Consider the following 71,391-nt stretch of genomic DNA (forward strand, 5'->3'; position numbering starts at 1 on the left):
GTTGCGTGACTTGGCCCGAAAATGTAAATTTCATGCCGATTGCTGCACCAAATGCAAGCAAACGCGCATTTTAGGCCAGATTGTCTTTGGAGTATACGATGATTTATTTTATTTTATTTTATTCAATTTCTATAGCGCACTTTACAACTACATGATCAAATGACGCTTTAGGTAGAGTCACTCAAGAAAAGATGTACAATTTATAACATTTACTGAACAAATAGGATTTCAACAGAGTTCTTCAGCTCCGTCATTTTCTTGATGTTATCCAGCAGGTCATTCCACAGCCTCGGACCCATTCTTGAGAATGTGTGCGAGCCATAGAGCCCAGGTTTTCCTGGTGGGACAGCTAGATCACTAGAAAACGACGATCTGAGGGTTCGTGGTGGGTTGTAACGCTTAATCAGGGATGAGAAATATGGAGGGGCATATCCATGCAGACACTTAAAGGCCAATACCAGACTCTTAAAGCTGATGCGCTCGTTGACTGGCAGCCAACGCAGGGTTTTGAGATGGTTGGAAACAGGATCAAACCTCCTCGCTCCGACAATCAATCTGGCAGCAGCGTTTTGGACTCTCTGCAGTCTCAGGATCTGTTCCTTTGGAAGACCAGCGAACAGCGAGTTGGCGTAGTACAGTCGGGATAGAACAATGGCTTGAACCAAGGTTTTCGCCGCATGTGGTGACAGGTATTTCCTGATTTTTCCCAGTGTGCGAATGTGAAAAAATGCTGACTTGCACACGCTGTTGATATGCGCGATCATGGTCAAATTGCTGTCGAAGATCACTCCAAGATTTTCACCACTAGAGAAGGTTGAAACAAGTCATCTCCAACCTGAAGAGGTAGTTTTTCAATCAGCTTGGATCGGTTCGGAGTCGATGTGTAGAGAAGTTCGCTCTTACTCACGTTAAGCTTCACCTGATTTGCAGTAAACCAAGTTTCCGAGCGCGCTGCACAACTTGCCATCATGCTTAGGGCCGATAGCTGTTGGGATGGAGCGGGAAGGAGTCGAAAGCCAATCCGGAGCTGAGTGTCATCAGAGAACTGACCCATCTTCAGAACATTTAGGCCACCGTTGTTAAGATTGGTACCTTCTAGCACCGTTGAAAGTGGATTCGCGTAAGCGAGGTAAAGAAGCGGGCCAAGTACAGAGCCCTGTGGGACCCCCGAAGTTAGAGTGACGCTATCAGATGGCAGATTATTCACAACAACAGACTGAGAACGGCCGTCAAGATAGGAGGAAAACTAATCCAGGGCAACTCCCGATACGCCACAGTGAGATGAAAGTCTCTGCATCAAGATCGTATGATCGATGGTGTCGAACGCAGCGCTTAGATCCAAAAGAAGAAGTGCAGCACCATCGATGATGAAGTACGCCGGAAACTACTCGAGCTAGGTGAGAAACTGGAGCTGGACCAAGCCATCTCAATTATCCACACTGCCGAGGCCGCTTCGAAGCAAGTAAGTAATTTAAAGCAAGGTGACGCCACAGCCATTCAAGCGCTGTCCAAATAATCTTACAAGAAAGACAAGCAGAATCCAGCCAAACAAAATATGTCAAGAAATCGAGACCCCAGCAACACACAAGCAAGCCATCACAAGACACAGGCTCGAACAAGACCAACAAGTCGGTCAAATTCGACACTTCCGCCCAAGGTTGTTGGTTCTGCGGCAGTGCCCGCCACGTGCGATCCGAATGCACGGAAAACGGCAAGGATTGTTGGAAATGTGTAAAGACTGGACATTTCGCCAAAACATGCAGAGGTGATAAAAAATACAAATCATCCGTTCAAGCATGATGCGTAAACCTAGACACCGACGCATGGGTGGCTGGAATCAATGCAATGGAGCCCCATATTTCCGGCCGAGATTCGACACAAACTCATAGCCGGAGCATGGATATCAGGAACGTTTGACGCTAACAAATTTGCCAAGTCTTTATTATTATTCGGGAATACACCTTGTTAGCATATCATATTCCAGTCAGTCACTCAATCAATCACTTGGTTCAACAACTTATCAATAGAATACTTAATCTTATTAATACTTAAAAACCAAGTAGAATAAATGATATAACGCACACAATTGGTAATTAGGATCTGGACCTTTAAATCTTGTATTGTTACTTGTTAGAACAATAGGACAAGAAGAAGGCAGATAGACTTCAGTCGCACTAGGTTAGAATACAGCAGAACTTATTACGTCGGTGACGTTCTTCATTCGTCTTGCTGCGTCACACACAGTTGGTTCTGCAACCCCCTTGGTTTCTGTAACCAATCGGTTGTGTGTATCTGATTTGTATTTATAATGAATCACAACACTCATTAATTTAATTTAATCTCATTAAAAACCAACATAAGAGATACAACACGTGGGGACAGAAAAACAACAACATATTTTAAAATGAAAAATGGAAATTAATAGTGTTTCTGAATGAAATTGTAGTCAGTACTATCCCAAAAGAGTAAAGGGATAAATTATAGTGCAAAAAACAATATAGTGATTATCCAAACAAATAAGAAGACTACCCAATAGTATCTGGAACCTTTCCAAGACCAAAACCATTCAGACAAGAAGAGAAATTTTCTCCATCAACAGCTTTAGTCAGGATATCAGCGGTTTGTTTGAATGTGTTAACATAGCCAAGTTCAATAGTTTTATTGATTACTTGCTCACGGATGTAAAGGTAACTTACATCGATATGTTTCGATCCTTTATTATGTGCCAGTGGGTTGTAGGCTAACCCAATGGCACTTTCGTTGTCACAACGTAAAGAGGTGGGGCTCATCTGAGTTGATCCAAGATTGTAGACGACGTATTCATACTGTTTCACGGGTTGAGTCGCTAGCTGCAATATATTCAGATTGCATGGTTGATAATGCAACAATAGGCTGTCTACGGCTTGACCAAGTGACCGCGCCTCCGTTGAGGATGAACACGTATCCGGAAGTGGAACGGCGATTATCCGGATCACCAGCGTACTCGGCATCCGATTAGGATGTTGTCGTTGATATCATTTTCGCCGAAGCACAGACCATGATTGCGCGTTGAAGCTAGGCACTTCAGAACACGTTAGGCGGATTTCCAACGATCCATACTAGGGTTCTGGCAATGTTGAGCTAGCTGGCCAGCTAAGAAAGCAATGTCAATCCGTACAGTGAGAGCAGCATACATGATAAACCCCACGACTTCGCGGAAAGGGATGGTAGCCATGGTTGTCAGTTTAGTTGGAATAGAAGGGGCAGAGTATGATGATAGACGAGGTGACCCTTTCAGAACCGGTAGGGACAGCGAGTGTGCATCATAAAGTCGAAATTCTACCAAAGTTTTCTCGATGAACTGTGGAATAGACAAATAGATCCGTTGGTTGGGACGATCCCGAGTTATAACGATCCCGAAGAAAAGGTCTGCAGGGACGGCTGTAATCTCAAATTTCCGGTTGAGATAACTGATGATTCCCATTACGTCACCCGGTGGCGCCACTTCTGGCTGCACCTCTTCACAGTCTCTGCTTTTTGTCACAGTTTTTAAAGTTTTTCGTCATCTTTCGTTTTTGTGTTTGTGTGGACTTGACTAAACTTGTTGTCGTGCATTCGCTGAACCAAGTTTTAATTTTTTGTGTGCTGTGTGAGTTGTTCTATGAGTGAAAGTCTTTCTCTCTGTAGCTGCCATGTCCATTGTTTACAGTCGGTCTGAGATACTTGCTTGTCGCCCGCGGCAATGCCCTAAGTTATCTCTATCTCTTCACAGCTATCGACTTCCTCGGCTTCGTTGTCTCCTGACTCGACTTCGTACATCTCGTTCAAGGAAACGTAAGCGTTGAGTTGGCACTCGGCTCTGTCTGATCAATGCTGGCTCTGTAGTCAACAAACTCGAGTCGTTCACCACCGTTTTCAGTGATCATTCTCCCGATGTCGTTGCACTTACGGAAACCTGGCTCACTCATGTCAATGGGGACCAGATTCTTTCATCGATGGTTCCTGGTGGATTTTCATTCATCCAGGTACCTCGACCTAGCTCCCGGCGCGGTGGTGGCGTCGCTGTCGTCTTCAAGTCAACTATTGCTGCCACTCTTGTTACCGACTCGCAAGCTTATGATTCGTTTGAGTACATAGACGTTCGTCTCAAGTTTGGTACTCGGACCCTACGCCTGTTAGTTGTCTACCGTCCACCGAGGTGCTCAGAAAGTGATTTCCTCCGTGATTTCTCCTGTGTTCTAGAGATACTCTTAGTTACCCGCGATGACGTGCTGATTGTTGGCGATTTCAATCTTCACGTTGATGATGAACACGACCAGTATGGTCGTTCCTTCATGTCTCTCATTGACTCATGTGGTCTGCAACAGCACGTTGTTGGCCCCACCCATGAGCGCAGTGCCACGCACAAGCGCCACACTCTTGATCTCGTCCTGTCTCGTCAGCGCAATCATCTCGTCTCCAAAGTGTGTGTCGGTCCCCGCGTTATCAGCGATCACCATCCAGTGTTGTGTGTCCTCGACCTTCATCCTCCTCGGTGGCTCACCAAGAAGCTCCTGACTCGCTCGCTGAAATCTATCGATTGGGATAAATTTGCTACTGCGATCGCCAACCTGCCTCTTCTCTCTGCGCCTTCTGACAACCTCGACGGACTTGTTGAGCAATACAATAATGGTTTACGTGCAGTGCTTGATCTTCATGCTCCTGTCCGGACCCGAACTGTAACTCTTCGGCCCGTCAACCGCTGGATGACGACAGAGATTCTCGACACTAAGACGAGGCTTCGTCATTTCGAGCGCTGTTGGCGTTCTCGGCAACTAGCGATTGATTTTGAAATTTTTCAGACTCATCTTCTCGCCTACTCGGAGATGCTCAAGGCTGCTCGAACTCTTTTTTTCTCCACCGAAGTCCGTCAGTGTCGAGGTGACATGCGCGCATTATATCGTCTCGTCGGCGACCTCATGGGTTCAACGACCAAGCCATCACTTCCCACTCGCTCGAGTGATCAAGAAGTTGCAGACGACCTGAACCAATTTTTCTGCTCCAAGGTCTCTGCTCTCACATCGCGCTTTCACTCCGACACTGATTCTCCTCGCTGCTCACCGCGACCAGCTACCAGCTCCTTCGTCTCCACTCATGGATACGACATGCAGCTGCTCCGCTTTGTCCCGGTTTCGAGCGACGATGTTACTAAACTCATCAACTCTTCCAAAACGACGTCCTGCAGCCTTGATCCTCTTCCCACACAACTGGTGAAAAAATTTGTCCACCTTCTCGCCGGTCCGATTTCTCTCATCATCAACTTATCCATCACTACTGGCTGTTTTCCTTCCACCTTAAAGCATGCTGTCATCACACCCCTCATCAAGAAGCCTGGACTCGACCCTGAGGATCTCGCCAACCATCGACCGATTGCTGGACTCTCCTTTCTTTCGAAGTTGATTGAACGTGTAGTCCACCGCCAACTCTCTACTCATCTCGGGGCTTTCAACCTTCTTCCTGATCGTCAGTCTGCCTATCGCACAAATTACTCCACTGAGACTGCGCTTCTTGGACTCTACAACGACCTTCTCTGCACTGTCGATGCTGATCAGGCCACTGCCGTTTGCTTCCTTGATCTGACAGCTGCCTTTGATACCATCGATCACACCATTCTTCTCGACTCTCTTTCAACTCATTGTGGCGTTGCTGCTGATGCCCTACTCTGGTTTGCATCTTACCTTTCTGGTCGCACCCAGTGTGTTCGTGTTGGTGACTGCTTCTCCTCGAGTGTTCCAGTTCCTTATGGTGTTCCTCAAGGCTCCGTCAATGGTGCAATCCTTTTTATTCTTCTGGTCTCTGCTCTTCCTGACCAAACCGAAACCGATGGTGTCATCATTGATCAGTATTCTGATGACACAAACGGCCGAATCACTTTCCAACTACACTCTAAAACCAACCACTCTGACCAACGGGCTGCTATTGCAAACCTTAGTCACTGGACTTGTCGCACTGATCGATGGCTTTTTGATCAACACGTCATCCTCAACCTTTCTAAGTGTCTCTTCTTCTACGCCGTCTCCCCTCATCAAGACCACAAACTTGCCCCTCTACCGTTGGAAATGGGCTCCAGCATTCTTCAACCGTCCGCTGAAGTCAAACACCTTGGCGTCACTTTTGATTCTCATCTTTCGATGTCCTCCCACATTCGCAATGTTTGTCGGTCCTCCTTCTTTCACTTGTGGCGTATTGGCAAAGTTCGGCGCTTTCTTGATCCTCTTACTACCAAGTGCCTTGTTCAGTCTCTCGTCCTCTCTCGCGTTGACTATGCCTGTTCTCTCTTCGTTGGTCTTCCTAACACTTTGCTCTCTAAGCTGCAGCGCGTGATAAACGCTTCCGCTCGTCTCATTCTTCGTGTGAGGAAGAGAGACAGCATTCGTTCCCATCTGCGCTCCCTTAATTGGCTCTGTGTTAACGACAGAATCACTTTTCGTATTGCCACCCTGACCTATCGCTGTTTAAATGGCTCCGCACCTTCGTACCTTTCTCGTCTAATCATTCCTCTAGAAAACTCACGCAGCCTACGCTCATCTTCATCTGCTCTACTTCGCGTTCCTCGCACTCGCCATGTTAATCTTGGTGATCGATCTTTTGCAAAGGTCGCTCCATCCATCTGGAACCGACTCCCTCTTTCTGTTCGTAATGCCACCACACTCCCCAAGTTTCGTTCTCTTTTATTCAAACACCTCTTCGATTGATGTGTTTTAAATTTTTTCTGTGACTTTTACCCTGACTGTACTTTCCGCGTCATTAGAACTTAATTTGGATAATGCGCGTTATAAATAAATCAAAATCAATCAAAATCAATCATGATGTCATCGATGATATCCATTGAATTTCTGGCGACAAGCCCGTCATCTACCCATACTGCAATGATGAGAAAATACGTGCGGGTAATACGGTAGTATACACAAGGGTCCGCAGTCCTTTGAACACATTGAATTAGTGCATCGTGTAGGGTTTGGTTCCATATGCGAGATGCTTGGCAGATACCGTAGATCCCTTTGTTAAGGCGGCACACTTCATGATCTCGGCCAGGAATGACATATCCTTCCGGTTGTGCAATATAAACAAGCTCGTCAATCACTCCGTTGAGAAAAGTGGTAGTGACATCCAGCTGGATGAGTTCAAGATTCCGCGTGGCCGTAATAGCAATGATGATTCGTAGAGAGTCGTAGCGGACTACGGGAGCAAAAGACTCTTAATAGTTGATACCTTGTACTTGGCGGTACCCTTACGCGGCAAAGAAACCTGCCTTTCGTCGACATGGTAGCCCAAGTTTGTCTGTTTTGAACTTGAAGTTCCACCCACTGGCAATACAAGTCCGTCCGTTTGGAAGAGTTGTTAAAGTCCAAGTTTGATTCTTGAGATGGGCTGCTATTTCACGATCAGAAGCAAGTTTCCATAAAGCACTTTCAGCCCCATTCATGGCTTCTTTGTAAGTCTGTGGCTCGTAGTATTAAGAGGATCCCTTTAGTGCGTGAGATGCAACATGACATGGGCATGGTTGACGGTTCAGCAGCAGCGCATGACCCAAACGTATCCATGGGAAATAATTTCTTGGGTACGAGTCCACGAAGAGACTTGCGAAGTTTGACTGACACCTGGAGTTCTTGTAGTGGGTCTTCGATACGTGTCGGTACTGTTAAAGGAAGCACCCCATTCTCTAGAGAATCCAGGTTGATCAAAGGTTTAAATGTCGATTCAAACGGAGACGTAGATGGAGATTGTTCCGGAATCACAGGCCCGTAAGGGAGACTTTCGTATACTTTGACATGTCTCGTGATGTGGGTGCGTCCGGTTGCAACAACAAATATGCTACTCCCCTTTGACTCCTCACTCTCTCCAACGTAGACTCCTTTCTTGGCTTTCGGGTCGAGTTTTTGACGAAGTGCATCAGGTATGAACATATAGGCTACTGATCCAAACATCCAAAGATTTGACATATCCGGGATCACACGGTGCCAAAGTTCAAAAGGGGTTTTGTTCTGTGACTTTGAAAGAGTTCTGTTCAAAACGTATACAGAATAATTTACTGCTTCCGCCCACAAATTCAACGGAACACCTCTATCATGAATTTGACTGCGTGCTGATTCGACAGTGAAGCGATGATCTCTCTCAGCTATTCCATTTTTCCCCGGAGTGTAAGGAGCACTGGTCTGTAGTTTAATCCGAAGCGATGTCAGAATTGTATTCATTTTGTAGGATTTGATGATAATTGTAAGTGAGGGTGCACCACATCATTCTAATAGGCACACTCATCTTAGCTAATAGTTACCTTATTCACGCAATTAATAATTATGTACTTGTGGTAAGTGGTGATGATTGAATTATTGCTTAACGAAGTGCAAAGAAAAGAACGAGTGTATATTGCTGATAGCTAGTCCACCGAAAAACTGACAAGAAGCGTGGTTTTAAGATAGCAGACGACAGAACATACAGTGGTGCCACATCATGTCTAGATGGTGCGCATGGGATAAATCCAACACTCCTCTTCAGGTGGACATGATGAATCCCTTTTGTGGTCCTAGGTGAATCCCGATACGACGCTTAGTTCTTCACGGATAGAATGAAAACGGGGGCTTGGTAACGCCTTTGTCATAATGTCAGCAAGTTGATTCACCGATTTGGTGAACTTCAGTTTGATCTCTCCATTTTCCTGTTGTAGGTGAATGACGTTATAGTGGATAGCAATGTGCTTCGTGTTATGGCGCTGGTCAGGATGGTATACAAGTTGAATTGCACTTTTATTGTCGCACTTGATGACAATTGCCATTTCTGGCCTCTGTTGGAAAATTGGTAAAATGCGGCAAATCCAGATCGCTTTTTTCGCTGTCTCACTAGCGGCCACGTACTCTGCTTCAGTGGTGGACAGGGCCACCCAGGTTTGACGGCGGCTGCACCATGCAATTATTCCTCAGTTGTACATGAAAACGCTTCCAGTTGTTGAGCGTCGAGTTGTTTGACAGCCCGCATAGTCAGCATCTGAAAACCCAACCAGAGAGTTTCTGTTTGATCCAGCGATGCATATTCCATGGTTAGGGGTTCCGTGAATGTAAGAGATGATTTGGCGAACAGCTTTGACATGGGAGAGGTTTTAACTTTCAACAAAACGAGCCACCTGACCCACCACGAAGGATATATAAGGTCGCGATACTAGCGCTAGATAAAGTAGAGCTCCAAAAGCTTCTCGGTATGGGAAAGCATTTTCTTCTTCCTTTTTCTCAGTTGGTTTGACTAGCTGGACATTTGGGTCTGCCGGGATTGACTTGGGAGATATATTCTGGTTGGGAGATATGTAGTTTTCTCTGTTTTCGATCGCGAGCTATTGCGATGCCCACATATCGTTGAAGGGGGTGGGATCAAAACTGGAATTTCTCACCAAGAACGATCAAGAATCCGTCAATGGCCTGCTGCTGATTACTGGCAACAATGACGTCATCTACCCAGGTGGTTAGAAAAGTTCTTGCTGTTTCGCGTACTTGGGAGAAGAGGCATGGGTCCGCTTCGCTCCTTTGAAAGCCATGATGCTCAATAATATCGGTAAAGAATCTTCCCAGACACGGGATGCTTGTTTGAGTCCGTATATGGAGGCGGCACACCTTTTGCTTTCTTGGCCTGGGATGATAAATCCTTCAGATTGGTTCATGAAAATCTCCTCCTCAAGGGGGCCGCAGAGAAAAGTAGTCTTAACATCGATCTGGAGTTCTTCAAGGTCATCAGCGGCAATCACTGACAAGAGGATCCTTAAGGTGTCATGGGAGACGACAGAGTCACATGTCTTATTGAAGTCAATCCCGAGGCGTTGGCTGTAGCCTTTAGCTACGAATCGGGCTTTGAACCGTTGTGGTTCACCATTCAATCCAGGCTTGATGTCAAACGTCCAGCGCGATTTGATAGGCGTTCGGTCTTTCGGACAGGAGACAATGGACCAGGTTCCATTTTCGATCAACGACTGATATTCCTCCTGAGCCGCTGCCTTCCAGTTCTCGGCAGCCGGACAGCTCATTGCATCTCGGTAGTTGAGTGGAATATAAGAGTTGTCGGTTTCGGGTCGGTCCATAACCAGGCATGCCTTCCACTCTCGGATGGGGACTCGACCTCTGAGGGAGCGACGTGGCTGAAGGTGCTGTTCTACGTCAATTTCATCATGAGTATTGGGCTCGGTGTACTGGTTGGGCTTCAACTCTTCATTCAGATGAGCCTGAGGGTCAATATCTAGGTGGCTGATAGATCGTTCTTGACCAGTGGTGGTGGTGTCCTTGTTGGTGACCACCAATGGCTCCTCCTGGACGTGGACGAGGTTCGGTGAGTGAGCTCTCTGGTTGTTGCAGGCGGGGGGTTCCCCTGGTACAAGACGATTATGTTCGTCAAACGTGACGTCCCGGCTGATCTTAATTGTTCTATTTGTCGGGTTCCAAAATATTTAGGCCTTTTGTGTGTGACTGTAACCAACGAAAATGCAAAGAACGCTGTTTGGGTCCAGCTTTCGTCTTTCAGATTTTGGAATATGGATGAAAGCGATTGAACCAGAAACACACAAGAGCGATAAGTTGGGCTTCTTTTTATGCCAGGCTTCGAAAGGGGTTACGGACGAGACTTTGCTTAAAACGCGGTTGAGTGTATAGAGAGTGAAGGACGCTGCCTCAGCCCAGAGATACTTCGGAAGTCCACTCTCTTTTAATAGATTTACCACTCCATTAACCACTTCGGTGTTCATGGTTCCGATGAGGTAAGAGTGTCGTAAAGACAACTTCGCAGGCCTTCAGTCACTGTTCTGATGATGCCTCTTTCAGACACACCATCTCGTTCTGGTGTATGTGGGACACTCTTCCCATAGCGGATGCCTTTGTGGGTCAGCCAGGTGACGAACTCGTGGCTGGACCATTCTTCACCGTTGTCCGTCCGGAGGATGCGTACCAGGTTGCCTGTTTCTCCACGGATGACATGGATAAGTTCCTTGAAACAATCCGCTGCTTCAGATTTGGTCTTGAGAAATGAGATGAATCGCCATCCTGAGTAGTCATCGATGAATAGGGCAAAGTAGAGGGACCCATTTGTTGTTGCCACTTCCATTGAGCCGCAGAGGTCGGAGTGAATCATTTCTCAGGTACGTATCAGGTACGTAGAGAACTTTCTTCAATTCTCCGTCTATGGAGGTTTCATTAACAAATGAGGTCATCTTGATAGTTCCGACTCCGATAGCGCGTAGTATTTTTCCAACAATTCCGTTGATAGGCCAGCTGTTCGGCGGAATATCACATAGATTGGAGAAATACGAAAGTTCTCCACACATGTGGCGAGTCGCTCCAGAGTCTAGTACAATTCCATTCAGATCTCCATCAGGAAGGCAGCATACAGAAAAGAGAGAAAAGTTGGGTTTCGAACCTCCATTGTCGTCGTTGTTAGGACGTATGGGTGGTGTCGGTTAATTCTCTCCTTGTTGCGCAATCCTATGTCTACATTCAAATTCGTAGTGGCGCGATTTGCCACAGTAGGTACACTTAGCTGTGTCTCGATTTACTACTTCGCGTGGTCCACTTGAACGTCCACGTCCCCCACGTATATTACGCATGAATGATGTTCTTTGGATCCCAGTGGCCTGAAGCGCACTATTGTCTCGTTCCGTTGTTGAAGGTAAGGAGGCTTGTTCTTCAATACGACGTAGTTCAATCCGTCTTTGTTCAGAGACAATTCTAGCTATGTTATCCCACGAAGATGCAAGAAACCCGAATCATGCAGGAAGGTGTTGAATGTAATTAGCAAAGTAAAAATACAACATGAAATGGAGCATTGCTTAACCAGAACAACTGTATTACCTTTAGATGAAATCTCAAGTAATAGAACGAGTAACAGAGTTAATACCTTACAAAATTGAGAAGAAGATATTCAGAACCACACTTGTCAGTTACACAGAATCAAGTCCTAGCAGACAACGTTTCTGTCTGAAAAGAAGACAGGGGTAGGGTTGGTCTGGGTTTCGGCAACCACATGGGGTTCAACAACAAGGAATATAATGTTTGGAACAACTACGAACAACACTTTCCCTCAAACATTAATTTCTAACCAAAATTACTCCCAAAGCATCGCGAAGCTTTTCGAATCTTGGAGCTGCAAGAGGCTTAGTCAGAATATCTGCGATCTGTTGTTCCGTGTTTAGGTAGACTATGTTGACCTTTTTACTCTCTTGCAACTCTCTGATATAGAAAAGACGAACATCGATATGCTGGGTTCTCTGGTGAAAAGTAGGGTTATTTACAAGGGCAATTGCGCTTTGGTTATCACAATATATGTTAGTCGAACGCGCATCAATTCCGAGCTCTGCTGACAGTAGTTGTTGAAACCAAACGGCTTCTTTGGTCGCATCAGCAGCAGCAACGAATTCGGCTTCAGTAGTCGAGAGTGCCACACATGGTTGGCGCCGGCTGGCCCAAGAGACAGGACCTCCAAGATGAAGGAACACAAATCCGGAAGTGGAGCGACGTGTCTGCAAGTCGCCGGCATAGTCTGCGTCACAAAAACCAATAAGTGAAGTACTAGTGTTTCTAAAATGTAACCCGAAGTTTTTTGTTTTGATGAGATACGCCAGAATTGTTTGCCTGCTCGCCAATGCTGTTTTTCTGGTTTCTGAGCGTATTGGGCTACTTGTCCTATGGCATATGCAATATCTGGTCTAGTTATAACTATGATATGCATAAGCGATCTGACCGCTTCTCGATAGGGCACAGCTTTCATTTCATCTTCTTCTTCCTTATTTTGGGGTGACATCTCAGAAGAGAGCCTACAGCATGGATCAGCAGGGATGGTGAGTTGTGTACAGGTAGACATGTTGAATTTATCAGCTATCTTGACGACGTATTCTGGTTGAGAAATGTATACCATTCGCTTGGGACGATCTCGAATGATGTCAATGCCAATGAATCGGTGGGCAGGTAGAGAGCGAATTTCAAATGCCATTTTTAGATGATCCAGAATGTGTGTAAGAGTTTGTTTGCGGTTGCTCAGGATGATTCCATCATCAACGTAAATAATGAGTATAATCAGCACCTCATCTATCTCCCCTTCGCGTTGATGTTGGAAATATACACACGGGTCAGCTTTGCTTTGGGTTAATCCAAATTTCATAATAAATGCATGAAATTTTTGATTCCAGGCTCGAGACGCCTGCTTCAATCCATACAAGCTTTTTAATAATCTGCACATCTGGTTCTCCTTCCCGGGGATGACAAACCCTTCTGGCTGTTTCATATCAATTTCTTCCTGAAGGTCGCCGTTGAGGAATGCCGTCTTGATGTCTAGCTGAATCATCTCCAGGTCTTTGGCTGCAGCAATAGCAAGTATTGTTCGAAGTGAATAGGGTTTTACTACTGGCGAAAAAGTATCAACATAGTCAAGACCGTAAATTTGGGAGTAACCTTTAGCCACAAATCGGGCTTTGAACCTTGGCGCAACTTCTTTGTAGCCAGGTTTGAACGTGAAGATCCATTTTTCCTTCTATCGGCTTTCTGTCAGGTGGAAGTTCGCACACGGTCCATGTGGAATTTTTGAAGAGGGATTCATGTTCATCGAATATCGCCGGAATCCAATGGTCCAGGACATATCTTAGATTCTTCAGATTTTTCAAAAGATACAGCTTGAAGTACTAGTGATTGTCTATACGCTAGGTATTTCTCGGAGTAGCAGAGTAGACGTGATGGTCTGCGGATGCCAATTGTTGATTCAGCTGGATCGTCTACTTCGATAGGGACGTCAGAATTATTTTCGTTGTCTTCCATTACAATGACTTCCTGTTCCTTTTAATGGTCCGGGACTTATGTGGTAAGACTTGATGCTGGGGCCAGGTCGAAGGTAGAAATGGGAAGGTCAACAGCATCATTAATGAATGGATCGGCTTCTGGAGTGAGATTAGTCGTAGTGTCATCCATGGAATCAGCAATCGGTGTTGGTGTCTCTTTGGTAGTTTCTTTTCACTTAAGTGCAGTATTGTCCTTCTGCATCTTGTACATGACGGTCTCATCAATTTTTACATCATGGCTGACGATGATTTTTGGTGGGGAAGATATGTAGATCCTGAAGGCCTTTTGTGTGTTGCTTATCCCGACGAGTGCCCCTTCTAGACATCTTGCATCCAACTTCTTGACTTTTGGGCATCGTACAAACGCTCTTGATCCAAATGTTCGGATGTTGGACACATCCGACTTTCTTCCATTCCAAGCTTCGGACGAGGTCATCTTTATGGTGCTGGATAATACACGGTTCCGGGTGTAAACCACATAACCGACAGCTTCGGCCCAGAGTGTAGAAAGGTAGATTGCTTGCAAGAAATATGCTGCGGGCTGCGTCCATTGTCAGAGCGTAGCGTGCGGACGGTTTTTCCTTTTTCACTTAGAAGCGAGGCTATGAAGAGACGAAAACATGCAGGTACCTCAGATTTGCACTTCATGAAGTAGATAACTCTCCAACCAGAGAAAAAATCTGTGAACAGGACATAGTAGCGCGCTTGGCCAATACTTGGAGATGGCATCGGGCCTTCAACATCTGAATGGACTAATTCACCAATGCGAGTGGCTCTGGTTCTTCCGATCTTCAAAGGTTGTCGATGGAACTTCCCAAGTTCACATGCAGTACAAAGCGTTTTCAGAATTTTTTCATTTGTCAGATGTAGACCAGATACGAGCTCTTCGGAGAACATCTTTAAAATGGTTTGATGATTCATGTGTCCTAATCGTTGGTGCCAGACTAGTAGTGAAGCTCGTAGACCGGCTCTGTATGCCGAGTCAATACGCCATGTTGAGGTGATTGAAGCTGTGTGAGGTTTGAGATCTAATAGATAGAGAGTGTTGCCGGAACGTTTTCCTGTCAGTACGAGTTCATCACCAAGATGAAAGGAGACCATATCTTTGGAGAAGCGAGCTTCCAATCCAGAGTGGGTAGCAGTAGCAATCGAAAAGAGGTTGGTACCAAGGCCAGGCACATCTTTGATGACTCTGATGGATGATTGGTTGTTCACTTGGACAGTGACTGTGATGTGGCCTTTTCCCAGTACTTGAAGGTGCGTGTCTCCAATGCCAGCGATTGACCAGGTTCCAGTTTGAATTTGCGTGAAGTCTTCGAATAAGATTTTCTGGTCCGACATTTGCTGGGTGGCCCCTGAGTCGGCGAAGAAAGCAAATGCACTGTTTGGGTTGGAAGATGAAGATGATAGTAGTGCTTGGTCTTCGTTTTCTTTCTCTTCTGCCTCATCTCTTTTTTTCTTTCGGCAGTCTTGAGTTTTGTGGCCATAGTGTGGGCAGTAACCGCAGCGAACGTCGTCACGTGATGAATGTTGGTTTACAAAACCGTTGCTGACTCCATGGTAAATTCTGCTACCTCGTCTGTTTCCACCACCTCTTCCTCGTGTATGACCTCGTGCTGCAAAGGCTTGGCTGGAGTCATCCGGTCTTTCATAGGACTTGAGTACATTCTCTTCTGACCGAAGACGTTGCAAGAGATTGTCCATAGTTCGTTCATCAAGTGGAACGTTGGCCCATACAGATCTAACGATTCTGAATTTCTCAGGAAGAGTGGCCAGGGCTTTAGTCACGAGCTGCATCTCTTGGAGAGGTTGTCCAAGCTCTCTCAGTTTGTCGGCAATGCATGAAAGTTTTCGAATGTGAGTTGTCATGTCATCCTCTATAGGTGGGTGAATGAGAATAAGTTCTATGTTCTTTAGTGATACATTATGAATTTGAGCATACCAGGTTGATGACTGAAGCCATAAAATTCTTGCCATAGGAGATGTAAGTTCTCTGCGGCTCTAAGTCGATACTGTGAATCCAATTTCGTCCACATGGCTGCTGCTGTATCACAGGAATAGAGACCTTCCTTCATTGGTTTCGTGAGAGTGGCAAAAATATAATTTCTGCATGTGACATCTCTCAGAATCCATGCATCAATTCGAGCAGCATTCGTGATAAGTTCTGGATTATTTGAATCGTCTCTTACCTGTAAGAGAGATAGATCTTTAGGCATGTGTGTATAAATGACATGCGAGAAATGATATTTCATTCATGTGGGCATGTGTATGAGGACATGCGTTAGATTCATACATGTTAGTATGTGTGTGAATCGTACATGAGTTAGATTCATACATGTGGGCATGTTTGTGAATCTTACATGAAAGATTGTACATGTGTGTCACAAGTCATAACGGAATACATATGAATGTGATTTAAACATGTAGTGATATGAGAATTATGTTACCTCATCGGGTACGAGTGTGTCCAACTCTTGCTTCAACGAGTCCAAGTAGACCCAACTGTTGAAGTATAAGTCTCAGTTCATAACTCCATTCACGAAAGTTTGTGCCGTCAAACTTGGGCACATGATTAACATCTTTCAGGTGATTTTCAATCATTTGGTTTCCCATTTCGCGTCGTTACAGAACACGTGAACCTGGGCCCATAACCTGTTGAATGTAATTAGCAAAGTAAATACAATATGAAATGGAGTATTGCTTAACCAGAACAACTGTATTACCTTTAGATGAAATCTCAAGTAATAGAACGAGTAACAGAGTTAATACTTTACAAAATTGAGAAGAAGATATTCAGAACCACACTTGTCAGTTTAACAGAATCAAGTCCTAGCAGACAACGTTTATGTCTGACAAGAAGACAGGGGCAGGGTTGGTCTGGGTTTCGGCAACCACATGAGGTTCAGCAACAAGTAATATAATGTTTGGAACAAATACAAACAACAGAAGGCTACACATGATGGTTGTGATCAAATCGTACTCAGTAATGTTGCTAGGTCATTAAGTTCTGTTGCCATTGACTCCAGAGCAGTAATGTGAACCATGATATCTTCACCAGCAGTGGGTCGTAAGTTTAGAAAATCTCTGCGGAGGAGGCGCTTGTTATCGGCAGCACGTTGAATATATTGCTTCTCGAGTCTTGTCCTCATCTCACGACTGTTTCTGCTGTTGAGAAGAGCCAACTTTCTTGTTTCATCACAGCTGTTGAAGATTAGGAATCTCTCATAGCAGTCTCTCATTCTCCACTCTTCGATTTCTTCAGCATTGATTACCAGCTGGTTATTGTCTACCTCCTCGAACTGTTGAACAGGTTCAATGATTAAGCCCTGAAAGTTTCCAACAGTGAGTAGCGGTTTAGAATTTAGAATATTCTCTTCTAATGTGTTGAATTAGGTTACATACCTCAACGATGGGTCTGAGATTCTTTAGTGTGAACACCATTTCCATATTGTGTCTCCACGTAGTGAAATTTTTCCCATCAAATCTTCTGACGTGTTTAATCACATCAGGGGAATAGTTTTGTGCAACTGAAATCAATCATTCTTAACTTCAGTGGTAATGTACCTGTACTTTACAGTCCCCTCCATAAGTATGGGATCACCCCGCGCCGTTCCATAAGGCGGCGTGTATTTTCTAGTTGGTTTTTCGGGTGGTAAAAAGTGAAAAAATGACATAAATTCACAAAACTTGGAATTTATGTCATTTTACCTCTTTTGTTTTGTCTGAATTTTTTTCAGATTTTTTCGTTCATGGGATAGGCCTCTAAAAGTGGCTCCAAAAGTATCGGATCACTCCGACGCCAACCATGTTATCTTATGACTCAAACCTTTATTTCACATAGCTTTTTATATATTTAATTTTTAAGAAGGAATTTTTATTTTAAAACCATGTATGCACTACCCTTTCATAAACTAACTGTGATTTTTGCATGATGATCCGAATTATTTTCGAATTTTCCCAGATTTATTCGTTTCCCGAGTTTCTGAAATCAGAGACTGCAGAAAACTTCATTTACGGCTTACAACCTCTATCAGCTGGCGTAGGCAGGAAAATTAGTGTCATTTCTATACACCACTGGCGCTCTGCTACCTTTTTTACTTAAGGGGCGTATAAAAACGACACTAATTTTCCTGCCTACGCCAGCTGATAGAGGTTGTAAACCGTAAATGAAGTCTTCTGCAGTCTCTGATTTCAGAAACTCGGGAAACGAATAAATCTGGGAAAATTCGAAAATAATTCGGATCATCATGCAAAACTCACAGTTAGTTTATGAAAGGGTAGTGTATACACGGTTTTAAAATAAAAATTCTTTCTTAAAAATTAAATATATAAAAAGCTATGTGAAAAAAAGGTTTGGGCCATAAGATAACATGGTTGGCGTCGGAGTGATCCGATACTTTTGGAGCCACTTTTAGAGGCCTACTCCATGAACGAAAAAATCTGAAAAAAATTCAGACAAAACAAAAGAGGTAAAATGACATAAATTCCAAGTTTTGTGAATTAATGTCATTTTTTCACTTTTTGCCACCCGAAAAACCAACTAGAAAAATACACGCCGCCTTACGGAACGGCGCGGGGTGATCCCATACTTATGGAGGGGACTGTATATAACATTAATGTAAAGGTTTTACTCAATTTGACTTGTTGCAGATGATAAGTAAGTCATTGAGAATATACAAACTCAATCAACAAGAAAAAGCCACGAGCTAAGCCAGCTGTGACAAATAAGGCAAGCCAAGGCTGAGGCAAATCCCAATCTGAGGCTCCAAAAGTTTTATCGAGCAAAGATATTAATGTTGCCTCAAAAACCAGTGTCCAAGAACATTTGCCTTACAACAACAAATCATAGTTACAATTTTTTAGTTGATAAAGAAGTTTTTTTTATGTTTTATTGTTTTTATTGTTTTTTTATCCTCTCACTTGTGTACAAGTCATCTTGTTTAAAATAAGACAGATCGAGTAACAGAATTAGCTAAGTTATAGTAGTTACTGGTAGTACCTAAGAATATAGCTAGGAAATTGCAATTCTATGGATGCTCATAAATAGGTTTATAAATAATAGCTAGTAGAAGCCAATCCCCTACAGTAGCTGTGTTTAGCTTCTTTTTCTTAGCTACAGCTAGATCATAAAAACGGAGCTCCGTATTTTAAGTTTCTAGGCTAGATTTTAAACAGCTACAGCATCCTAAAGGGGTAGCAAAAGTTTTTTAGCTGGACTTTTCGTACGGGAGGAAGTAGTAGGGGAGACCGGGGCTATGTGGGACAACTTTTTTTCTTTACGCTGCTAATTTTTTTAAATAGAAGAATTAAGTTAAAATAAAAGTATAGGAGTGATTCCCATGCATTTCTCTACATTAGGTTATTTTTCATATTTTTTCGTCAAACTATGTAATAGTTATTTAATTAAATGTAAAAAGGAAAAAATGAAGGAAAAAAAGTTTAGGGTTAAACGGAACAGAGCCAGGGGCAAAACGAAAAACCATTTTAACGAAACACCATCTTAAACTAGAAAGAAAACCCTATCAAATAGCTATTTGGGTTTTATGAAAATATTTATAGAAGTATAAAAAATTGAAAACTAAACGTAAAATTTTTTTTTCCGATTCCCATTTTTTTGTTTTTCCCAAAAAACTCGCAAAATGAATCAGAAATTCAGGAAAAAAAGTTTAGAGGATAAAAAAAAACATCATTTACAATACGCTGCATTTATTTCAGAATTTCAAAATGTTGAAACTAGGCAACCCAATGGAAATCTGCTGTTGCTGAAACCCAGGAAAACGGAAGATGCTGTTTAGTATCATCCTCCTCTTGTCTTCTTGTTCACATGTCTTCTGACATTTTTCTTCTTCTCTTTCCCAGCTCTCACAAGAGCTGTTATCATGTTCTATTCCAGTATTCTATCCTTACTCTAATTTCTAATTTCTAATTCACATTGCTGATATTGAAGAGTACCTGAATCCCCTCTGTTTGCACTGCTAAGTGCCTGTTTCCCCTCACACTGTTTAGTCTCATGGTAAAGCCTATGCAAATGAAAGTTGTGCCATTGTGTGTTAAATAAAGTAACACACCTGCACCATATTGTTTCTAATTATTTATTCTCAACAGGTTATGGGCCCAGTTGACGTTCATATTAGTGAAATACAATATGGCTACAAGTCCTCTCAAAGATGTGGGACACCTCACCAAGTTTGATGGCACAAACTTTACTCGTTGGCAACAAGGATTGATGCTCATTCTGGAACAACATGAGCTGCTGCCAATAATTAACGGCACAGAAGTCAAACCAAGTGAGGTAAACATTATCATAATAAGTAAAGATGGTTTTACTCGTAAAAGCTTTCTTTCAGTTTCCAAACGTTAAAACATTAAGTGCAATCACATCCCATATCCTCTATCAGAAAATAGTTTTATTGCTTTCAGCCCCATAACAAGACTCAAGTCTATTAAATTTCTAAATCTTTTTTTCGTTTATTGAGTTGGGGCCCTATTAGAATTCACTTTTTGTTCCAAACCAAGCCCACCTTGTGGCCCAATCAAGACCAAGTTTTTTTTGCCGATCTTGAGGCCCAATTGCTTAAAATAGAGCCCACTTGTACTCACAATTAAAAGCACACATCTACTGAGAATAACCACCGTGTGGTTTTTCTCTCCCACTCTAGATAATCACAGACTACACTGTCAAAAACGCCAAAGCCATATCTAATTGGTGCCGTAAGGCCTGTACTGTTCGCAATTACATCTATGCGACCATCACTGATGAATTACGTGACACGCTGTGCACATCCACCACTGCAGCAGACATGTACCAGCGTGTGAGAAACCAACACGCCCGCTCAGCCTCAGATAACAAGCTCATATTGCTACGACAATTCACTGAGTATCGCTTTAAAACTGGTAACATAACTTAATAACTATTATCCTGTGGTATATACTACAACAACATATCTCTCTTAGGGCACAATGTCACTATGCATGTGACTGTATTAGAGTTTTTATGGCTTCGACTTCTTGACATAGGCGAACAGATCCCTGAGAGTCAAGTCATATCTAAAATACTTTCCACTCTGCCCTCGAGCTTTCGTCCCTTCTATACAACGTGGAACAACTCTCCTGACACAGGAAAGACCGTTAAACTACTGCTCTCTAAACTTTAGGAGGAAGAAGCCATTGCAGAACTCGATCAAAATGCAAACAATGTCGCAACGCGTGATGGGGCTTTTGCCAGCAGTAACTCTGGCGCACATCAAAACTCCGAACGGGCCTTCAATTCTAATCGCTACAATAGACCAGCACCCTACCATGTACCACGTGGAACTCAACAAGGTAGAAGAGGTGGCTACCAAGGTGGCAGAGGAAACGCACGTGGATTTCGAGGACATTTTCGTGGCTCAAGAGGAGGAGGTCACCAGAACAATAATCTCTGTAGCTACTGTGGACTCGGTCCCCACAAAGTTGAAAATTGTAGAAACAGAATCAATGATGGAGCTACCATACCAACAAATGGAAGCGCTAATCTGTCACAGGTACTACACTTAAGCTCATAATACTCTGAACAAACTATAACTAACTCAACCATAGGTACAGCAAAACCTCAACCAAGAACAAAGAGACGATCACACCGATTACACGTATGCGTCATCCACCTACGGAGTAGATTTTGAAACCTATGGCTTCGTAGCCGACTCTGGAGCATCACAGCACATGACGGATAAGCGGTCCATCCTAATCAACTTCAAACCGTATGAAGAAGGTGCCCACACCGTCGTCGGGATTGGAAACACTCGACTCGCAGTTAAAGGAAAAGGAGACGTTGAAGTCGTCAATACTGCAGGTGTCTCCCTTCTTCTTACGGACTGCCTCCTGGTCCCCGGCCTGGGAATGAACCTATTCTCAATCAGTACAGCCACAACCAAAGGTATTGAAGCCGTCTTTATCCACGACACCGTACACTTCTACCGAAACGGCAATCTGGAAATGGAAGGACAACGTGCGAGTGAGAAATTGTACTATCTCAACGTTGTAGTGAAAATCAACAGGAGACTTCACACGCTGCTGTCAGTCGCTCTCATCCCATCTCAATCTGGCATCAAAGACTCGGTCACACCAACCATAGGACGATCCTTAACATGGTAAACCAAAATGCTGTTGATGGCCTAAAACTGGATCGAGAACGCAACACTCAAAAGCTCTGCACCGACTGTATCAAAGGAAAAGTGCATGTACAGCCTTTTCCGACCGGAAGAATTCGAGGAGAAAGTATTGGTGCCCTAATCCACTCTGACGTAAATGGTCCAATGGAAAAAATGTCGCCGGGTCGATCTCGCTTCTTTGTAATATTCAAAGATGACTTTAGTAACTGGTGTGAAGTTCAATTTATGCAGACCAAATCCCAAGTTCCGGATCTTTTCCGAAATTTTGTTGCCAGCTTAAAAACACAACACAACGCAACCGTCCGTATATTGAGATCCGACAATGGAGGTGAATATATAGGACGTGAATTTCAAGAATGGCTCTCCAAAATGGGAATCCGGCACGAAACTAGTGCACCCTACACACCACAGCAGGTATATAAACAATTTTTTTTCCATACCAACAAAAAAAAACTCTTATTTCCTTTTATGTAGAACGGTGTCTCTGAACGAGCCAATTGAACTATAGTTGAAGCCGCTCGTAGCATGTTTTTAGCTCGCAATGTTTCAAAGGAACTTTGGGCTGAAGCCATTGGGTATGCAGTGTACATCCAAAACCGCACGCTCTCAAGCACCGGAAAAGTCACACCCTATGAAGCTCTTCATGGTCGAAAACCCAACATCTCAAACCTTCGCATCTTCGGATCACCTGCGTTCGTCCACGTGCCTGATGCTCGTCGCCAGAAGCTGGACCCAAAAGCGATCGAAGGGATCTTTGTTGGCTGTTCCCCGTTTAAGAAAGCATACCGCATATGGGTCGAATCAAAGAGGAAAATTGAAGTCAGCCGAAATGTAGTTGTTGACGAATCAAACAACCTACCACTGATGCCCGATGCTCTACAATCAACTTCCCAGTCTACCCCCTTCGATCTTTTCCTCCCGCCGTGAAATATGGGCGAAACTAATGAGCAGCCCGTGGAAACTGAAGTTCAAACCCAAGGCTCTGCTGAGGCCCCTATGGAAGCAGAGGAGATGCCTGATGAACAAGAGTTGAATGAACGTGAACATGAACGTCCACCAGAGGTAACATTCATTAATGAAATCAGAGAAGATCCAAACAACATTCTAAATTTCCGACAGGAAGCACAGGCTGACTTACCACTCTATCGCCCACTACCACGGCGCTCGGAACGCACTCCAGCCTACACTCAAGCTTTCCTGGACTGGAGAAGGTCTATCTCAAAAGATGGCCCCAATCCCGATCTGAATTTTCGAATGGAAGCCCTGTCCATAGCAAACTCCATTGAGCCCTACGAACCTCATACTCTCAAGGAGGCAATGTCATCCGAACAAGCGGAGCTGTGGAAAGTGGCGGCAGAAGACGAATAAAAATCGCTGATGGACAACAAAACATGGAAACTTGTCCAGCACCCAGCAGGCCGGAACGTCATCCGAAGTAAATGGGTGTTCAAGTTCAAGCCATCCTATGAAGGAATGAATGAGAGGTTCAAGGCAAGACTAGTTGCTAAGGGCTTTACCCAAGTGTTCGGCATTGACTACAGGGAAACATTTGCTCCGGTGCTCAAATACGACTCCCTTCGCGCAATTCTTGCTGTCATTGCTTCTCGTGATCTAGAAATAACTCTCCTTGACGTCAAAACCGCGTTTCTCTATGGAAAACTCAACGAAGAAATCTTTATGGAACAACCGGAAGGCTTTGCAGTTGAAGGAAAAGAAGACTGGGTGTGTCTCCTGCAGCAATGTATCTACGGGCCAAAACAAGCGCCGAGGGTCTGGAATGACAAGTTTAACCAATTTATCTTAAAATTCGGACTTACAAGATGTGAAGCAGACCCTTGTGTGTATCATCGTCGCCAAGAAAATGAACTTCTTATTGTCGCCATCTTCGTTGACGATGGTCTCGTTGCGGGCACCAACCAAACTCTCATCCAAAGTGTTATCAACTTCCTATCCCAAGAATTTGATATGCGAAGCCTTCCTGCAACTCGCTTCCTTGGACTCTCCATTCATCGTGATCGAAGCAGACAACAGCTGTTCATCAACCAGCCGGACTTCGTGAAGAAAATCCTTGCCAAGTTCAACATGGATACTTGCCATGCCATTACCACCCCAGCTGACCCCTGCTCCCGTATTTCGGCACAAATGTCACCATCAACCGAAGAGGAGAAGCAAGATTTGTCAAATGTGCCATACCGAGAAGCAGTCGGTTGCCTGCTGTATTTGTCCATCACTTGCAGACCTGACATTTCCTTCGCCGTCAGTCAAGTGGCCAAGTTTTGCCAAAACCCTGGACGTGCTCACTGGAACGCGGTAAAACGTGTCTTATCCTACCTAGCTGGAACCGACCAATTCGGTGTCTACTTCGGCCCCTCAACTCCTGAACCAATAGTTGGCTACACGGACGCCGATTATGCTGGAGATTTAGACTCACGGTGCTCCACCTCAGGCTTTGCCTTCTTCGTTAGAGGAAGCCTTGTATCTTGGTCCAGCAGAAGACAAAAGTGCGTTTCGCAATCTACCACAGAAGAAGAATACGTTGCGGCATCCGAATCATGCAAAGAAGCGGTCTGGCTGAAGTGCCTCCTTTCAGAGTTTGGTGAATTGGACAACCAACCAGTAAAAATTCTCTGCGACAACCAGAGTGCTATCAAATCGATCCACAACCCGGAATTTCACCAACGCACGAAACACATAGACGTCAGATACCACTTTATCCGTCAACTACAAGAAGACGGAATCATTGATGCAACTTACGTCCCCTCAAAGGAGCAAAAGGCAGATATTTTCACAAAACCACTGCCAAAACTGGATTTCGAACGAATGCGCAAGAAGCTAGGTGTGGACGGACCTCTGGCCAAAAAATAGGACGGACTAAGCGTGAGAAAATATTACTTAAGACTCTCTATTCATATTCTCCCTTTTTTTAAAAACAAAGCTAATATCACGTTTATTAAAAGTCAAGCAGATTCCCTTTGGCTCGAGAGGAGATGTTGAAATTAGGCAACCCAATGAAAATCTGCTGTTGCTGAAACCCAAGAAAACGTAAGATGCTGTTTAGTATCATCCTCCCCTTGTCTTTTTGTTCACATGTCTTCTGACATTTGTCTTCTTCTCTCTCCCAGCTTTGACAAGAGCTGTTATCAGGTTCTATTCCAGTATTCTATCCTTACTCTAATTAAGCACATTGCTGATATTGAAGAGTACCTGAATCCCCTCTGTTTGCACTGCTAAGTGCCTGTTTCCCCTCACACTGTTTTGTCTCATGGTAAAGCCTATGCAAATGAAAGTTGTGCCATTGTGTGTTAAATAAAGTAACACACCTGCACCATATTGTTTCTAATTATTTATTCTCAACACAAAACAAATCGTACATATAAAAACTTCCCTGTACATTTTAGCCCCGTGTCCCACGTAGCCCCGGTCTCCCCTATTGACACATTATTTTATTTCTCAATTTCTATTAAGTATTTTCCGTTTACATTTACATTATTGAGGAAACTAGTAATCTTGTGCCAGTTGTAAGCTAACGTTACGGAAACATAAGAATTTGGTGTGGTAATGATTTCCCAAGGCAACGTGGATTCGTGTTTTTCGTAAGCGATTTGAACTTTTACTTTTCCCGTCGTAAGAGATTACTTCAAAAATAAACCAATAACTTATCCTAACCTAACCTTTCACCGATTTTCACGGCTTCGACGTGCTGATCCCTAATGTGATATTTACAGCATGACGGCTCCACTCATGACGGCTCTGCCGTGATGATCCCGAATTAAAATTTCACGGCTTGCCGTGATGACACAGAATATAAATTTCACGGTTTCGCCGTGATGATCCTAAATTTTCTGTTCACGGCTTCGCCGTGATTGTTGTTCGGGAGCTACTACACTTGGTAACATAACCTTGTCTAACCTTACCTTACCTAACCTAACCTTTAACCTTACCTAACCTTAACTAACCTAACCAAAGTTAGTGGCAGTTATTGGATTTTATTTATGGATTGGTCGATGTTGCAACTTTTAGCGTGGGCTCCACTCTTTAGACGTTCCGCTTCCGCTTGTAAGTTGTAACTGAATTATTCCTTCACCTATTTTACATCTTGCCAGGGAATCTTATCGTCTCCTATCTTTGTCATTCTCCTTTTGCCAGTTAAATTTCTTTTTGCAATAGAAGGGGGACAGGCTAATAGAACCCAACGAAAAAGGTCTACTTTTTATAAACATTCTGCGGCCCTTTTTCTCCATCAAAGGAAGCCTAATTTAATAAAGAAACGCCGTGATCCTTTATATACTTAGCATAGCTCAAATCAACATGAGTGAAATTCACGCATTGCCGTTTGGTTAATTATAAGTTAGTTGGCCGATTCCCGTATTTATTATTTAATGAACATATTCCTCTTGGTTTTAACCATGAAGTTCATTTTTTACAAATGTCATTTTCACTTCACAGCTGTGGTAAATTTTAAAAATTTAAAAATTTCCGTGCTTGCTTTGCCATTTTTTTTATTTTTTGCTTCCCTGTTGACATCTTGCCCGTCAATCTCATTTGTTGCCTTGTTAATTTTCTTCTTGCCAGACCTTTTTCGTTTTTTGGTCACTTTCTTCATTTATTCATTTTAAGTTGCGGAGATTTTTTATTAGCAATTGATTTGAATGATGTTTTATTTTGATTCAGAGTGATTAAAATTTTTCCCCCTGTTAACATCTTGCCTGTCAAACTTATTGTCGCCTTGTTGCCAGTTAATTTTCTTCTTGCTAGACCATTTTCGTTTATTGATTTTTATTTGCAATTTATTTGAATTGCGTGATATCTTGATTAGCCTGTTCATTTCTTGTCCGTAGCTTGAATATTACCTAATATTCTTTCCTGCCCGTCAATTCGTCGCCTGATATTCTGTCTGCCCCTCGCTTAATTGTGTTAGAGCTATTCGTTTTTCCCCCGAAAGCTTGGTCTGTTTTAGTCGTGGATGCGTAATCAAACAGTTTAATTTAAGACTGGTGTTGACTGGTGTTGTCTTTTGATAAGTTAACCGTCACTCACGTTTTTCCGAGTAGCAATTCAGTCAATTGCATTGTGTTTGACCGTGAATCAAATTCGTTTTCTTCTGTCTTTTTTTTCTTATACGTTAATTCTCGGGTTTTTATTAATAATTTTAGGTAACAAAATTTTTCGCGATATTAAGTTAACCGGAATATAAAATAGTTAATATAAAATAATTAAATAACCCGCGAATCTCAGCCGGCCTCTCCTCCCCCATCGGCTTTCGGAAATAAAAACGGTCCAATCAACTCATTAGCCGTCGATTTCCCGTCCGTTCGTGCACGCAGAGCTCGGCGTTAATGATGCGATCCTCTGATGTGTGTTCACTGTTGACACACACGGGAGAGGAAGAAACCCCGACGAATAAGACTCTTATTTTTTATATTAATAAAGTGATTTTATTTCTCCTTGAAAGCAGGCCTAATTCCCTTTTTATTTCTAAGTTCTATGAGGAACTATACAGAGAATGTTACCGAGAATGTTATGTGATTCTCTCACCCTTTATATACTTTGCCGTAGCTCGAACCGTGGTGAATGAAATTCACATACTGACGTCTCGTTATTTATATGTTAGTAAGCCGATGTTAGTCTTTATTATTTCGTGAACACATTTCCCTTAGTGTTAAATATGAAGTTCATTTTTTACAAACTTCATTTTCGCTTAACAACTATCGTAAGTAAAAAAAAACGAACAAATTTCCGTATTCCTTTCGCCACATTTTCTCCCCTAGCTCGATCCCCTCTTCAGCGACTCAGCCTCCCCTGCTGCAACTCGAGGATTTTCCCTTGAGGGTAAAGAACCCAAAACAGGTAGAAAGTCTAGGAACCAATCACCGCGTGAGCACAAGTTTTTTTGCTCCGCCCAAGCGACGACTTGTATTATAGTATAGGATATTGAATACAAATTCCCTCCGGAAACTTTGCGTTGGGAGAAAAGAAAAAAATTGAGTAGGGGCCACCTCATCGGATTGCCCTTGAATCTCAGCCTCCACCACTTGAGAGGTGAGGGGGGCTATCCTTACATTTCCGAGCAAGGTCATCAATGTTTTGGATATTTATTTTTCAACAAATGGTACACAAAGGCCTTGATTAACAACAAACGATCCTCTGGTTTATCATGAGCCAAAAATATAGTCTTTGAGTGGCTATCAAAAATAAATTCATGATTGATAGCGGCATATTGACTATTACGCAAGATTCGGAAATACCGTTTGTTCGATAAATTCCTGATTTTTAACATGATTTCCGTATACTAGTGGTAGGATAATGATCCCTCTCGTAAGCAACGGCGTATTATGAATATCATATAGATCAACATCTGATTCGGTACAAGTTAATTGCTGGCACGGAACATCGCCTTTTCACCAGAGCAATTAAGTTGTTCCGACACAATTTTATTAAATACATTTATATGGAGAAGACTTCTGGCCGTGCCAGTATCAAACAAAGCTTGAAACGGAGTCGCAAGAATTTTTACGGAAATACGGGGTGCTGAATTTTTGCTGAAAGCTGTAATATTTGCGATTAATCTAGGTTTTGGGGGAAACGACGGCCTATTTCCGACTGACCTATTACAGTCGGCCCTTAGGCGTTTCCCTGAGTCTGTGTAGAAACAGGTAGCGCTGATCGAATAACATTTGGTCTGTTTGGACAGAGATTTGCCCTATGTCCAGACATTTTACAATAAAAAAAAATATTGGCATCAAAGGCCGAACGTTGCGCTCGGAAGCACGTTTCAATGTTGTGATTAGACATTCCGCAATTAATAAATCTCATCGTTGATTGCCGGCGGTTAAAATTCTTATTCGGTTGCTGAAAAGTTACTTGTGGTGAGCGGGGCGGTTGCTGAAATTGTTGAGGGGGACGTTGCTGAATTGCCTGGGGAATTGGTTGCGGAAGTTGCTGAAACTGTGAGGTCGGATAGTGGGACGGTTGGGCAAGTTGCTGCTGAGGAAAATTTGGTTGCGTAAAATATGGAAGTGGATTAAGTAAGGGTCAACCGGGAAAATGAAAGGTTTCCACAGGGGGTCCAAACGGGGGTTGCTAAAACCTGTTGCCGGGTCGTGGTTTATTGAAGTTTTTTTGATGGACTGGGTTAAAAAAAGACGACTGATTTTACTGATTGTAGCCATTTGATTGCCCTCCGCGTTGTTGATTACGCGAAATATCTTTTTGAATACTAGAACTAATTAGTCCGCCAAGATTTATCATTGATTCAGTCAATTGCTCCATTTGTTGACTGAAATTTGAATTTACTGTAGCTGGATTTTGAAAAGTTGTAGGCTCAGTGGGTTTGTTACCGAATTTAAGGCTAGTAGCATTAGCATTGATTGAGTCACTTTGTTTCTCAATTGCTTTCATCATAGAAGTGAGTCGTTCTGATTAGTAGATACTGCATTTACGAATACTTTTTTCTCTTTATCGTTTTGCTCTAATTGTATTCATATTGCATATTTCTGCGTGATTACTACAAGTTCTTGAAACGACGAAACTTTTTTGTAGCGGATTATATGCCCCAGCTCAGATTCAAGCCCTTGTAAAAATTTCTGTCGTAAAAACTGTAATTGACTCGATTTTTCTTCCTGAGTTTCTAGCTTATTTGACAGAAAGGCTCGCTGATAGATTGTTTTCAAACAAAAAGCGTAATTTAAAATATTTTCTTTCGGTTTCCGTTGCATCTCGTCAAATTTTTCTTGATAAAAATCGGCATCTTCGTCAGCGTGGAAATTTTCTTCGAAAAGGGCCTTTATCTTGCTATAATCGATTGTGTCACTTTCCATGATATTTTGTAAAAAATCGTATGCATCACCATACATTTTAGTTGACAGCATACTTACAATATCTGAATTGTTCCAATTGGATATCGCAACGACGTTATCGAATAATTTGATCCATCGGTCAAAGTGAACCGCCGGGCTTCCCGTATAATTTTAAATTTAGTTCAGCATAGTTATTGCTCCATTGTCATTGTCCCTACCGTGTTTACAAAAAAATATCGCCATTTCCTGCCCCAAGGGAAGAATGGAAAGAAGAGGCGAAGGAAGAAACTAAGAGGAGACAAAGGGGTGCGCGGGGTTCTCTTTCCTCGGGGCAGGATATTGTCTTTAAAAACAAAATGCCTTTTACTTAAAAATTAATAATAAATAAACTACAATGACTATCGAGGGGAAATAAATCTTAAAAGATTGCCTGATAACTAAGGAATTGAGTTATCTCATTAAGAATAGCAACTGAAGACGACTGAAATGGGAAACATTAAACTAAGAATGACACCGGCGAAACTCCGTAAGCCGCCATGCAAGAGCAGGGGTATGGAGAGGATGCTTCTCTACATGCCCATGGCATGACCAGTGTATTAGTCTGGTGGGAGAACTTATGGTTGAAATCGGCTATCTCGGCTGAAGCCAGTGGTCGCCTATGAACAGCGCAGCCTGGTGGACAATTGGGTGAACTATGAGCTATGAACTTTGAAAATTTTCTAAGTCCGATTGCACATTGTTTGTGTACTTATAAAGCTAAAAAATCATAAAAAACAGTCAACAACGGTAATTAAGTATTATTTGTCAAGCATTAATTATTTTAAAATTAATAGAAAAAATATGAAAAATAAAGAAGTGGAGTATTTTGGGAATCGAACCTTAATCCTCTGGAGTCGTAGTACGGGACTCAAAATGTTAAATATATATATATATATTTTACAGACGAATTATTTTACAAAAGAAATTAGTATTTTGGTTCATAGAGGGCACCAACAATAAACGACCAGCCCTGCAATTGGCTGTTAAGAATTTTGACTTTAGCACTAAGCTCCAGCTTCTGTCCGGAAACTGGCTTCATTCGAGATAGCCGATTCCAACCATAAGTTCCCCCACCAGACAATACACCATGCCCATGGAAGGAGCATGGCAGGAGAAGAGCCATTACTTATGGTTGTGCGTCTCAATGTTAAAGGCTTTCATAAGCTTTTGGCGTCGTCTTGAATTCCTGACGACAATCACTGCCACCTGGTGGGTGTGTAACAACACTACGTGCCAGGCGCCACCTTACTACCATTTGAAATTTCTAAGTTCTAACAATACGTTTTGGAAAACTATTGCTTTACTACTTAGTCTTTATAGGTTTGGCTTTTACTGTCTTTATTGGTTTCCTCTCAATATCTGCAAGCTAATTAAATTTAGGTAAAATATAAAAAAAAAAGATTCCCCATTCGCTACGATTGAACCTACGTTCTTGGACTTCGTACCTAGCCGCTCTAACTACTACTTCCTACTTTCTATTGCTACTACTTCCTATTGGATTCATGTGCATTTTGCTACAATGGCTTGGTAAGATTTTGGTGCTTTTGACGTTTTCTGTAATAATTGGAGACTATCACCGCTAGTAGCAGGACCGTCTCGTCAGGAATTCGAGGGGGCGGAATAGAGTTTGAAGGAGGCATGTCCGTAGAGGAGCATCAAGACGACGCATCTCCGAGAGAATCTTCCGCCATATGAGTCGCACAACCATAAGTAATGGCTCTGGCAGGAGTTCGTGCATGGTGTATTAGTATGGTGGGGGAACTTTGGTGGAATCGGCTATCTCGAATGAAGCCAGTTTCCGGACAAGAGGCGGAGCTTAGTGCAAAAGTAAAAATTCTTAACAGCCAATTGCAGGGCTGGTCGGCTATTGTCAGTGCCCTCTATGAACCAAAATACATATCTTTTGTAAAATAATTCGTCTGTAAAATAGCATATATATTTAACTTTTTTGAGTGCAGACATCAACCGGTTGTCGAAGTGGTTGGAGTAATGAGCTACGACTCTAAAGGGCTAAGGTTCGATTCCTATGTTCGTCACTTATTTTTTTCATATTTTTTTCTATTAATTTTAAAATAATTAAAGCTGGAAAAATAATACTTAATTACTGTTATTGACTCATTTTGTACGATTTTATAGCTTTATAAGTACATAAGCAAAGTGCAATCGGACTTAGAAAATTTTCAAACCGTTTATAGCTCATAGTTCACCCAATTGTCCACCAGGCAGCGCTGATCAGGTGCGACCACTGGCTTCGCGCCGAGATAGCCGATTCCAACCATAAGTTCCCCCACCATACTAATACACCATGGTTCGTGTCTAAACATTTTTTGACGCTGAAAAAAAAAACTGACAACTTCGGACGTTACTACGTTAGCCAACTCTATGCTTTCTCCATTTCTCCACATTTCTACAATTTATCTAGCTTAACTGTAGAGATTTCCTATATGTATATTCGTTGTTGCCATTAAATAAAATTACGGTTACCGTTTACAAGAAATTTCCCTCTCTATGAAAGCTAGCTGAATTTTGCGGAATATCGAAAAGCAAAAATTAGAAATTGTTTTTCCGCTTGGCGTCTCGTCGTTCGATACAAATTTTCAGCAGACGAGATTTATCACCAAAAGTGCAGAATAAGCCACTGCCACAGGCCCAAAGTGCCACACCATTGGAAAACGTGAATCTGGACTTGTAGCCTAGTTAATTAAGAACCCGGTAGTCCGGCACATGAAAAGTCTGGAAAGAGGGCAATGTGTTATACTGTATTGATAAGCCAGTACAAAGAAATTTAACTGACACATCTAGACTTGCATTGATACTGTGTGCATACGTGTAAACGCTTTAAATTCAAACAAATTTCATCTTCGAGATGACTTCCTCGTTTAACAAACGTGAAAAAGCATTCGAAACCTCAGATATTGCATGCTGCCCCGTTTGTTTTAAGGATGTTGAAATATTCTCCATAGGAATATGTGATCATCCGATATGCCACGAGTGTTCCACTCGCATGCGAGTGTTATGCAAAGAAGATGCCTGTCCCATTTGTCGCCAAGAGTTGACCAAGGTATGGCTTTTATTCAGTGTTAATAGTTCAAAATCACACAACTGAAATGAATTTTTGTTTCAGGTTTACTTCGTGAAGAAGGCCAAACCATATCAACTTCTTGCATCAAACTTGTATCCTATGGATAAAATAACTAAAATCCATTTTGAGAGTGCTTCTCTACAAGATGTTTTTGAAAAGTTACTTGTTCATATTTGCTACTCTTGCCCATTGAAGCCTACATTTCAAAACTTACAAATCCTTAAAGATCATTTGAGGAAAGAACATGAATTATTTTTTTGTGATCTTTGTGTTGAGAATCTAAAGGTATTTAGCTTATTTTTTATGCATATAATAGTAGTTAATTTGTTCTATTTTCTTTAAAGATATTTAGCCAAGAAAGAAGAGCCTATACACGCCAAGAGTTAGCTTTACACCGGAGGAAAGGGGACCCTGACAACACTTCTCACAGAGGCCACCCTCTTTGTAATTTTTGTGATCAGAGATATGTTGATGCTGATGAGTTATTCCGTCATTTGAGAAGAGATCACTATTTCTGCCACTTCTGCGATGCTGATGGGTTAAATCATTACTATTGGTAAACATGGATTTAAAGTTAGAGTCATAATGTTTAAAAAGCATTAAGTCGTTGAACAAGCTGATTAAAGACTTTTTTTTTTAGCAATTATGAAGATTTGCGCAAACATTTCCATGATGCGCATTTTCTATGTGAGGAAGGGGAATGCAAGGATGAGAAATTCACCTGTGTTTTTCGCACTGAAATAGATATCCGCGCTCATAAAGCTCAGGTAACCACAAATAGTGAACTTAACATTATATTTAATTAATTTTCACCACAACCTGTTCTTTTAGACACATAGTCAAAGTTTGGGGAAAGCAGCGATCAAGCAAGCAAGAACTTTGGAATTAGAATTCACATTAGCACCACGTTCAGGTGAAAACAAAGGGCGCAATGGACGTCGCGTTGGACCGAGGGCTTCCGATAAACAAGATTCAAATAATGTTGCTGAACAGCAAACGTCTCGACCAGTTGCTGTTTCTTCTGTGGTCAGTGCAGATATCGGAAATCCTGAAGAATTCCCAAGTTTGTCTACTGGATCTGGGTCAGTTATGAAGAGTAGAACCAATGGCTCAGACTCTTTGGCACAGAAATTAGCTAAAAGCAATCGATTTACCGTGAAGAACACCGTAGGAGCTCATGATGAGTTTCCCTCCCTTGTTGCTGAAGGATTAGCAATTGATCATCAAGATATTTCAATGCCCGGTGATAAAAAATCAACCGGCGCCAAGCGTTCGGTCCGTCTTCGCCTTGGTGGTCAAAATGAGGATTTCTTAACTGGTAATCTAACATCAAGTTTGTTTTCCTGACATTAAATTTGTGAGATTTTTGTTTCTTCTTCTTCTACTTCTAGAAGGGATCCCGATCGCAAGAGTTTCTCGAGTTAGTACTTCTCAGAATATTCATGTCCAACCTAGTCGCGATTTACGTCTGGAAAATTTTCCTTCTCTCTCTTTAACTTCTCCTCAGTTACCTGAGCAGCAACCCTTGAAACCTGGGTGGATAAAAAAAAATCCTCCAAAGCCTGTCAACGTTTCATCTGTTAAAAGTGTTTCTCATAGTAGAAATCCTCCGTCTACTGTTGAAGAGTATCCTTTATTAGTCCCATCTTCTTTGCATGATCCTGGTGACGCAAATGTATGGATCACTTCAAAGGACAAGGTAAATAACGGAGTAACAGTTCCATGCACTGTGCCAATCACTGAATCCTCGTCGAAGCATCCTAAAGAACGATGTAAAAAAAAAAAGAATCCGCCAATAGCGACTAACAAAAACCAAGTAGCAGCACTGGTGTTTTCGGGTGAAACTAAGAAAAAAGTCTCTCAAATTGAAGTTGGTGAACTTAATCGTCATCCCATTGAAGTTCCCAGAGCATCTCGAACCGGAAGAACAAAATTCGACATGTCTGATGGTCTTATGGAAACCAATACTTGCATTGCCAGCAAAGTAAACATCATTGCTCCCCTAATCAATTCAAAGACGATAGAAAATAATGGAGCGAGACCGAAAATCAAAGATAAACCAATTAATTTAAATTCGTCTGAATTCCCTGCTCTTGGTAACTCTTCGCCCGTGACTTCATTCTTCGACAGCAGTCATGATGGTTCGCCATTGACACGCGTTGAAAAAGTGGTTCCAACGAAAATAGCTTTATCCAGCAGTAGTGTGCAAAATGTTCCATTAACTCTTAACAATAACTCGAGCCGCGCATTCTTACAGCCTCCTGATTTTAGCGTTCGTAATCAACAACTCATTGCGACAGTTATGGATTTGTTATGTAATCAGCGGAAGAAGATAGAAAAATTTCGCACCATATCAACTCAGTTTAGAAGCGGAAGTCTGGACGCTAAAGAATACTATACGGTAAAATAATTTCGAGTTCTTTTTACTGTTATTTCGGTTTACCTATTTTGGAATGTTCTTATTGTGAGTCAATTTATAGAATTGCCTGGAGGTGATGGGAGAAGATTGCTTTTCGGCCTTGTTTCCAGAATTGATTTGCCTTCTCCCCGACATTTCAAAACAGCAACAACTTCTACGAGTTCATCGGTCTGAAATCAGAGTCAAAGGTGGCATAGTGTCAACAGAGCCGTACGTTATATGTGCTACGTGTGGTCAAGTTTTGTCACCTTCTGATTTGAAGCATCACTTGGCGAATCACAGCCTAGAGACGCACTTTCCTTCACTGGGTACAGCTCAAGATGATATTACTTGGAACAAACGGTGAAATATAATAATTAAATTTGCTTGTTATTCTTCTCTATTTGGACATGACAAATGTGCATCCAGAGAAGATATGTTGAGGGCAGGGTGGTGAGTTATTAAGTTAGGACAGTTAAAATGGAGTAAAAAAACAACTCTAAAACTTTTGAACTTATAATTTTTGAATTCTTTGCGCTATTTCAGAGGTGGTTGTACTCTTTTTATATGTGGCTTAAATATATAAAGAAATTGTACTTTCAATGCTGCGAAATGTATTTTCTTATTCTTACTATTTATGAAATATTTGCATAGAGAAATGAGTTTTTTTATTTGTCGGTGTTTGTTTTCCTTTGGTCCTCGGATATATTCATTTAAATGGAGTTGAATCGCTGCGGGGTTGGAATTTTTTAAAAAAAGTAACGCTATTTTAATGAGGGATTATGGAAATGTCGCTTTTTGATTTTACTAGGAAACTACCTTAACACTTATACAAAACTTGTAAAACATTTCATTTCATAAAATCGCATGGAGCAATATGCCAATATACAGTTATATAAATAAACTTATTAACTTAATTATAAATACTAGGCTTGAATAATGGAAGCAGAAAATTCCAAATATAGAGCAAGAATCATCCGCAGTAGTAATCGCGGTCATGCTTTTTATATATGTATATATATATATCGTCGTTAGACGCGCTAGACCGCCATCATTACAAAGCATCTGGCCTGAATCCTGTGAAACTGAACCGAGAGTTCTATTTTCGTCACCTATGACAACATTCGCCTAATTCGATGAGCTAGTTTAATTTGCGTTAACTTTAATTGTTGACTTAACAGTACGAAATATTGAAAGTAATAAATTTCTTTGGTATTCAAAATGTACGCCATTATGGAAATAAATTCAGAATTCAATGTTTTTCAAACAAGTTAATACTGCTGTAACCTACTAATCTAGTTCTATTGCCTGTTCTGGGAAAAATCTTACCCTATCACAACTGTTTCGACTATAGTCAAATTAACTTGATTTTTGATAGAACCATTTATATTTGATCAAAGTAAACAAGCCAGAAAATAATATTTGCTTTTATGGGCAAATGGGAAAACATGGCTGGGCAATTCGGGGCAACTTCTTTTTGTAGAGAGAGACGACTGAGTTTGTTATTTCCACGACTACACTTTGAGTAAAGCGTAATCGTGCGGCTTTTTTATCAAGGCTCAAAGATTTCCTTGCCTGTGTTCTTCGGTGTTCTTCCTTTCTTAATATGAAATGACAAAAATCCACTCACTTATCCACATTGAGTCAGTAGCGTCGTGTGAAACTGGATAAGAGGTGTATTTTAGTGATCTTGGAATTTTTATCGAGCGTGCGTTACTGGCGAAAATTTGAATTACAAAGTAAGATGATTTTTTTTCGATCTCCTGCATTCCTTGTTCATTTATATATTACCCATTTTGTATAGTGCTAACCTTGTAAAGGTGCAAAGATGATAAACCAGTATGGGTACAATTCACTTATTGTGGGACTATGTATGGTAAACATCATCGCGTTACTGACTGAGGCACGGCCAGGAAAATCTCCTTTTACGGACATGGAAGAACAAAACCCAAAACTTTGTCAGCCAGATCGCCTTACCGTTTATCGCGTAACACTCAACACATTTTGGAACCCAAGAAATTTTCCTAAACATTATCCTCAATGGCGACCCCCTGCCCAATGGTCTAAACTTGTAGGTGGGTCTATATGTACACACAAATTTGTATTAACGATTCCTAAAATAGATTTATTCCGGAACATCTTATTTATTTGTTATAGGCTAGTGGATAAAATTTACTAACAAGTAAGCAGTAGGCTGCATGGTATTATTTTAAACTTGTTTCAATTTTTACTAAATAGCTCTTTTAGATAAGAGTAGCACTAGCTGTAGTACGTTACTGTAATTACTTACCTCAGTATTGTTAAGAAGCAAACACTGACGTAGAAAGGAGGGGTACATTTAACACTGCAGGATTTTTTAAAATGACGAAATATTTAGTAGTTACATACTTTCAATTAGAAAATTTATTTTTTAATGGAGGCCCAACGCAAGAGAATAATTTTTTTTAACACATATATCGAAAAATGGATGTATTGAAATTAATTGACTTTATTTGCAATTGCGATTTCCGTACAACACGTATTAGTTGCTACTGTCACTGAGCAGCAGAGAGAACCATTTGTGAAAACCTTGAACTTACTTAACATTTTCAAAAATTTCAATCCGAAACGATCCGAAATTGTATTACCATTTCAACTGGACTAGTTATTAGTTATTTGTTATTATTATTTTGTATGAGAGGGGCATGTCTCTCGTCTAGTGTCTCAAACATGTAATTTTGCAGAATTTTTCACTCACGGCAAGGAATACTTTTATAAATTCACGAATAAAAATTATTCTGATAGCCGAGAGGGAGAGAAGGGTAAAGAGGGCTGCTTTGGCTCTCTCTCTCCGCTTTAACAATTGGGCTTCGAAGATAGGAGTAGCGTTAGCACTAAAGCACAAGTGATTTTGTTAAGTCATTAAATTTATTGTAAATTATTTTGATTGCTGAAATTCAAAAATGTATCATTACTCGCATTTTCTCTCCATCGGTAGTTGCCGCTACACCGAAATGAAGCACCGGAGACCGGCGATGAAGTAGTGGATTGGGGTTGAATTTAGCGTTTTTTTTTTCCCATTTTTCAGTGGTGATCTTTTTTATTTCTAGACTGTCACGTGGTGCAATTTCGATATACCGGCAACTACGCGTGAGAGGGAAACGACCAGGACATTCACACACAATATCGCGTGACATAAAAAAATCAAATTTGTAACGGTTTGGTGTCCAATCGATAATCGATTGGACACCAAACTAGGGCTGTGGCCCGGGCGATGAAAACCCGGGCCACCGCCCGGGCTGAACGAAAAAAAACCCAACCCGACTCGACCCACCGAGGCATTTTTTTTAACGGGGCGGGCGACGGGTTGAACCCCCGGGTCCGCGGGCCAACCCGAGTGGTGGCGCCATCTAGTAGTCACATAGAGAAGCTCGATATTCTCTATGCCTGCGGCCTCAAAATATTGCCGCCAAATGCTCTACGATAATTTCGTAGCATGAAAAGTAGGATAAGTGGTAGAAAAGGGCCTTCAGGGGTGTTCAGAAGACAGAATTGACGTGTCACTGTTGGAAGAAGAAGATAATTAAGAAATTTAGGGAATTTTTTTAAGTTTGTAAAAAAAAAAGTGTGTTTGACCCGAATTTTTACCCGGGCCGTTACCCGACCGGTAAAATTTTTTTGACCCATGGGTTGGCCCGGGCCAAACCCGGTCACTCAGTTGGCCCAACCCGCTACGACCCGCGGAAGAAGAAAAACCCGTCTAAAAAACCCATTTAAAAAAAACCCGCTAAAAACGTCCCGGGCCACAGCCCTACACCAAACCAATAGGGATCACAATTTCATCGAACTGGCAACTTCGGACGTTAGACTACTCCATAGCCGCTCTTTTTTTTTAAAGCTCTAGTGTGTCACTAGTAGTAGAAACATTTAGGCAGAAACTGGAATTTGAATTTCGTTCCTAAGCGAAGCGAAGCCACAAACATTTTTATTATTAAATTTTTATTATACAATTAAAAATTTTTATCAAAATTTGATGAGTTGTCTTTTTGATTGCCAGACATCTCGGCCAAAACCAACTCGGCCAAGGCAACTCGGCCAGAAGTTTTTTTATGTTTTTTTGTGGCCAAGTCGTCCAAAATTTTGACATGATTTTCTGGTCAACTCGGGTCAAAACTACGGTCAAAACTAAAATGTTAAAAAGAGGGCAACTCGGCCAAATACAGAAAAAATTATTTTTTATTATTAACTAAGCACGTGTGTTCATTGCTAGGTGTGTATGAAATACCATTTAAGATGATTACTCCTGAACATAAATTACGATAAATAAATTACACTTTCATCATTATAGGGCAGAGTAACGTAGAATGGGGAAACGTCGTTGGTTCCATCTTTCACTTGATTCTTTACAGATGGACTACACCCCCCCCCCCCCTGCTACTTCGAAGTTTAAGGTAGTCGTGAATTGAAGCCGACAAACGAACTTTGACAAGCACTGGGAAGCAGGAGGAAAAAGGCTAGTTCTTGCCGATTCGTCGGTCGGCTAAAAAATGCAACGCTTCCCCATTCTACATTTCCCTGTGTGTCGTGATGAAAGTAAGCTTCATTTAGTTACCGGTGATGATAGTCCACTGAGATCAGACTGTGATAACCATCCTTCCAATGTGCATGTAATGTAACAAAAACCAGTAGAGTAATTGACCCGAGGTTGTCCCTGCCGGGAATGGCCAAATCATAGAAGAGAGTCCCATTCGCGGGAATTTTCGGGACTTGAACTTGGCCGAATTGACTTCAATATTTTCAGAAGACTCGACCAAGCTCAGTTGCCAATTCGGCCAGAAAAAAAGAAAAAAGGGCCTGGCCGAGTTAGCTTGGCCGGGTTGGTTTTGGCCGAGATGTCTAGCTACACACCGTCTTTTTTGGTAGCTGCAGACCTGCAGTAGATCGTAATTCTTCCTTGAAGTAGAGTTAACAAACGAAGTGCAATATATTTATTATTTTATACATTAACTTGTAGCATAATTATAGTTAGGTTATAGCGTATTTTATTTATTTGTTTAGAATATGTATTTTTTTTAATAACAGCCTTTGTAATACCCTACTGTTCTGCACTGGTTCTGCACCCATTTTTCGGGTAGATATTAATTAGCCTTATAAAAAACCTTACCTTACCTTAATGACAAAAAACGGAGGAATTACGTCAAATTCATGTCTTTTTTAAAAAGAGAATGAACGATGCTTGTTTTTCTCGGTTCTTTTGCATCTTCGACTCTTTCATACTCTAGTAATACTAAATAGTCACAGAAATATTTTTTCTAAGACTTTGATTCGTATTATAATCCATTTGTCTTGTGTCGGAAAACCACGCTACGATCAAATCCTTGTTGAGCTCAGTACCTAAAGATTCGTACCTATAAAACACGTACCCGAGTCCATAAATATCTACCCCACCAAGAAGGCGCGAAACTACTTATTCTATTGTTATGCTATTATACTATTAGTTTTCGCGCCTTTTGGGGGGTAGATATTTATGGACTCGGTTGTACCTATAAAACTAGAATTTACCAATATAACTTAAGTGACGTAAAATACCCAAAATCATTTCAATTTAAATTGGAACTTTACGGCAACTGATGTTTAGGTCTGAAAGTGAGAACAAAATATGATTTTTAGTTCTCTAATTTTTACAATTAGTTCTTTGTTCGTTTTTGGATATCGTAAGCGAAACCCATTCTACTAATTTTGGTGTGCTTCGGATTTGTGCAGTGGGGCATAGTGGCATAAGTTGTTGTAATTTATAACAACTCTAGCTACAACTGATATTTTACAAAAAGGGCGATCACACAACAAATCATACACGTTGTACCGACTTCATCAAAAGGCCACGGAAGGATTAAAGTTATTCGCGGAGAACGGTCGAAGTGATTATTTAGATACTCAATCCCAAGGAGAAGGTGGAATCTACGACGAGTTTAATGCACCCCCAATAACGTCTGGAGAAGGGAAAACAGAAGCAGATTTTTTTGTTGACGGCAATCATTCCAGGGTTTGTACACTTGATCAACATTATTTTTTTAAATAGAGTAGCTGTAGCTCAAATTTTAAAAAATCATTTTCTTTGCAATTTTGGTTTACAAAGGTGTCGCTGATTTCTAAGCTTGTTCCTTCTCCTGATTGGTTCATCGGCATTGATAGTTTAGATCTGTGCGTCAATAGTAAATGGTTGGATAGTATCAGCATTGAGGTAGAATCATGACTCTCTTGATGGAATTTATAATTCATTCATAAGTTAGGTTCAGTACCATACGTTGCGCTTTAAAATATATAGGTCGGCGTAGTGGATGCTGGAACAGATAATGGATTTTCCTTCACTTCTCCAAATTGGCCAACTGAACCACAAGAAATGATTCGTCATTTGACGACCAACTTTCCAAATCACCCTGCTTCAGCATTCTTCTATCCAGGAGTCCATAAACTTCCAACAATGGCTTCGTTTCACTTTGTGAAGGTACGTGTGATTATACATCTCATAATTGATTTATATTACAGTACCTACCGAAAGTATTTGGAAGCCCGAGAGGACCTTATGCAAAATCGCTTTTTTTGCAGTCCTCTCAGTAGGCCTACTACAGTTTTTAACCAAATTCTTTCAAATTTTGTATGTACAGTATCCTGCACGGAAACTGGGACAGCAGCCGCTAGGTGGTTCTTACGAGTATCCTGTGTAAAACCCCTAGCGGCTGTCCCAGTTTCCGTGCAGGATATTGTACATAGGAAAAGGTAGTGAGAACACCACTGATTTTTTTCAAATTTTTTATTTCATTTTCCGAAGTACTTTTGACCCGATCTAAAAGTCTTTGGAAAGCCGAGAGGACCTTATGCAAATTAGGCCACTTTGGCCTTTTTTTGCAGTTGAACTAGTTGGGCTAGGGAAACGCGACTTTAAAAAAAATAGACCTGCGTTAGCTTTATATCAGGTCTGATTTTTGATTTTTTTCATTTATATTATCTAAATTTCATTTGAATGTTAAAAAACGAAAAAGTAGAATTCCCCTTTTTTCCGCACCTATCCCTTTGTTTTTTCTTTGGCGCGAGAGAAAACTGGAAATGGAAATGGGAATTCTACTTTTTCGTTTTTAACTTAAAATTCAACTTAGATAATATAAATGAAAAAAATTGAAAATCAGACCTGATATAAGGCTAAGGCTAAGGCAGGTCTATTTTTAAAAAAAAGTCGCGTTTCTCTAGCCCTAGCCGTTCAACTGCAAAAAAGGCCAAAGTGGCCTAATTTGCATAAGGTCCTCTCGGCTTTCCAAAGACTTTTAGAACGGGTCAAAAGTACTTTGGAAAATAAAATCAAAAATCTGAAAAAAATCGGTGGTGTTCTTACTACCTTTTCCTATGAACATACCAAATTTGAAAGAATTTGGCTAAAAACTGTAGTACTGAGAGGACTGCAAAAACAGCGTTTTTGCATAAGGTCCTCTCGGGCTTCCAAAGACTTTCGGTAGGTACTGTATTTGCTTCGTTATTGAAGTAAAACGTAACTCTACCTTTGGCAATAGATTAAAGAATATGAACTGAGTAAAGTATTCCATCAAAACGACGACGCAATTCAGAACGAAATTAAGAAAATGGAGCAGGAGTCTTACGTTTTTGAAGAGGGAAACGCGCATTTTCTTAAGAGGAATTCTTCTAATTCAAATGTCTATGTGATTTCCCATAGCCTGGATTCTGTTTCTCTTAACCTTTCGGTGGAGAATAACACTGAAAAATTTGAAAAAGAAGCTGCAAGTAAGAACAAAAGATATAAATGATCTAAAATTAATAAATTATGCAATACGCTTTCAAATATTTCAAAGATTTATCAGTGAATTCTGCAAATAACGTCGATAATGCCAGCGTTGTCGGTAGGGATATGCAAACCGAGTCCCCTCACGGCTTCACAAGCTTTCCTCTTCCCGTTGTCATTCAAAAGACGAATAAATCGAAAGTCAATAAACCAAGCAAAAGCGCCAAAGTTTTCACGAGAAACCGTACGCTGCGATTTAATCGATTTGTTTTGAAAATCACATTTAATTCTCTTTACACTTTCCAAAGGTCCTCCTCGAGACTGTGAAGTTGGAAATTGGTCAGATTGGTCATCATGCTCCAAAGCTTGTGATATAGGGGAATCCACGAGACATCGGAAGGTAGTTAATCACGCTAGGCGAGGAGGCCGTCCCTGTCCGTCTCTAGCAGAGAAAAAATGGTGTGGATCTGCACGTTCATGCAACAGAAGCTACTTTAATTGGTCATAAAGATACATTGAAATAGTATGTCGTACTTGTCAGTGAGCTCTCAAAATTCACAAAGTTTCAATAATGCTTATGTTAACTCTTACTAACTAATATTTTTAAAAAGGTACTAAAATATATAAATATAAATAATGAAACGGTAATATTTTTCTTAAAGTGGTAACATAGCAAGAACTTCTCATATTGGTTCACATTGTATCTCTTACCACATTATGAATAACGCGAGAGGATAATTCCATGCGGGAACGGCAACCTCTTTTCCACTCGAATTTTCTGAGTTGTTTACGTTGAACCTTTATACATATTATACGGTATACATACATACGACTACTCTAATTAAGGACGGTAGTTTTTCCGAGACCGGGTTTTTGAGAGTGGACGGTCGGCGGGTATGAGGGTCGGTCCCGCCCGAGCTCTGGTGAAAAGCCGGTGACTCTCAACTAAACCTCAAATTCTTCAAAAATTATGAAATAATTCACAGGTCATCGTGAAGGGCAATGGATAATAATGGTGCAATTTTCAAAAAATTTAACCTAATAGAACATTCGCAAATCCCGTGTGTGTGAAGCACGTAATCAGTAGGGAAACGGGGAAAATACCTAAATACATTCTCCAACTCTATTGACCTGCGCCCTAGCGGCAAGCTCAAGCATCGCCTAGAGAGAGTTATAGGGGATTTCCGTCTTTGCTTTAACTGTTTGAAATTAATTACTTGTATTTTTTATTTTAAGATAGAAACGCAAGCTTATCAGCTTGCCGAATGGATAGTCGTAAGTCAGTTGAAAACTGTCTTAAATGACAAATTCAGGGCCTATTGTTAAGTCGTTTGCTAAATGACTTCATTGAGCGATCAGTCTTGAACATTAAAAACAATTTCTTTATAACGTTGTTTTTGCTTAAAAGGTTACACTACACAGCGGCAGTATTAACTTCAGTCGCACTTTTGGCTAAATACCTCCTTTGAGCCAAAAGCTATTTTACCCTGAAACCGGGATAGGGAAGCCAACACAGCCGTGAAGCGACCAGGAGTCTATAACTCTGCTTTGAGCAGTCAGTGTCATACGTGAAAAAGAAATTTTGGTTGGCAACGTTGCATCTGCTTTGTGAGTTTTGCGTTATAGCTGCTTGTATCGGCATATTCTTATTTCGTAAGTGATTTGCAGCTTCGGTCACGAGCCCCCTGCGTGGGCCCGCGCCCGAAATTGCTCCCGCGTTATTCATCTGCCTTGAGCCTACAGTGTTTGTGGTAAACCAATATAATCTAGCTTGGCAATGTTACCTATTCAGCGCGGGCTCCGCTCTTTAACCGCGAGGATCTCCAGAACTCCTCTCGCGGCCGCGGGAGTGCCCCTCCGAGGCACCCATTCTCGCTTCATCCGCTCCGCGGCCGCTTGCATCGGCAAAGTTAGTGGCAGTTATTTGTGTTTTTTGTTGATAGATTGGTCGTCGTGGCATCATTGTGTGTTGCTGCAAATTTTCTTTTTGACTTACAGCAATTTAATTTTTTGTTGCCCGTTACTGGCCGGTACCGTTTACGTTTTGTTACCGTGGCTGTTGGTCTCATTATCGTTTAATCTCCTGTTATTGTTTCTCGAGGCATTCTGACTATACCAACAGTCTAATTGTTTATGAAAACTTTGCAAAAGCGTGATGTTTTCACGCATTGCCTCCGGCGGTAAATTTGCAGTGTAGAGGATTTTCACACATTGCCTCCGGCGGTAAATTTGCATGACAGAGGATATTCACGCATTACCTCCGGTGGTAAACTTGTAGGATAGAAAATATTCACGCTTTACCTCCGGCAAAAATTGAACCATTTTCAAATTAAATTTATTGTTGTGCGTCAGGATCGTGTTTTTTTTTCGTGAAAATTTGTGTCACGATATGTCGTCGATACCAAACTTTGACTACACATACCCATACACGCCGGACGCCAATGTTCAAGATAGATGATGTTGATGGGGGGTGAACTTGAACCACCCATCTTTGCCACACGAATCTAAAGCCCTAGCCACTACACAGCCAACTACTTTGGTTAACCAACTTTTTTCAAGAGCGCAATCGCCTCCGGCGATATATTTGCAGGAAAGAGGGTTTTCACGCTTAGCTACGGGCGGTAAATTTGCAAAGTAAAGGTAACCAAAAACGAGGGAAGCCATAATGGGAAGTGGAATTTAGACCTAAGGTGAAAAAGTTGTAGTCGCAACCGCCAGATATCACTAGTCGTTAAGCAATTATTTTAGCAGTTTTTCATAAATTACAGGAGGACTAATTAAGTAAATAAATTTTTTTTGTTCTGGTCGCATCCCATATTTTTTGTCTAATTTTTAAGACCAAAAAGTCCGAAGTCTGTCGTAAAACGCCCGAGCTATGGAGCGTTACATACATATACAGTCGCGGCTGAAAGTTTCTATACGTGTAGCTCAAAAATACGCCTTTTTACTGTGTATTGGCGGATGGTGTCAGCCTATGGTAGAGGTTGAGTTACCTTATTTGCTCGATTTTCTCAAGTTTTATCCCCTACCCCCTTACACCTCCGACAATGATTTGTTGGCGCGGCTTTCTAAACTATGGGTAACCGTGGCCGATAATCAGACAGTTGCATCAATGCCCAATATTCGAGCAATAGCTCTTAAATTAAAGGGTGATATGACAGGGGATTGATCAGGTTGTTGCTGTGACAATTTCTGCATCGATTGGTGTCATTTTAGCATTAGGCAATAGGATTGCGTTAAGTTTGCGTTATCGCGGGTAAATTAGTAATCGATGTTAAGAGGAAGAGTTAAGTAAAGAAGGGCGGTAAAAAATAAAGAAACGAGCAAATAAGGTAGCTCAACCTCTACCATAGGCTAACACCATCCGCCAATACACAGTAAAAAGGCGTATTTTTGAGCTACACGTATAGAAACTTTCAGCCGCGACTGTATACATACAAAGTGACATGGCATTTTTTTTCTGCGAATGCGATTATAAGCTTCGCCCTTCGGGCTCGCAAAAAATATTTGTAATTTTACCCTATGCATCCTATTTAAAAACCCAATTCCAAGGGGTCCGGCAGTGCAGCATTTGAAAAGTTTTTGGAAAGTTCCTCACCTCAAAAGGCAAAAAGGGAAGTCCTTGGTTATCTTTGGAAAAAATTTGGAAATAAAGGCAGAAAAGGAAACGAAAAGGTAGAATAGTACGGGGGAGGATAATATAAGGAAGAGAGGGAATTTCACTTTTATAGCCACTAGCTAATTAGTGCTAAGAGAGGCCGCGGATAGCTCCCTTAATCAAAAAAATTTTAAGAAGAATCTAGCAAGCAAGTCAGCCGTGAAAAGTACCCTGGACAATCAGTCCTTCGCGTGATGACATCAAGTGGGGGGGGGGGGAATTAAACTATTGAGATTTGAGAGCGTTGTGCAAAAAATATGTATGGTTGCAGAACCATTTAAATTTGAACTTTCCCCAGCAAAAAAGGAAAATGGGGAGTTTTGTTAAAAAAGGATAATTTCCCCTAGGCTTTTGCAACTTTTTTGCTTCCCAGTAGCTTGTGTGTGGAAATAACTTATCTTCACCATTTTTTCAGATAGTATCTTGTATGGAAGCATTTTTTTGGTATTGCGGATATATCTTAACTTAAATTTATTTTTTTAATTATTTGTTTCAGTATCTGTAACTTTAGGGTAAAAAAAAAGATAGTTTTCACTGGTTAAGAATGCAAGAATGAAGTTTCATTCTACGACCATCTACGACTGACTTATTTTGAATAAACAAATTGTTTTATTGTTTAAGCCTCAGTATCTTAACTAAAATTTATTTACAATCAATTTTTACACATTTCGGATGCATTTAACTGGTCATAGATTCAGTCAAGTGACGTTCAGCGTTCAGGCCAGTGAAGTTCAGGCCAATGGCATGAAGTACAGTATCCTACAAAAAATCCGAACAAGAATTTTTTTCAAACAGCCACCTATCCATATTGCGGGGAACTGTGTTTGGCTTTGAGATTAAATTTGGGTGGCAAAGAAAAAAGTGAAAGGTGGGAAGAAAGACCCCCCCCCTCCGAAATAAAGAATAAGACAAACTGTCCCGAATAGCCTTGGACTCACTGTAAATTTTCGGACAAGTGACGAGAAAACGCTGCCATATTGCCTCATGAAGCGGTAAAAATTCAAAGGAATCGCCTTAAGTCACTTGTCCAATAATCGGAAATGAGCTCAATTCGGTTGAATCAATTTTTCGCGTCATGAAAATTCCAGAATGTCTGATTTCATTCTTTTTTTAAGGGGGGGGGGGGGGGTTGAAATGGCCGGTGGCTAATTACCCCTTTCTTTCTTCCCACCTTTCGCTTTCTTCCTTGCCCTCCCCCCAAATTTGGGCTAAAAGACAAATACAGTTCCCCGCAATATACATAGGGGGCTTTTTAAAAATAAATCGCTGTTCGGATTTTTTTGGAGGGTACTGTACAGAAGGAATACCATCGCCTGCAAAAGAGCATTAGGGAAGATTAACGCTGCCACGAGATGGCGTGGAGCACTGTCTGAATGGAAATACAGGTAAAGCAACCTGGGTCGCGTCCAAAGTAGAAAAGAAGATAGGTTGTTTAGCTTAGATTTACCTTTAGACAGTGAGTTACCCTGAATTCCTGCAATTCTATTGGTCAAAACGCTACCAATCAATTCTTTGCGGGATTTTCTGATTTAACCCAACAAAATTAATAGACGTTGCCAAACTGACAAAACAATTAATGCTGTTCCCCTATTGTACTCGTCATCAGTTAAAAACTCTGAGGTCATGGATTACCTCTTAAACTTTTTCATATTTGATGACTACGACGCAAATCTACCTTCATAGAAATTTCAATTTAGCTTAATCAAACATCACCGTTTTGTTTCGAGCAGACCGGCAACTATGAAACCATTTTTGAAAACATATTCAAGCTAACAAAAAAGGGAGAAAAAAAGTAAGGTAGGTTATTGTTGAATATAAACACGGAATCGACGTTTGAATCAACGTTTACTTAGCATGTATTTCCAAGTACTTCGGAATCGTTTGCCTATCGTCTGTTCTTTCTCCCCCTTCCTTGTGGAAGAGAAGCATCTGTCTCAGTGCCCTCTTAAAGAGAGATCTACCTTTTGATTCAGAAGGTTCAATACAAATTTACTTAAGCGTACAAAGTGTGTTTTGTAGTCTCTTCGTTTACTCTCATAATTCAACAGAATATGGGCCCAGAGAATTATTTGTTTTTTGTTTAATTTACAAATTTTTAAGTGATGGCGGCATATTCTTCAAAAGATGTTAGTCACATTAAAAAGTTTGATGGAACGGATTTTTCGTTCTGGAAGTTTCAAGTGGAGTTGGTTTTAGAACAGCATCAACTTTTGAGTGTTGTTAAGGGTCGAGAAATCTGTCCGTTGCCTGATGTCCAAGAAAACGAACTAATTGCTAATCAAGACGCAAATACCCTTTGGAAGACGAAAGATGTTGCAGCCCGTTCGTGTTTAATCAGCACAATTGAAGATTCCTGCAAAAGAAGTTTGTTAAACTGTCGCACAGCGGCTGAAATGTGGACAAGGTTAACCGTTAAGCATCAGCAAAATGTAGCTGAGAGTAAGCATATTCTTTGCAATCAATACTATCAATATGCCTTTGAACCCGGTAATTCAGTAATGGCACACATCTCTGCCATTGAAGGCATGGCAATTCAACTAACAGACTTAGGAGTGGAAATTGGTGCTACGCAATTAATGACTAAGATTCTTCTTACTCTTCCACCTAGTTTTCAAAGTTTTCAGTCTGCCTGGGATCTTTTACCAGATCAAGAAAACACCTTGGCCACTCTGACATCGAAACTTGTTTTAGCCGAAACAATGAACAAGCATTTTGGTGCCCACACTGAAAAAGATCAAGCATTTTTTAACAAACGAACAGGTTCAGCACCTCCCAGATCTCACGGTTTGTCTGCAAAACAATTGTTTTGTTCTGCCTGTGGGTATGGAACTCATTCTACTATCACTTGTCGTAATCGTAAACGGAAGCAAACTACTGAGGTTCCACCTTCAAACAACAGTGAAAAAGTTGACGTTACACCTTCAAACAATAGTGAAGAACAATCTTCAGGTAGCAGTGAAGAAAAATGTTCTTATTGTTCCTGGGAAAATCATCGTGTTGAGGATTGTTCAATTAAATTGAAGCATGAACGAGAGTTGGCTGCCACCAAATCAAGAGCAAAGAAATCTAAGGATCGTAGCAGTTATGCTTCTAGAAAGGAAGAAGATTCGAATAATCTGCATCGCAACAACGACACTTTGGCGTTCCCGGCGTATTCTTCAACTTTATTTGTAGCTGATTCCGGAGCTACTGATCATATGAGTGATCAGTTGCATATCTTCAACGTTTTTACAGCCGTTACTCCTGGAGATTGGAAAATAAAGGGAATCGGAACTAATTCAGCATTGCAAGTTCACGGCTACAGCACAGTTAAAATCCGCAGTAAAGTCAATGGCATCTGGTATATGAAGGTATAATGGAAAAAGTCCTGTTTGTAACCAACTTGGGAATCACCCTCTTTTCAATCGAGACGGAAGCTGATCTTGGCTGTGTTGTAAGTTTTGATAAAAACCAGATCCGAATTTGTCAGAATAATACTCCAGTAGCTGTTGGAATGCGCTCAAGTCAAAGCGATTTGTACTATTTAAATATTGAGGTTGTACCAATCACGGCGAATGCTTCTTTGTCGGTCTCATCTGTTTCTCTCATAACTTGGCATCTACGTTTGAGGCATTTCAGCACAAACATTATCAAGTCAATGAAATCAAAAATTCTGTGTTATTGTTTTACAATTGTAAAACTCATATACTGCTGTAACGATTTGTTTTCTCCTCAATTCTAGAAGAAGTTTTATTTCAATTCTGGCTGAGGATTCCTCACAATTCTAGAAGAAGTTTTATCTAATTTTCTGGCTGAAGATTCCTCATCAATTCTCACATTTAATTGTTATGTTTTATGACTCTGATACGCTTTTAGCGTTTTCTCCCTTCTAAATCTAGAAGAAGTATTCAACTTCTAAATTCAATACTAAATTCTCTCATAAAAACCGTATTCCTTGTTTAAGGGAGAGTGTTGAATATAAACACAGAATCGACGTTTGAATCAACGTTTACTTAGCATCTGTATTTCCAAGTACTTCGGAATCGTTTGCCTATCGTCTGTTCTTTCTCCCTCTTCCTTGTGGAAGAGAAGCATCTGTCTCAGTGTCTTTTAAGCCCTCTTAAAGAGAGATCTACCTTTTGATTCAGAAGGTTCAATACACATTTACTTAAGCGTACAAAGTGTGTTTTGTAGTCTCTTCGTTTACTCTCATAATTCAACAGTTATGGTGTTTTTAAGTGGGCTTTTCTGAGCGCTCTGAAAAATTACCAAGCCTGGAGCTGGATTCTCCAAAATCCCACTTGGAGCGCCTCCAAATCTGACAATGAAAAATTATTTTTATCGACCAGTGGAACAGTATGTCAGATGTTCCAAGCTTCTGTTAAGAAAAAACAACATCGTCTGCTTCTACTTGCTGCAAAAAACGTCGTATCTGGATTTGCTTCTTGAATCCGGCCCTAGACCCTGGAGTCGAAAAGTGAATCCAGATTGTGATTTTCGCTCCAAGTTTGAGCGAATTCAGTCCCAGTGGAATGGTGCGACTGGACGCTCTAGAATTTTGGACGACACTTTAGCGCCCACTGGAACGGATTTTAGCGAAAAGTAGCTACATCTGTGTTTTTGGAGCGCTAAAAAAATCCCACGTGAAAACTCCATTAGATACCATAGGAAAGGGGGAGGAACAAAGAAACGAAAAGTTCTTTAAATGATTTTCTCTGCCTCTTGGCCTAGCTGCCAAGTTTTCTTAATTATGCGGCCCAAGAATTTTTAGAGCTGGTCAATGACATATGCTGAAATCGTCACGTGACGAACTGGGAGCTAGCTAACTCAGCTGTCTGAACGTACACAAAAGCTTACTACCCAAACTATTTTCTACTTTGGACGCGACCCTGGTGTCTGCTGGTGCACCAGAACGCTACAATCTTCAAACGCCTGGCACGCCATTACGTCACGTAGTGATATTCGAGCTTTTTTCGCCTGGTCTCAGCTTGCGCGACGGTACGCTTTTTCAGCCACAAAGAGATGCTAATCACCCATCCCTAGTAACCATAGCAACCCGGGGAAAAGAAATTCTCACTTGGCAACGTTGCTTCTGCAGTGCAGGCTCCCCTTGTTTAGCGTGGGTTCTGGGCTGGTGAAAAAATGGGGCGGTGTCGTTTGCTGGCTCTCCCATTGAGTTTGTCATCTCCTTATCTCTTGTCCATAATCACAGCTGCACTTTTTTACACAGGCTGGTCTTGTGGTGCCACCAAACGGCTAAAGGAATGAAACACGGTTGTTTAAAGAAAAATGGCCATTAGTATTAATGTTCTCATTGCAGTAAGAGTTAGCGAGCCGGACTACCACTACAAAGGTTAATGATTCCATCGTCGGATCCGTCTATCCTTTTATTTAACTTTTCCGATGCAGTAGCTGCGCAGCGGATCCAGCGTGACTCGAGCCCGTGGAAGTGGGGGCTCCGAAGGGGCACTCCTGTGGCCACGAGAGGAGTGCTGGAGATTCTCGCGGCTAAAAAGTGGAGCCAGCGCTGCATAGGCAACGTTGCCAAGTGAGAATATTTTTTCCGCGATGATTTCCATTTGTTTGACAACACCGTATGGTAAGAGCCAATCAGAATGCTGGAAAAAGTGTCGCCGCAATTATAAACTTAGTACATATCAGAGATAAAGAGATGGGACACCTAATAGGGAACGCCGCCATGACACTTTTTGTCGCGCCATCTAGCGGCTAATGGTTATTACGCTGCTAACATGCTGCTTGTTTATGAATGTAGCATTTTGTAAGAGACTATAGAGCGCGTGCATCTTGTCTCTTACGGGAATGAATACTTGAGACAATGCGTTTTCTCATCCTTTTTTTAAAATTTCAATTCGTTTTGTAGTCCAACCTTCGCTTTTTAGATATCATTCGTTTAAGTTGACGGAATTTTCTATTTTTTTAAGAAAAAAAAACAACGCCTCTATATGGTTTATACTACCAATGAAATAAGTAGGAGTGGAGTGTTAGTTCAGTCACGGTCATACAAAACCTTCCACTTAATTTAAAGTGGGGTTTTTTCTTTTTTTATACAGTAAAACTGTGACAGTTTCCCCCCAGTTTATATTTTATCCGTTCTTGGCGTAGAGTGAAGTTGTTAGATTTTCGATATGTCATCCCTCAAAGAAAATCCCGTTTTTCGTTTTTTTTTCAAAAAGGGCGGAGAAAAAGATATTGTTTGTTTAGTTCCCTTTTGTAAAAAGCCGGGACGCACTTCTTACCATTCAGGAAATTTAAGAGCTCATTTGAAGGCAAACACAAAGAGCAGTTTCAATTAGTGGTGCGATTTGGGTGGTAACAGAGATGATTCTGAGAATTCTGAAGAAAACCGTAATGGAGCTTCCAACAGTTTGCTCGTGCCTCAATAGACAAATCTTGAAGCCAATAGTTCGACAATTTTGCTAGAGCCTAAAAAAAGAATCGTCAGTTGTCTATAGTAATTACGGAAAAACATGTTGTAGCCGCGTGTGTGGAAATGGTGACCGTAAATGGAAGACCCTTTAAAGCGCTAAGTGATTCGGGTTTTCGAAAAATTCTTGACCCTGTTCTTAAACTAGAGTTCTCAATAAATTTGCTGATAATCGATTCCAATCGATTATAATCGACTAATTAATCATTCGATTATAATCGAATAATCGACTGCCTTACTCGCTGGTGTTCAACATGTTTAATGCTAGAAAGGCTAATTGAGTTAAAAGAATTTATTTCTGAACGAACAAAAGACGGAAAAACCCCAGTCTGAAGCTTACAGGACAAGATTAGTCAAGAATTGAGGATATTGTCAAAACTTTAAAACCGGCTCGTATATTGACAAATTTTTTGCAATCGGAGCAATTCACAATCGGTGATTTTTATGGGGCGTGGCTTAAATGTCAACTAGAAATTTCAAAATTCAGCTGAACTTTGGCTAAAAACGAAAAGAGGTTGTCCGTCCTTTTAAAGAGTGAAGTTGTTTTAGCGGCTCTGTATCTTGATCCGAGGTTTAACTATTATTTTATTTTGGCTGTCCGTTTTTTAACAACCTCCATCCACCAATTTTGTTTAGATATAATGTCATGCTCGAGGTAGACCAGTTAAAAGCTACGCAGAAACATTTGATGAAGCTGGGGCGTCTTATTGTAGCTAACAAAAACGATCCTCCAGCTAAAACGCCCTCGTTCCTACACCAACCTGGGCAGCCCAATGAAAATGAAGTATGGTTGACAAATGACGAACTTCAAGAAATACTGTTTGAAAAAGAGGCAGAAACCAATTCAAATGCAACTGAAGCAACAATTGAGAAAATGATTCAGGACTTCGTGAAATACAAATTGATTGGCCGATCGACTGATGTATTAAAATACTGGGAGGACAATCGCTTGTTACAACATCAGTTATACGTGTTAGCAAAGGTTTTAATTTTAAAATTTTATATTTAACCAAACATAACGCGTAACATTTTAGGTTGCCCTTGCAGTGCCTTGCGCACAGGCAATCATCAAGAGGCTGTTTTCTGGACTTAAATATATTTTATTGGTCTATCGCTCGACAATTCTTGAAGACATTTTAGTTGTTAGAGAAAACGCTTTATTCATGGCCTGATTACATGTTTTTTTTGTTTGTTGCTGTTTTTTAAAATTTACAACAGTACTAAAAAAACAGTGAAGCACCTACGACTAAAATACAATGTCTCTATATGTAAAAACCAGCAAGGTCAAAAAAAAAAATCTGAATTTTCTTTCATACAACGGCTTTTGCCGCCAGTATTTTTCAAGGTTTTTTTCAAATTTTTTCGAACAAAACGGTAAAATTTTAGCAATTCTACTCAATGATAGTCTAAAATACAGATTGATAGGAAGGATAACTAACGAAGGGAGAAAAGAAAGAGACTGTACCTTTTACTCGGATGCTGTTAACATGAATCGGCCACATGTCACAACACAATACAGCACCCTACAAACTGGAACCGTATTTAGAAACACCCGGTCGTTCAAACTAGGAAAAGGATCTAGCCCCGAAAGAAGAATATCGTACCCATTTATAAGAAAAGAGTTAGGTTGCGGCATGATAGAGAAAACGATTGAAAAAAGTGTCCCATAGAAAACCCACCCTAGGTCAGTTGACATTTGTGTCAACTGACTTTTTGAGGTTGAAAGGGTATTTAAATGGGGCAAAGAGTTTGCACCAGTTCCACACAGTGAATCGGTTAAAGTAGTGTTAAGCGAGTGTGCGGCCCAAAACATGGAAGTGAAGCAGTTTTATATTCGATTGATATTTATTGATTAAATTATTCCGTCTAAAATTGTCCGTAACCTTGGTGTAATTTTTGACTCTCGCTTGACTATGGAGCCCCAAATTAATTCAATGTGTCGCAGGGCATATTATCATTTGCATCGTATTTCGCGAATTAGGAAATTTCTTTCTGATTCTGCGGCTGCTCATTTTGTACATGCTTTTGTTACATCCACTTTGGATTACGGGAACTCCCTTCTTGTTGGTCTCCCTTCTAAACGTCTTGGCAAACTACAAGCTGTGCAAAATATGGCTGCGCGGTTGATCGCTAGACGGAGGAAGTACGATCATATATCTGACGTTCTTATAAATTTACACTGGCTCCCAACCCCCAAAACCAAACTAGTCAATTATGGTGATCGCTCATTTGCAAAGATGGCCCCCAAGATCTGGAACAGTATTCCTTTACCCATCAGAACAGCAAATTCCTTATCTCAGTTTCGATCAATGTTGAAAACATATTTGTTTAAACTTGAATATCCCAATGCAAAATGATCTGTCTACTTTGTTCTACTCTTTCGATGGAGTTATAGCGCCTTTGATCATGCTTGTAAAAGGCGCTCTATAAATTAATACATTACATTACATTACATGCAGTTTGATATAAGCACAGATTTTCTCTATGCTGATTTGGACAAGTAGGTGTACATGAAACAACCGGAAGGTTTTATAGTTCCAGGGAAAGAAAATTTAGTGTGTTTGCTTAAAAAGTCTGTTAATGGATTGAAACAAGCTCCTCGACCTTGGCATGGCAGATTTGACCGCACTCTTCTCCGTCTTGGATTTAAACCGTGTAGAGCCGATCCATGTGTATACATCAAGAGAACAAATACTGAAACCAGCTACATTATAGTTCACGTGGATGATGCATGGACAGGCAGTAAAAGAAAACAAACTCTAATTAAAGTTCAAGAAGCAATTGGAAAAGAATACCAATTTAAAGTAGTGCCACCAACCAGATACATCGGGATCAATATCACTATGGATCCCCCAAACAGCCGATATTTCCTGTCACAGCAACACTTAATAGAGAAGATATTAACAAGATTCGGAATGAATGAATCATTCCCTAGAGTGACTCCAGCAGATCCAAAAGTGAAACTTACTGTGTGTAAAGGACAACAGAGCGAGGGAGAGAGAGGTTACAGCTTTCGCGAAGCTGTAGGCGCTCTGTTGTACATAGCCCTTCAAACACGTCCAGACTTAGCCTATGCAGTGTGTAGAATTGCAAAATTTTGCCAAAACCCAATGAACGAACATTGGAAAGCCCTCGACCAAATTTTTGGCTATTTGAAAGCAACAAAAGAATATGGAATTTTGGTTGGCGGACAAAAGAAAGGACTTGCTTGCTATGTTGACGCAGACTTTGCAGGCGATATTGATGATTGCAAGTGAACATCAGGAAGTATAATGTTTCTCAATGACGGACCAGTGACATAAGTGATGTTGAGTACTACCCGTCGACTCTGCTCGATACCCAGTGTACCCGGGTGATATCGATTACTACCCGTCTACTCGGGTGAAAATCGAATAGATCGAGTAGATGTCAAATAATTTTTAAATATTTTATTTTTTGATGCAATTATAAAAAGAAACATAAAGCTATTACTGTATGTCATAGTCATAATAGTATAGTCATAAATGTATTTTTACAACTTAGGACGCTTAGGAAATGAAACTGCAGTATTTATGATATTCTTCTTAAAAACTGACAACATGTTCATGGCTTCTTTAATCTTAAACATCTTGAACTTGAAACTTATTAATCCACTGTGTGTCTTAAAGGTTATTTCTTTTAATGTAACGGCCTACGAAAATAATTTTTAGCCTTTTACTTAGTGCAAGAAGTTATTTATTTTAATGAGCATACTTGATTGCTTACTGCAATATAGCAATAAGCCAATAACACATTAAATGTTTGTTGACATATTTTTGTAAGAAGAAAAAATTATTTGTCACATAACAATAGCAAGAAGATATTATTTCTGTTTAATTTTTTAAATTTCTGAATGGAATAAATCGTTTTGGGTTTGACATATTTGGGTATTTTTGGCAACGTTCTACCCGCTACTCGGGTGTTCACCCGGGTAGGGGCGTATGCAACCCGAGTTGGTCGAGTGAGTTAATTATCGACATCCCTAAGTGGCATGGTCTAGCAAGAAACAACCAACTACAGCTTTATCAACAACAGAAGCTGAGTATATAGCAGTGTGCCAAGGAGGAAAAACAGCTGTGTGGCTTGGCTACTTAATGGATGATCTACTTGGGAAGGACATCAGGAATGTACCATTGTATTGTGATAATGGCGGAGCAGTGAGACTGGTGCATAATCCTGAATTGCACCAAAGAACAAAACACATTTGACTAAAATGGCACTGGATAAGAGAACAAGTGGCGGACGGACTACTAGCAGTGAAATTTGTTAGAACACATAATCAGCTGGCCGATATATTTACGAAAGCACTCCCAGGACCAAGACTCGTTGATATGAGAAAAAAAATAGGTGTAGGAGTTGTAACAGATTTACCAAGTATGAGAGTGAGGGAGACTGTTGCGGATCAATCTCATACTTCGCGCCAGAAATTTAGTTACGGCTCTCACCCCTTTAGAAAGAAGCTGTATAAACGCCGAAGGGGGGTTACTGTTTAGCCTCTCTACTGTCTTCTTGATTCCTTTACCGTCAGTGTCTAGCTTCTTCTTAAAATAGCTATGGTGTGAGTATCAAGTGTTCTGGTTTAAGTGTATCATTGTATTTGGTTAATCTCTGCCACGTTAAATTACCATGTGTATATTGAGTCGATGCCATGCCATGACAATATAAAGGAATATGTTAAACTAAATTCGTGCTTCGATTTTATTGAATTCTAACAGTTTTTCTTGAGTTTCCAGTTGTCTTTTGGCTCTCTCCCATGTAAGGATTGGCGAGACAATTGTCAACTAATGACGTTCTCTGTCATACATTTTCCACATGATCTTTCTGTCCACATTATTCACGCCAGGTCCTCCATCAGTTTACGCAAATTGCAAGTGATTAATTGGTTGATTTTCTATATTTCTCCTACCATGGATTGCTAAATTTCCCCCTATATACAGTACCTACCGGCGAAGTTGGTACTGCGTACCAACTTGTACCCGTTTTTACATGGCGTCTTATGGCACTACGCGACTTTAGTTTTTATTTTTTATTAGCAACCTAGTTGCTGTAGTGTTAAGATTTTTGGGGAGGGGGGTCACTACATAATTGTTAACATGAAAACAAATACGCCCCCCCTTTCTGTACATTTCCCTACCCCCTGGAACTGGCGCCATGCGTAACCGCTTCGCCGAGCGAAATTTTGGGCAGTTGCCGTGCTTTTCTTATGGCGCTACCAAGAAAAGGGCCCTGTTTAAAAAAAAATCATAAAAAAATAACCGCTATACTTACGCACTTCTAGCTTTTACTAAAAGATGAAGACTAAGTTTATCTACATTTTAAGTAATTCATTAAATTTTTTGTTAAAGTTTAGAGGTGTAAAAAAAAGAAAAAGAAAAAAAACGGCAAAATTTTCCCGAATGATGAGTCTCTCTAGTGGTAGGCATAGCAACTTCTTGTTCAGAGACGAGAAATTTTGCCGTTTTTTTCTTTTTATTTTTTTTACACACACAAAACAAACTAAACAAAAAAAAAACTAAAGTCGCGTAGTGCCATAAAACGCCATGTAAAAACGGGTACAAGTTGGTACGCAGTACCAACTTCGCCGGTAGGTACTGTACTTCATTTTGTTCCATGGTAAGTTTGCTAAATCATATCTAGCTTTATGATCAAGACCCATTGCAGGAATATCAAGTGGAATACATTGTGCGGCAACTCTTTTCCCTTTGGTAACCCAGTCTAATATAATTTTTCCCACATCAGTGGTTGCATCGTACGTAATAGAAGTTCTATCCACCGATTCACCTTCAAAGATTGATGAACCAAAAGCGTAATCCAATTAATGAATTAATTAATTGTATAATAACGCCACAAGTAAAAGTTTGTCTTTTAAGACTAATCAATGAGCGTGGAGGCCGAAGAACAATTGACACACCACTAACTAATTGTCCTGACTCTGTTGTATTTTTATTCTGCATTGTTTCTGTTAAATCCAATACCATCTGGAAGTACAACTACTTCCTGTTTAACTTCAGTTACAGTATACTGTTTAATTTAAAATGTTTCGGGTTTAGCTTCTACGAATTCCTCTTTATCTATAATTTGTTTTTTTAATTGTGTTTCATCGAATTCCTCTAACGGAGTTTTCGCAAGACGTTTTCTACTTTCAGTCTTGTCTTCTGGAACAACAACTGGAGACTGACCCAATTCTTTAGCTAAATGAGATTGAGATTCTGTGTCAACCTTCAATGTTTCAAATACCATTCTTCTTTTAGGTGTGACATTTTTACCAGTGAAGTTATCATGAGTTGCCCAAAATTTATGTATTGGTTTTAAATTTAAATTTTCTACTATTCCAGTAGGCTACCAGGTTTTTTAAAATGTACCATCAGGTTGTAATCTACGCTCTTCTTCTTGATATTTTATAGATTCTAAGTTCCATTTAATATAATTTTGAATTAATACTTGTTCTTTACCTATATTTACATATGTTTTAATTGGTGGATTTGCTGATGGGCGACAATAGGGAACCGGGCTTGTGTATCACTTGGGTGATCTTCTGTTAAAATAATTGGGTATTTCATCTCTCGTATTCTCTCTCTCTTATTCATTCGCCTTTATTCATCCAAGTCCCGCTTTCAGAAAGGGCTAGCTAACCGTCGTCAGTACTTTAAAAATTTTTGGTAAATCGGAATTTTTAACACCTCTACCTATATAGGATAACCACTAATGTTCCGCCGCATAATGTCTCCATTTTCCGGCTCATTTTTAGCGATTGAACGGGGTTATTGCCCCATCCAACCACCAGCCGACTTTCAGGTACCGTCGATTTCAAAGTTGGGAACACAACAATTAATTCCGTTTCCAAATAGTTTCATTTGGTATACAAGATATAATGTAGTGGTTATAGCGCTGATTGATGATGAAGAGGATCATGGTTCACATCCCATTAAATTATACCTTTATTAAGGATAAAATATTGTTTTGACCTATGTCTTTGTAGCCATGACTCAGACAAGTCAAAATTTCGTGAAAATTATAATTCTTTATGTAATGCTTTTTACCAGTTTTCATATTACATTTTTTTATTTATATTGTTTTCTGATTTATATATAAATATTTTGAAAATATTTGTATAATGAAAAATTGGTGGTTTTGGGTTCCCATAGATAACTGTCAAACGAACGAACGAATCGAAACAACAAGGTAATTCTTCTGAAAAGGCTTCGTCTGAATTTTTTTAATTTGTTTTTTTGCTTCTTACATAAACTCTAAAGATCGTTTGACTAAAAAATAAATAATTTTTGTTATTCTTGATTAAATAAAATTTTAATTTAAAAAAAACATTTATTTTCCTCGTCAAATAGCTCTCCCCTTTACAATTAAAAATAATTTTCAGAAAATGCAATGGTTTAAGACAATAAATAGCTGATAAAACATCTTTCGTTGTTTTGTTCATAATCCCACGTTATTTTCAGTTTCTAATATTTTAAAATTATTCATTGTAAAATTTCATGATGAAATTGCTTAATACTTTTTTAATTTAATTTTAAATAACTATTGAAAAAACTTAAGACTTTGCTATGTCTGAAAAAAAGACAGAATCAGCCCTTTTGGTAAAGGACGAAAAAACCTTCAACTTAACATATAATGACAAAAACATTAATAAGTCAACTTTAAGTACAGCTCCAAATCACTAGAGCAAGGAATAATATGGTATTTAAAACAGACAAATCTTAAGACAATGCTTTGTCAAAAAAAAGAGAGAATCAGGCCTCTTGGTAAGGCCGGAAAAAAATTCAACAACATATAATGACAAAAATATGAATAAGTCAATTTTAGATACAGCTACCAATCACTAGCGGGAGGAATAATATCGTATTTAAAACAGACAAATCTTAAGACAATGGTTTGTGTGTTACTTTGAAAAAATGAAGACAAAGGTATGTCTTAAGTTGGTGAGCATATGTTGTAGATTTCAAAGTTGGGACTTAGAAAATTTTCGACGAGTGGGAATTTTTTACGGTCGCAAGTCATCACGACAAGCCCGACCAACCAACTTGAGATCCGCCACGCCTCGACAGTGTGACGGCTTTTTTCTCGAATCGAGGGGTCTCTCTCACTCCTCTTTCGCGCCAACCGGCAATCGGGCGAGAGAGTTGTTGCCAAACACCGTCGTCGGAAATCCAGAAATTTCCATTTCCGATTTTTCGTCCGCCTTTATTCATCCAAGTCCCGGTTACAGCGACACTCGGGACGGGTCGTCGGGACGGGTCGTCGGAACTAAGAATTTTTAAAATTTTTCGGACTTGGAAAATTTTCTAACTTTTCTTTTTTCGCTCTCTCTCTCTCTCTTATTCATCCACTTTCATTCATCATAATCCCGACAATCACGTCACTACCCCGTCCCTTACTAGCACACTTACATAATAAGAATATAACATGTATGTACATGAATTGATATGCGACATAGATTTCGTACGTTCTCTTCACATGACATAAACATCCAATTTACCCCTCCATTCGATGTGGGCTTCGTACGTTGTATGTATGTAGTAAGAAGAACTAAGATTATATGGATAAATTGGCCATAAACGTACGCAATGTACATCGGATTCCTATATGAATGGGATGTACATTGAATCAAACGGTACATACCCTTTGTATCCAAAGGGTATGTAGGGTACGTTTTACATACCAGGTATATACAGATTGGGATTCAAAACTAGTGATTCAATTTTCTTGATATTCGGATGTAAATTGTATGCTACAATAATGGTGCACACGGTGCATTAAATGTGCATCTACTTTTGTACATAGAACTTGCTTTATATACAATTTAGATTTACAACGAAGATAAAAGATTTAACTTTCCTTGGTATTAAACATTCAACCGTCCGCATCGCAATCCACCGCTCTATCCACTTGACCAGCCGCTCCTTACCAATGCTAATCAAATTTATGATCCATATCTTATAACTTAGATATTGTCAAATAAGACAAATTAACAGCTTATTACATTCACGTTAAATAAGGAATAGGATAAAAGAAGTAAAATAAAAAAAGATATAGAAATAAATTTTTGGTTCATTTAAATTTTACTGTTTTATTGTTACTTAGCTTAAAACATAAATTTATGGAAATTTCTAATTTTCACATGGTGAATTAAGGCGAGTTCTATCAACTGATAGAAAATTTTTAGATTTGATTCTGATGTTTGTCCATTGGCCGTCCATTTGTTGTACTAAAATGAACTTAAACAAAACTAGACGTATATTTGCATCCAATGGACGTCCAAAGTAGGTCCGTCCGTTTATCGTCCATTTTGGTCATCTAATGGACGTAATTTGTAGCTAGGGAAAGTAGATCCAGTTCATGTGAAAATATTACGTCTATTAGACAGTTAACATTCATACAAAGTAGACAAGATCACAATATCGAAGAAAGACGTGAAAAGTACGTAGTATCGCCGTATTTTTTCGACGAAAAATAGACACGACGAAGAATGGATAAACATACGTCTTATAGACAAATTTTCCGCCGCATAATGTCTTTGTTTTCCGGCTCATTTTTAGCGATTGGAAGGGGCCTCATCCAACCACCAGCCGACTTTCAGATACCGTCGATTTCAAAGTTGGGACTTCGAAAATTTTCATTTCCATTTCCAATTTTTCGTCCCTCTTTATTCATCCAAGTCCCGGCTACAGCGACACTTGGGACGGGTCCTAAGGACGGGTCGTCGGGACGGGTCGTCGGGACTTAGAAAAATATTTCAATTTTTCGGACTTAGAAATTTTTTCAAACTTTTTTTTCGATATCTCTCTCTCTCTTATTCATTCGTCTTTATTCATCCAAGTCCCGATTTCAGAAAGTGCTAGCTAACCGTCGTCGGGACTTTCAAAATTTCTGATTTTTTTATGTAATTTTTTTTTTACATAAAAAAATCAGAAATTTAATTTTGATTACTTTATGATTAAAGTGTTTTTCAAAAATATTGCAAATAACCCCTGCTATTTAACAAAATCATCGGCGGGTAGTCAGCTGTTCCACGCAAGCTTATGGGGAAACGGCTGAAAACTTACCCTCTACCTCACTGTGCTGTCAACTGGCGGGCGGCTTCCACTCCCCGGACCTCTATGGCTTACAGCGCGGGACAGGACTGCTTTGTCCTCTATACTCCTCCCTGGTTCATGCACCAATACTTCAAAGGGTCCTGCGAAATCTAACCCAGTAACCGAGAATGAATCTTCGATTCTGAGCCTTTGCGCTGGTAGATCTGCGGGTTTTTCATCGCAGGCTGATGCTTTTTACCTCTCGCATGGTACGCAACGGTCTAAGATCTTTCTTATGACCTGTACATGTCTAGGCAACCAGTAGTCAACTCTGACTGTGATTGTCATAGCATGTCATGCCCAAGTGGCCGGTTTCATGCTGATGAATGTGTCTCAGCAAGACTTCTGTTAGGTAGTGTTCTGGTGGTAAGAAAACGAGCGCGTCTTGTTCCTGATAGGTAAGGTATCGTGTTTGCCTCCCGGTACACCTTATAACCTTGCCTGTTGCGTCGTACTGTGGTTTGAGCTTACGAAAGATTTTGTTCGGCGGCATTTTATGATCCAGGATTGCCTTGAAATCGTCCGGGTATGATTCCATCTGCGCCTGACTTACTACATCCAGTTTTGCTTGATGTACCTCGTGGGGCAGGAGTCTCACGAATTTCCTGATTACCGTCTTCCCGAATGTCTCAGATTTCGGATCAATGTCCTTCATCCAGTACTCGTCGATTTGCGTTACTTTATCACTTGTGACTTTTCGTTTACGGAATGCTTCTACCCGTACGCGACAGATAGCTTAAAAGTACTTGTTTCAGCTTAGAAAAATGGAAAAAATCCCTTGTTTACTAAAAACTTAGTAAGCTTAACTTTGCAACACACAGAACCATGAAAAATATAAGCTAAACATAGCTTTCCCGTGGTGAGCTAAGAATTGCTGTTTTTTCTGAAGCTTGATTCAGCTTACTCTCATCTATCCTAGAAAAAAAGGGGAAAATAAAGAAATGGCGCGCGCGCACCTTTCTCTAAGCTTAACTTAGCTAACTTTTATATTTCTATGCTTTTTCGTAAATTCTGGGTCACCTATCCAATTGGTGATGTGATGAGGGGTTGCTGCATTACTTTTTGATGGTCTCCGTTGGTCCTGTTGTGGCATCTTCTGATACGATTTAAATTCCAATGATGAATACTATCGAAATTTCACCGAATATATTTTTCTCTTCTCTTCTTTTTCTCTTTCCCTTAATCCTTTAAATGCATCGTTATCACTTATTAAAATTACCTTTAGCTAACATTGTTTTTATTGAATATATTACTCGATGTATATTTAGCCATTAGTTGATATGGCTTGCATGTGTTTATGAAAAATACTTGCAATTTATATACATATTTTGTTTTTTATTCATAGAAAAAAAGCGCAGGGTATATCCGTAAGAAATTAGACTATAAAATAGTCAATTTATCGGTAAAAATAAATTTAACATTATAGAATCTAGATTAAGAGAGCAGATGATGTACATATATTGACTGCAGCATGCTGATTGCCTGATTATTAATAAAGAGAAAAGTTAGCTGTTTTCGGCTGTTTTCAGCTTATATAATCATTACTTTTCTAATCATATCATAGAATAAAGCTTAAATTAACATAAGAATTACATAGCATAAAATCAGAAAGAAAATGTTAGCTGTTTTCAGCTTATTTTTTCCTTAGATGATAAAACGAAAGCTTGCCCAAGCTTTTATTTTCATTACTATTATTATTTCAAGCGATTTCAAGTATTTTTAAGGTGAATCAAAACCTAGGAAGAAAAAGTAAAAGTAAGTTCAAGCTTACTAACAAAAGGTATGATCTGAGTTTAAGTCTGCCTGGTAAAAGAAAAGTAATTTTCAGCTGAATAAAGCTTGACATAAAACATTATCGACGGAATAAAAAAAATCTAGCTACGTCAAGCAAAACTAACCTAACTCTTGGGCTACTATGTACAATATAAGCTAATGTAAGCTAACCTAAGCTTGGGAAACGGGGAAAAAAATAAAAAAGTACTTTTAAGCTATCTGTCGCGTACGGGTATAGCTCGTCTATGATGTGATCTGCGTTAAATGAGAACTCATCCGTGTTAGGATTCCAGCGAATTCCCAGCGCTTTTTTGTCCGAGTGTTGGAACGTATCGTCGATGCCTAGGTTCGAAGGTTCGTCTGAGAATTCGAACTCCCCCCGTAGGATTTCTCTTATTTCTGGCGAGTTAGTTGTCCATTTGCAGAGATTCATCTTGATCTCTCCTTGGATTTTAAATATCAGCCGAATCACGTTTTCTGCCGCTTGCGGGTCGTCGTCTCCCCCCATCCAGTCGTCTACATAGATCTGGACGAGTACCCTGGCTGTTATGGATGTTGGGGCTCAGATTTCTCAAGGTGCAATGTGAGGACGGCCCGTAATATAAATGGGCTAGAGGTGAGACCGAATGACAGTGATTTCCAGCAATAGACTTTGAAAACTGGATTTTCCGCGTTTGGGTCCTCTACCCAGATAATCCTGACTATCTGACAATGATCTGGGTGAATCATGATCTGTAGAAATGCTTTTTCAATGTCTGCTGTCCATGCGTGTTTCTTACGTCTGTACCGGACAAGGATACCCATGATATCAGGATTCATGTTTGATCCAGCCTCTATGTTTGCGTTGAAGCTCCGTCTACCTTTGTGGTGGACGGACCCATCGAAGACTTGCCTGACCTTAGTAGTTGCAGCTTGTTCTCTTAATAGTGCCCTATGCGGCACCATGGCTATGGGTCCGACATAGTTCGGGTCTGCTAATTTGATAAAGCCGTACCTAAGGTAAGACTGAAAACGTCGTGGTAGAGTTTTCGCTGTTCTTCCGTTAATTTGTTGTCTTTGAGTAGGTTCACAACTCGCTTCTGCGCGATCGTTTCGCAAGAGTTATAATCTTGTCTATTTCCCTTGAGGGGGTATTTTACCATTGCTCGCATGTCTGGTCCAGTTTCGATACCGTTAATGTAGTAACGGATAAACTCGGCATCCGTTCTTTCATTCAGTTGGACTCCCAGGCTTTCGAGGGTCCAGAATACACAAAAATGGTTATCTACGCTCGAGATTTGGCCAGCTCTTATCCCTTCTGCCAATAAAATGTTAGCCATTTCTGTATCTGCATATGGCATGATAGTTTGTAAAAAGTTACGAACTGGGTTCTCTACTCCGAACGAACTTATTGCAATCATCTGACTTCCTGTGACCTCAGCATTAATTCGTCTCACCAGGTCTGGTGTGACGAACGAATTCGAGCTTCCGTTGTCAATTATGCCGCGTACTTTCAGCCATTGATTGGTACCTCTGATCAGTGCCTTTGCTGTGAAGTTAAGCAATACTCCAGATGTTACTTGTTTTTGGCTGGCTTCGTCCGTGGTGCTGACATTTGCCTGGGTATTCACTGCTCCCCCCGCTGGATTGCGGGTTGGCGAGGTCACTGGGCGTAGTGACGACAGCGTTCTTGGCGGGGTTGGTGCGCTTCGATTAACGCCAATCTCTGTCGATCTGCTCCGACTTGGGGATCCTTGTCGCCCCGCTTGCCGTCCCGGCGATCTACCTCGTCTTTCCAGCGTACATAGCACCGTAGCGTGTGATGTAGCTTGACAGTTTTGACAGGCTATTGTCGAGGAACAATCTCGATATCTGTGTCCTTCAGCTAGGCATTTTAGACATCGTTCGTCGTCCATGATTATACGCCTTCTGTCTCTCGGATTGCCGAACAAGCAATAATGAGAGTTATGCGTCTCGCTGCTACATATCACACAGACAGCTCTCGGGGAAGTCTGACTACGAAAACTAACTCTGGCTGTGTTGGCTTGCGCATTGGCCGGTTGTGGGGCTGCCGATTGCATGTTTTTTTTCCGGGCTGCTTCCTCCAGCGAGCGTACTTGGATGATATTGTTAACTTGGGTTAATACCTCATCTAATGTCACGGCATGATTCACCCCCCATAGAAGCCTCCATCTTTCTGTGATGGTTGGCGGGAGGGATCTCAATATCTCTTGTGCCGTTTGTGAGTCAAATGTCGCCGGTACGACGCCTTGATCTAACAAGCCTTGTCTTTCATTCGAGACGGAGATATGCTTTTCTCTGAGCTGAGACGCTGTACAGTCCTCTCCCAATTATCTACTGGCTGCTAGCCTTAGCCGTGCCTCGAGTTTACTGACTATGGTACTCCTGTTACCAAATCTATCTGCCAGAAACTGCAAGACGTTGTGGTACTTATCTTCTGAAAACGTGAACCTTTCTGTGGCTGTTTTAGCTTCTCCTTGGAGTGCGGCCTCCAGTAACTGGCTTCTTTCACTATCCGTGTAGCTCGGGCTTTCATGGAACGTGTTCCAAGTGTTTCGCCAGCCATAATATTTAAGGCAGTCTCCAAAGAATTTCGGGGGATCGATCCGTACTCGTGGGGCTTGCTGATGCGTCTGCATTAGTTGCGGTGCTATATTTAGCCTTTCTATTTCCACATCTGTTTCGAGTCGTCTGAGGGCTCCTTTCGCCTGAATAAGGGCATAATCTCCTTAGTGATTTCTTTCCATCTAAAGTATCTCGACGTGAAACGTACTCTATAGAGTTTTTTTTCGATCTCTATGCGAGTCCTGCCGTACTGGACATAGGCATTTACCATCTCTTCTCGAATTTGGTCGAGTTCAAGCTGTAATTCGTCTCAAATATCTGCCGGTATACGGCGTCGCGGCTCCGCTGTCCCTGGGTCCGCTACCTGTGGTCTGGGAGGGACTATCTGTGGCCTGGGAGGGACTCTCTCTGCAGGCGGAGGAGGTCTAGGGACATCTCTTGGTGGGGGTGTCCCAGTTCTGGGCCTTTGTTCTTCCTTCGGGGGGGGGGGACTTTGTGCTGTCGATCTGCCTCTACCTCTTCCCAGGCTATCGACTTGGGGCCTTGTCGCACTAGCGTACGATAGGGGCGGGCTACCGTACTCGGGGGGCTCTCCTCTGCCTGGTGCTGCGGCACCTTGCCTTTGCCTTTCTTGGCTTCTACTGGCTTGTCTTTGAGTGCGAGGGCGAGCTCCCATTTCTCTAGGATATCGGTCAGCCGCATCCATTCTACCTTCCATTATCAGGGCATTTCGTTCTAGGAGATCTACCCTGTCTGATAGGATCTGTGCGCCTACATTTTGGGCTTCTCTGTGCCCTACTAGTGTTTGTTGTATCTCTTCCCTTAGTTCCTGGACTCTAATGTCCGGGATGGTGGCTCTAAACAATTGCGCTAATTGAGCAGTGATTACCCTGATTGCCTCTCTTTGCTGTGCTGCTGTGGTAGCTAGAGCTGTGTTGGATTCTCTCCTTAACACAGCCAATGTTTTCCTGAAGGCTTCTTCAGACTCTCTGAGCTTTAAGGCGACGTCGTTCTGTATTGTCGTTCTCAGGGTTGCTTCGCCTTCTTGGATAGATGGCATAGCGTCTGTCAATGTTATCAGTGTTTGGGATTGTTCCCTTAGGATGGCGTTTACCTCCGTTACCTGTGCGTCAGTGTTGTTGATCTGTTCTGTTAGGTCGGTAATCCTTTGATTGCACATCCTTATTTTCTCTCTCACCTTCTCCATCAGCGGCTGGGTCAGGTCTACCGTAATACCGTTTAAGTCTGGCTCTGGCAGGTCTGGAGACCCTAAGCTTTGCCCGTTCTGTTCCTGCGGCAAAGCTGTTGCCCCTCCCGACTCAACCGTTGTGATTGGTGTGTATCGGACATGAATTTGAACTAGAGCTTTCGCTTTCGCTTGAGCTCGTGTCTAGCGGCAGTTCGGCTGCGGCTAGCAGCTCAGCCCTTCTTGCCTCTGACACTTCCCTTGTTTGGGTCCACCTACGCACTGATGGAGACGGTGTGACTGTCTCCGTACCTCTCCCTCTGCCTTCCGCAATGGCATTTCTCCTACCTACTACCATTTTTAACGAATGCGATAGAGTGTACACTTGTTCTGTATGCAAACTTGTTTATTTAACTGACCCCGACTTCTTCAGTCGGCGAGCAAGAACAAATTTAATGGGTAAGGCCCAACAAGCAAAATCAACAATAACAAAGGGTGGAACAGTTTTACTACTTTTAAAATTTTGGCGAACGTTATTTGTATTGTATTTAGATTAAATCTGGTTGTTGTGTTTATGGCTATATAGTCCATTGGGTTAAATAAATTATTTTATAACTTGTTATTAGATAGGATTCTATTTTAAGTGCTGTTTTTTTAGGCCGATATTGTGTTTGAACCATAATACATACATTGAGTCACCAATCCAATGCTGTTACCACTTCACCAACAGCGGTATTACAGCCCTTTATCGATGTGAGCCAATAAAAGATTTTAACTTCTAAACGCCACGTAAACAAGGGTTAAGAGGGGATTCCCTATAGGGCTTTGTCCCGACAGGCAATAGAGAGATCCAGAGGATCTCGCCACGGATGTCCCTACGGCCGAAAAAGGGATAAGTCAAGTCCCGTAATGGTAAAATATTGTTTTTTCGAGAATCTTCTTCGGTCGATAACCCAAATCTTGGTATAATATTAGATTATTACTTTGCTGAGTCAAGGTGGCTGTTAAATTGTTTTGTTGTTTTCCCAATGAATGACTATTATCAAAGATGAATAAATCAATATTATGTTTTGTTATTTTCCCAATAACGGTCTCCACTTGTTGAAGGCGATTAAAAATGAAAATTTCGGAAAAAATAAAATTTGTTGGATGTTTCTTGTTGAATGCGATGAATAATTAAGAAAATTTCGGAAATAATGCAATTTTGTTGGATGTTTCTTCTTAAATACGATCGAAAATGAATAAAATTTCGGAAATAATGCAATTTGTTGGATGTTTCTTGTAGAATACGATAAAAAATGAAGAAAATTTCGGAAATAATGCAATTTGTTGGATGTTTCTTATTGAATGCGATGAAAAATGAAGAAAAATACAGAAAAATGCAATTTGTTGGATGTTTCTTGTTGAATGCGATGAAAAATGAATAAAATTTCAACAACGCATTCAACAAAAAACTTTAAAAAAATTGCATTCTTTTTTTCATTTTTCATCGCATTCAACAAGAAACAATCAAAAAATTGCATTTTTACCTTTATTTTCTTCTTTTTCATCGCATTCAACAAGAAATATTCAAAAATTGCATTATTCCCCTTATTTTCTTCTTTTTTCATCGCATTCAACAAGAAACATTCAAAAAATTGCATTATTTCCTTTATTTTCTTCATTTTTCATCGCATTCAACAAGAAACATTCAAAAAATTGCATTATTTCCTTTATTTTCTTCATTTTTCATCGCATTCAACAAGAAACATTAAAAAAAAGCATTATTTTCTTCATTTTTCATCGCATTCAACAAGAAAAATTCCAAAAATTGCATTATTTCTTTTATTTTCTTCATTTTTCATCACATTCAACAAAAAAAATTCAAAAAATTGCATTATTTCCTTTATTTTCTTCATTTTTCTTTGCATTCAACAAGAAACATTCAAAAAATTGCATTATTTCCTTTATTTTCTTCATTTTTCATCGCATTCAACAAGAAACATTCCAAAAATTGCATTATTTCCTTTATTTTCTTCATTTTTCATCGCATTCAACAAGAAACATTCAAAAAATTGCATTATTTCCTTTATTTTCTTCATTTTTCAAAGCATTCAACAAGAAACATTCAAAAAATTGCATTATTTCCTTTATTTTCTTCATTTTTCATCGCATTCAACAAGAAACATTCAAAAAATTGCATTATTTCCTTTATTTTCTTCATTTTTCATGGCATTCAACAAGAAACATTCAAAAAATTGCATTATTTCCTTTATTTTCTTCATTTTTCTTTGCATTCAACAAGAAACATTCCAAAAATTGCATTATTTCCTTTATTTTCTTCATTTTTCATCGCATACAACAAGAAACATTCAAAAATTGCATGTTTTCCTTTATTTTCTTCTTTTTTCATCGCATTTAACAAAAAACATTCCAAAAATTGCGTTATTTCCTTTATTTTCTTCATTTTTCATCGCATTCAACAAGAAACATTCCAAAATTTGCATTATTTCCTTTATTTTCTTCATTTTTCATGGCATTCAACAAGAAACATTCAAAAAATTGCATTATTTCCTTTATTTTCTTCATTTTTCATCAAATTCAACAAGAAACATTCAAAACATTGCATGATTTCCTTTATTTTCTTCATTTTTCAT

At 40.5% G+C, this 71,391-nt stretch overlaps 5 protein-coding genes across 6 annotated transcripts; all 5 read left to right on the forward strand.

The window, feature by feature from the left end:
* The first annotated feature begins 3,974 nt into the window (after positions 1–3,974).
* Positions 3,975–6,713, forward strand: LOC124337672. The gene has a single exon (XM_046791711.1). The coding sequence runs from the start codon at positions 3,975–3,977 to the stop codon at positions 6,711–6,713; it is 2,739 nt and encodes a 912-aa protein (XP_046647667.1).
* Positions 6,714–19,955: 13,242 nt separating this feature from the next.
* LOC124337673 lies at positions 19,956–21,943 on the forward strand. The gene is made up of 4 exons (XM_046791712.1): positions 19,956–20,102; positions 20,470–20,622; positions 20,965–21,333; positions 21,389–21,943. The coding sequence occupies exons 1-4, from the start codon at positions 19,956–19,958 to the stop codon at positions 21,941–21,943; spliced, it is 1,224 nt and encodes a 407-aa protein (XP_046647668.1).
* Positions 21,944–22,813: 870 nt separating this feature from the next.
* Positions 22,814–23,421, forward strand: LOC124335989. The gene is made up of 2 exons (XM_046789492.1): positions 22,814–23,022; positions 23,080–23,421. The coding sequence occupies exons 1-2, from the start codon at positions 22,891–22,893 to the stop codon at positions 23,326–23,328; spliced, it is 381 nt and encodes a 126-aa protein (XP_046645448.1). The 5' UTR covers positions 22,814–22,890; the 3' UTR covers positions 23,329–23,421.
* Positions 23,422–32,394: 8,973 nt separating this feature from the next.
* Positions 32,395–35,878, forward strand: LOC124338069 (E3 ubiquitin-protein ligase ZNF598-like). The gene is made up of 7 exons (XM_046792120.1): positions 32,395–32,856; positions 32,920–33,162; positions 33,222–33,433; positions 33,518–33,644; positions 33,709–34,195; positions 34,269–35,278; positions 35,358–35,878. The coding sequence occupies exons 1-7, from the start codon at positions 32,662–32,664 to the stop codon at positions 35,640–35,642; spliced, it is 2,559 nt and encodes an 852-aa protein (XP_046648076.1). The 5' UTR covers positions 32,395–32,661; the 3' UTR covers positions 35,643–35,878.
* A 1,010-nt stretch (positions 35,879–36,888) lies between these two features.
* LOC124338070 (spondin-1-like) lies at positions 36,889–43,685 on the forward strand. Of its 2 annotated transcripts, none has more exons than XM_046792121.1 (8): positions 36,889–37,014; positions 37,080–37,350; positions 41,086–41,297; positions 41,391–41,495; positions 41,580–41,759; positions 42,817–43,045; positions 43,114–43,287; positions 43,352–43,685. In XM_046792121.1, exons 2-8 carry the CDS (start codon positions 37,104–37,106, stop codon positions 43,549–43,551), a joined length of 1,347 nt encoding a protein of 448 aa, XP_046648077.1. In that variant the 5' UTR covers positions 36,889–37,014; positions 37,080–37,103; the 3' UTR covers positions 43,552–43,685. The 2 variants fall into 2 exon arrangements, with proteins under 2 accessions (XP_046648077.1, XP_046648078.1); XM_046792122.1 differs by having other exon boundaries at positions 43,123–43,287.
* Positions 43,686–71,391: the final 27,706 nt, after the last annotated feature.

The sequence above is a fragment of the Daphnia pulicaria genome, chromosome 4 (genome assembly GCF_021234035.1).
Source record: "Daphnia pulicaria isolate SC F1-1A chromosome 4, SC_F0-13Bv2, whole genome shotgun sequence".
Lineage (NCBI taxonomy): Eukaryota > Metazoa > Arthropoda > Branchiopoda > Diplostraca > Daphniidae > Daphnia > Daphnia pulicaria.

Bases quoted from the DNA above. Each gene is read 5' to 3' on its own strand.
- LOC124338070 (XM_046792121.1), top strand. From the start codon at position 37,104: ATGATAAACCAGTATGGGTACAATTCACTTATTGTGGGACTATGTATG. The intron at 41,298-41,390 runs GTTTGTACACTT...TGGTTTACAAAG, and splicing joins TTGACGGCAATCATTCCAGG to GTGTCGCTGATTTCTAAGCT. The intron at 41,496-41,579 runs GTAGAATCATGA...TAAAATATATAG, and splicing joins TGGATAGTATCAGCATTGAG to GTCGGCGTAGTGGATGCTGG.
- LOC124337672 (XM_046791711.1), top strand. From the start codon at position 3,975: ATGGTTCCTGGTGGATTTTCATTCATCCAGGTACCTCGACCTAGCTCC.
- LOC124338069 (XM_046792120.1), top strand. From the start codon at position 32,662: ATGACTTCCTCGTTTAACAAACGTGAAAAAGCATTCGAAACCTCAGAT. The intron at 32,857-32,919 runs GTATGGCTTTTA...TTTTTGTTTCAG, and splicing joins GTCGCCAAGAGTTGACCAAG to GTTTACTTCGTGAAGAAGGC. The intron at 35,279-35,357 runs GTAAAATAATTT...GTCAATTTATAG, and splicing joins ACGCTAAAGAATACTATACG to AATTGCCTGGAGGTGATGGG.
- LOC124335989 (XM_046789492.1), top strand. From the start codon at position 22,891: ATGGGCGAAACTAATGAGCAGCCCGTGGAAACTGAAGTTCAAACCCAA. The intron at 23,023-23,079 runs GTAACATTCATT...AATTTCCGACAG, and splicing joins AACATGAACGTCCACCAGAG to GAAGCACAGGCTGACTTACC.
- LOC124337673 (XM_046791712.1), top strand. From the start codon at position 19,956: ATGGCTACAAGTCCTCTCAAAGATGTGGGACACCTCACCAAGTTTGAT. The intron at 20,103-20,469 runs GTAAACATTATC...CTCCCACTCTAG, and splicing joins CAGAAGTCAAACCAAGTGAG to ATAATCACAGACTACACTGT. The intron at 21,334-21,388 runs GTACTACACTTA...ACTCAACCATAG, and splicing joins GAAGCGCTAATCTGTCACAG to GTACAGCAAAACCTCAACCA.